General features: G+C 39.1%; 2 protein-coding genes and 1 long non-coding RNA gene across 4 annotated transcripts; 2 read left to right on the forward strand and 1 right to left on the reverse strand.

Annotated features, from left to right (window-relative positions):
- Positions 1-2,254: 2,254 nt before the first annotated feature.
- LOC112567061 lies at positions 2,255-9,884 on the forward strand. 2 transcript variants are annotated; one of them, XR_003099737.1, is made up of 8 exons: positions 2,255-2,418; positions 3,220-3,644; positions 5,271-5,578; positions 6,095-6,193; positions 7,903-8,105; positions 8,456-8,619; positions 8,930-9,070; positions 9,353-9,884. It is a non-coding gene; the product is annotated as an uncharacterized LOC112567061 (long non-coding RNA). The 2 variants fall into 2 exon arrangements; XR_003099736.1 differs by having other exon boundaries at positions 2,256-2,418; positions 5,271-5,545.
- Positions 9,885-14,322: 4,438 nt separating this feature from the next.
- On the reverse strand, positions 14,323-15,360 carry LOC112566170. Its single transcript, XM_025242163.1, has one exon. It carries the CDS (start codon positions 15,358-15,360, stop codon positions 14,323-14,325), a length of 1,038 nt encoding a protein of 345 aa, XP_025097948.1.
- Positions 15,361-37,196: 21,836 nt separating this feature from the next.
- On the forward strand, positions 37,197-45,416 carry LOC112566171. The gene is made up of 5 exons (XM_025242164.1): positions 37,197-37,541; positions 37,971-38,045; positions 43,965-44,112; positions 44,524-44,718; positions 45,412-45,416. The coding sequence occupies exons 1-5, from the start codon at positions 37,197-37,199 to the stop codon at positions 45,414-45,416; spliced, it is 768 nt and encodes a 255-aa protein (XP_025097949.1).
- The last annotated feature ends 26,673 nt before the right edge of the window (positions 45,417-72,089 follow it).

Raw genomic sequence — 72,089 nt, forward strand, 5'->3', positions numbered from 1 at the left:
TGTGATTTCCCAAACCAACAGCTGCATCAGCTTTTGTGTTTATTGTCTGCGGTCATCGCGATATCGGATGGTTCTTCGCAGCATCTTTTGTTCACTACCTTTTACAAGAGGCAATTCCTTTACAGCACCCAGTAAATATTAACAGTTTTCATCTTAACAATGAGTTACATAAACGGTACTTTAGCAATAATATCACTAATGTCAATAATCTGGGGCAAAAAGGACATGAAGCTCAACAGTGAGCAGTGAACAGTTCGTTAGGAATACGGGTGTCATCGTAACCAACATCTAACCGCTGAACTTAATGTTGGTCAAGCTACGACCGAGAGCTTTATAATAAAGTCGTGCATATTTTTCTACATTCTGCTACAATAAAAATCGGTAAAAAAACAAGAGGCATAATACGTTTGATGAAAAGATAGTAAACATAGAATAGTTGCTTTCCATAATAGTGAAGGTAAGATGAATGCTTACCAAACGCTAACCAACTCTGTCGATCTTCGTGTCCCCTGACAGTCAACCTAACATTACTAACAGTCCCTTCTTTGGAGTGTACCTCATTGTTATTTAAGATAATGTTCTGAGTTGAAGGGTTTTGTTCCATGCTTTCTTTCACATCTGACAAAAGTGGTATGTTTGAAAAAAGAGAAAATAAAGATGTAGGTTTGCTAAATGCTTCAAAAATCTGTTCGGTTATAGTCTTAATATCCTTCTTGATATCATCATTGAGTTTGAAGTAGTAGAAGTCTTCTTCATGGATTTAAAATTTCTGAGTCTGCTTTTAGTTGTAGTTGGGTCTCCTCTTGTTATGCTCTGTGGTCTTTGACATGCTAACGATCAAAGCAATGTTGGTGGATGATTGTTGCCTCCTGTTGCTTCCGACTCCACTGCTGGTTCTCTTCTTGGCGTCTGTTAGGTAAAGGCAGTGTCTGGAGTTGATGTCTTATTCCAGGGCCTGGCGTATAGAATGGCTTATCGTCTGATTTGCTAATGAGGACTAGTCTTTTGTCTACTATCCACTCTTTAATCTCTTTACCTCTTGCACTGCTATTGTGATACTAACGACCACACACACATACATGCAAACGCGCGCGCACACGCACAAACACACACAGAAGAGAGAGAGAGAGGGAAAGATAAAAGAATAGAGAAACATAAATAGCTTGTGTTTTGTAAATATGTCTATCACACAGCTAAAACTGTTAAAACTGTCAGGACGGACCAGCGAGGGAGCGGTTACCGCCTGTCACCAATACAGTGATTGATGGATGTCCTGGGTTCAGCTCTCGTCTCGCGCACGCCGTTCTTTCTCTGCACGCGTATCTGTTTACAGGGCTGGCTGTCTTCCCGTGATATACCCTAAGTTACTGGCTCGGCATGAAACACCGATTTCCCCAACCCCATGCTTTTTGAAATTCCGCGCAAACTAATATAATTATTGCTTCCTGTACCTCAAATTTTTTTTACCCAACAAGAGTTGCTAACATTAGGGTCAATGTGATCTTGTTATGTTTTTCAAATAACAAGGATAAAAATCATTTTCCTGCTATCTTAAGTTTTTTCCAGAAATCAGTGCTGTGAGGTTTTTGTGTTCATTCGGGATACAACCCCTCTCCTGAAATGTTACCCAAGTTTGAATAAATACAGTGCGGAGGTCGTGCGAGCATCGTGTCAGTGTCAAATAATGCTGACAAATAATTTGTTGACAATGTACATGAAGTGACTTTGTACGAACGTCTCTGCATCCGTATGTCAGCAGGACCCTTACTCGCAGCAGTCAAGTGACGAATAAACAAATGAATGCATGACACAGACAGCACGTGTAGTATGGAAACTTATTTTACAGTCAGTCTGGTGGTAGGTCTGACTTCAGGTGTTTATGTGTGCACTTCACTGCATTACATAATGAGTGTATTACCTTCTGCTATTTTCTTTTAATAGTTTATGCTAGCCATGGAGCCCATTTCTACTCCTGCGTTTTAACCTATTTAACCGAAGTCGTTGTGATTTAGTATTTATTACAACTGTGTATAGAAGACAAATGGATAAAGAAATGGATGAATACTATTAATAATAATATCGTCAAGTGACTGTTCATTTATCTACGCGCCTGAACACACTTACACAAAATAAACTGATAAGATGTTAACATTGAGATATCTTTCAGTAAGATAACAGTGGGTAGACCTTTGAGTCATCACGTGACAGCCAGCCTGTGACTTGTATCAGCGTGTGGAGGGGATGGAAAGGTCGCTAGTAGCACAGAAAGGGTTAACAGCTGTCTGAGGGCTTATCCTGTTCTATATTTAGACTACACCTCACGTCCGCCACTCAGTGTCTTGACGAGGTTATATCATTCACATCAGATTTATTTCGGGACAAGTCCACCGAGGCAGCAACAACTAGCAGACGTCAGAGGTAAGATTTTACTTCCTTTTACACAGCGACTTCTCCTTCTGTCCTCTATGATGAGGTCATGTTGAGGGTAGTGTGGGAGACTTGAGTGAATGTATGGAGGTGAATCCGAGATGGGAACATGTGTGTGTTTGTGTGAGTTTTGGGTGTTCATGTGTCCATGCGTTGGTGTGTGTGTAAGAAGGTATGTGCGTGTGTGTATATGTGTGTGGTGAGAGGTGGATGTGCGTGTGTGTGTGATGCAAAGATACGCATAGTTATTGTTTTACGTCGGTTTGCATGAACGTTTGTGCCCAGGTATTTGTCACAGTTACATGTACCTTTTTCTCTGTGAAAATTCTGTGCCACCTGTTGAAGGTGTTTACCACACCTGAAGAATTGTCCGTTGTTAATACACATGTTTATTCTGTCAGTGACAATGTGACAAGTTTACGGTTCTTTCAGTGACATGAATACACCAGTCTTTTTTTATCAGACACATTTTTCCAGTTTATGTCACACATTCAGTTTGTGACAAATGCAGTTCTTTTAGTTGCATTTTGCCTCGAATACAGTTCTACCAGATCCCGTGTATACTTCTACCCCACACAGTCTTGTGCACTTCTCCTTTCTGATAATCTTATAAACACTACTACAGCCTCTCACCTCCACTCACTTCTGACATTTTCCATCCAGTACATTAGTTGCTGATGGTGACAAGTATTTATTAGTTGCTGGCTGTGCGGCAAAGAATGATACTGCAAACTAGATACCATAAAATGATGATGATGAGATTTTTATTATTTACTAAATATTTCTCATCAGCAGGATTAATGAAGTCCAAATTTTACCAGGAAACAGGTTAAGGCAGAATGTCTTCACACAATTCAGCTACGGCAAAGGTCGAGATGTCACATTCAAACCTGTGTCACGTGTCATGAGCGAGAGCCCATTGTCCTCTTCCTTCCCTGTGGTCACGTGATCACGTGCTCGTCGTGCTCGGAGACCATGGTCAGCTGTGCCTCGTGTGGGGGGAAGATTCTGGGCTCGTGTGTCCTCGCTCCACCAAGTCCCTCGTGCGGGACAAGCAGGGGTCTGAATGCAGCGTGACGACATCGTCACGTGGGAGGCTTCATGTCCAGCCAGACGTCCTGCCGCCTGTACCTTGAGTAGAAGAGTATTGACAATGCAAGCAATGCAAGCAATTACCATGCAAGCCTTATAGTCTGCAGCTTTGACTACAGACAATGGTAGACGCTAGTTCCACTTTTCTGTGACATTGTTGTTGTTGTTGTGAAGTGTATTGGCATCTTGTGTAGTAAATTACCATATTATTGAAATCACTTCTAATATGAATGTCATATACAGAACTTTAAAATACCTATCTAGTCTATGAAACTGGTGACAGTTCTTTGCTTTCTTTTTAATGACTTCAAATTAAAATCAATTTACAAAACTGTCTTTTTTTTCAATAGACCTTTTCTACAAATGTGAATACGGTTTGGAAAGACTTCGTAAACATCTTACAAGATCTTAGTCGAAAGAATACACTGACTTATTATTCATTCAAATGTTAGAATTGCCATACTACTGTTTGTTTGTATCAATGCAGAAGCTTTCGAAAGAACTTTAAGTTTTATTTTAAGACATAGTAACAGGCCAGTCCTAAATTCATGTCATATTCAACAACAAACTTGACAACATGTGTAGACATACGGGCATTCTTGTTAGCGTACTCTTAAATGTGGATATACTGTGTATGTAATCAAATATTTACAGATATAGAAAACACACGACTCTTAAGAAAAAAAGCTAAGCCTGCACATAATATATACTGGTCATCACCCCTTCAGGATGTACACTGAAAAACTAACCTACATAAATAAAAACAATTCCAAGGAAACATTTAAACAACAACACGTGTGAACATGTGGTACGACAGTCAGGCTTCTTCTCTTTCTTCTGTGAGTTTATGGTTTCTTCAATATTCATTATTTTATTTGTGTTGTCTTCTGTTTTCACACTTTTTAGCCTTATGATTGCAATTGCGTGTTTAGTATTTATTTCGCCTTGTGTTGTCATTATGCCGTGTGTGTTTGTGTGTGTGAGAGAGAGTTATTTTCTTACTTTGTGTAATGGCACAACTTGAATATTCTCTATTGCTGACTATTCCTTTTACAAAGAAGACAATGATAATAAAAGGAAGACAAGGAAGAAAACTAGCAAAGTTGTACTAAGAACGACGACGATGGAAGATATCGATTTATTCGTCGGCTCCAGTAATCTCCGATACTGAGAGAGAAGCCTGTAGTTATTTAGTTCGATAGCATAATATTTTATGTTCGTGATTTCCAGAAAATTTAAGCTCAAACAGTATTAAAACAAAAATAACTTTCGGTTTACTTTTCTCAAGTATCTTTGTTAGCGACCGTCTGTTGACTGAGTAGTTGTATGTAAACAACACATTGTTATGTGCTGGCATTATTTACAAAGACTTACAGGGACCGTGAGTGATTCACCAAACTATTGGACTTATATACTCCAGCCCCTTGTCCACCTGACCTCAACTTCCAACAGTCTGTGGTCTACTGTTCTACTCATGATCCTCACAGTCCTAGCTTCGTGTCTGTGATTTTCGGGAAAGTCCACTCACTTCTCTCTACACACAGCTTTCTATGACATCATGAAACTTTTTAATGTATAGGTTTTGGGGGGAATATATTTGCATACACATGTATGTATTGCTCTGCTATACGAGTAATTAGATGTAATGTCCACTATAATAACTCATGAGCACACAGACATAACTGTTGTGTCACCGGCTTGCTTACAAGTCCAAGTAATGATGAATGTTTTTTCTCCTTGATGTGTCTTAGGGACACGAGAATTGATGACTGAACCAAAAAAGGATTTGCACCACGTCCTTCAGGTCCTTAAAAGTTGTAATGATGATCTGCTTGAAGACATCTGACGGTCCACAAAAAGTCAAAAGATCAACTTAGTATCTCAAGATTTCACGAGCCGTGTCTTTTAATTCTCAAAGGAGACCGCCTTGCTTACAATAGTTGTAAACTCTCATACCTCCAGGGATACGAACACCACTGTCCACGCTGCTAGACACACCCATCCATGCTACTGGAGCTGACAGGCCGTTAGTACACGCGTCTTTGTACTATGATACATGGTCTGTACGTCGATTCTGTCATTACTTCCTGAATAAAATGTTGCACTTCCTTTTACCAGAGTGTTTTAATGTATTGATTTGTGAGTCTGATCACTCATCTTTACTCATATTAAATAGATATAGATGTATTCGTGCACACACACACCCGTACATACACACAAGCGTTAATGTAACAGTTAGTTATTAATATTAGCAGTTATTAATAATAATGACAACAATCGAACTGTTTATTAGATAGTGTAAAATCCTCCCAGCATATAACCAAGCTTTCAGGCTCAGGTAAATATAAATGCGATGAAATAATAGTGTAAAAAGATGTCATGTTCTACTTGATTACGCACATACGCACATACGAACACACGCCCACACGCATATACAAACACACAGTCAGTGATGACACCTAAGTAAATTCTTGTGTCTTGTTAATTATTATCAAGCGTTATTTTAATCTGTTAGACATGAATTTTCTTTCCTGGGGGCAGTATGTCCAGGATATTTTCCGTTTTCTGACTGCAGCCCCCGCCTGAGTCATGTGATTAGCTGAGCAATGGATGGGCCGACACCTGATAAAGGCTTGATTGTCCCGAGGGCAGAATCTTGTGTTTGCTTTGAGAGGTAAGTACCTACAGAGAACTTGGTGATTTTACAGATATCCAAACAGTTGTATAGCTACTGCTGCAGGTGTAAAATATTTATTTTTATGTGTGAGTTGTCTGGGTTCTTAACAGCAAGTGACTTTAGAATTTTTTAATTATCCTGTTGTGGGATATATATATAAAGCTAAGTTGCTTCCGATGAAAATCTTAAAATAATCGGCGTAGTTACATTTATATTTTACTAGTATGTTGGTGTCAGTATAGCACTTTGTATTATTAGCTCTGTTCTTAAAGGGAATGTATTAGTAAATATTACGACCTCTGTTGTTGACACGTATACTCTTACTGCTTCACTTGAACAACCGACACTAGTAGATACCGCAGCAGCTAGCATCATCTACTACTTCTGTACTTCATAGATGTTTGTCTTTTTTTTGAGGTGCCACTAGTTTGGTACTTCCAGTGCTTCTGCTGTTCTTACTGCTACTTCTTTCATCATCATTACGGATGTGTGAACTGTGACTGCTGCTTGATTACTGCCACTAATATTTCACTACTCACCACTAATACACTAATATAACTACTTAGCCTTCTACTCCTACTTTGAAGGTTTTGTAAAGTTGTTGATGCTGAAAAAAATAGTGTCCCCACCGCAACTGATCCAACTGATTTATTACTACGGTGCTACTGAAGCTAATGAAAAAAGAGATTTCTATCTCGAGACATACTTATCAAAGAACATAACATAAAATCAAGTCTGAGAATTGAAACTGTCCTAGTGATTCCTCCTTCCAAAGACATTGTGAAGAATGAGGTAGGCTGTGGTCTGTTGAGGTAGCTTGTTGTCAACTGATAGACTCGCCACTTCGCTGTCGACATCTGCTGAGCACACAGACCAGTCTCGGTGAGCTTTCACCAAAACAAGTGTCGGTGAGAGTTCACAGAGATCACCAACGGTGAAGTTTTCAGAAATTACAGCTGGTCACATGTATTAGTTACATAAGTGGTGGCAACTTTCTCACGAGTGATGTTCTTGCTGGGAGCGGAAAACACAACTTTCTGTTTAATATTGTACCAGTGTTGCTATAAATAGAAAGCTGACGTCATGCGAGCCCACGTGTCACTTGCGTGTTACGCTGATAGATGTAACTATCGGGTTTACCCGCAATGTCTCACATATTATCATCTTTTCTGTAAATGCTATTAACGGGTTTTTTTTTAAACAGAAGTTGACTAGAAAGCATCACATCCAATCGTAGAGGCGAAGAGACTTACAACGCTTGATGACGGGGGATGAGAGCATGATATAAGTTGTTTCAAAAGGGAAGGGGATGGAGACTGATCAACAATTAATAGTGACAAGCAATAGTTTACAACTAGTCGCCAACGATTGATAGTCCGTAAATACATAAGAATTACGATGGCGCTAGGATCAACAGTGATGATGTGTTGATTGTTTATGTGCATTGAATACTTAGATGTTATCTATGGTTATCATGGTTATTACATCCTTACTCCTGAAGCGCAAGACAAAAATGCTACGATAAATTATTTATTTTTGTGTCGTTTGATACTGAAGTTTAAAATACACACATATATTAAATTTAAATGATTTCTGAATTATGTACAGAAAGTGATAGGGTACGTCCACTTGCGGACTCACGTATCTGTGTTCTGTAGAAGTGTTGAGTATGTTTGTTGACTGAATCAAGTATCTGTGTTCTGTAGTTGTGTGACTGCCGCTAGCAGACGACACAGCGGGATCCAAGATGGCGCAGCCCCGTAGGGCTTCAGGTGTTGGTCTCCGCGACTCTCGTTGGCGAGAGATAACAAAGGCGCTCTATGAGGAGGACGTCGATGACTTTGTGAGAGGGTTCTACCCCGACTCACCCACACGCCGACAACTGCTGGCTGAGAGCCACAGACACAAGGTATGAGACTTGTTGTTTACCAGGCTACAGCAAAACATTTCTCAACATGTTAAACCTCTTTTAGGGACTAGACTACAGGGTGGCGCTGGAGTCGCGGTGCATCATTTTGTGAACAGAATGTTGTCTTTTTTGTCTTGGTATTAGTAGATAAAAGGCAGGTTTTGTCTTTCATTTCAGCTTTTTACCGTTTTACCTTTAGTGACTTAGAAATATGACTGCAATACCATCGGTTATGTAGTGGGATATTAGGCTGTTTATTGTCAAAGGCAAAACGAACCTATATGCGGCAGTGTTCAACAAGTTCACTGCAAGTGTAATTAAAATGGCTGTAATTTTTTAAATATCAACAGGCTATTTTTGTCAGCGGAAATCTTGGCAAAACCCTAACAGATAGTTTCCGTGATCTCTCTAATCCTCTAATGACTCTGAGTGGAAGAAAACTCAGCTTTCCGCAGGACTGGAGAGCCCCATCCTCTAGAAATGGCGCTAGCAGGGTTCTTCTACACCAGCACAGGTCTGATCCAACGTTTACATATTTACAATGCGTATATAATTAAATTAATCATTTATGGTTTAAATACATGTTACTCAATTATATCTATTTCTATTATTATAGGTTTCGGAAGCAAACTGCTAGATCGTAACTTTTTCTTTTGTGACTGTTTTGTTTTTACAGCTGAAACTATATCCGGTATGAAAACAATCCGCTGATATCGTGTGGTGGTCAGCATTTTAGGAAACATAACCTAGTCGAGAAATGTGTTATTCCTCTGAACACTTACTGTCAAAGCTGAGAGGTGATTTTTCACGTTTTTATCTCAAAGGCCAGATAGAGTGCTGCAACTGTGGACTGCAGGTTAGGGATGCCAATGACCCCAGGAACTTGTCCATGGAGAGTTCACATGAAGCTTGCACCTCGCTGCGTGCACCTGGCACGGTACAATGCTCAGGGACAGTCCTACAAGGTACAACACACTATAGAATTCCATAAATCTTAAAATTAACTCATAAAACCATAGAACTCTAAAAGACATTAAAGAAAGATATGTTTAATGACAAGGATGGAAATGAGAGTTTAATTTACAGTTACACCTGAGAAAGCTGTGTTTAATACTAAGTTGAGGTCAAAGTTTCGAGGTCTTTTACTGTACAACATGAAGTTCTTTTACTTTGACTCGACACATATTTGTATTAATTGTGTAACTGTATCAAGTTTTTGTTTGTTGTTTTTCTGTTTATTCTAACAGGGAAGTAAACTAATCAGAGTGAATTCTACGTCAGCCGTACTTGAGCTTCTGAGAAAATAATTTCAGGTCTGGGATAGCTACACGTTTAATAGGAATATGATTAATTACTGTAGAAATATGTAACTGAGGCGACAGCTTCAGCTTGTTTGTCAAGCTTGCAGGCAGGTCTGAGCTTTTTTTTTAAGAATGAACAGAAGGAGGGAGTGTATACAAGTGCAGAAGGCATCACACCCATTGCCTTACATCCATGAATTTAGTTCATCACCTTCTCATCATGCAGCAGTTAGTCCACCTCACACCATCCTTCAGTAGGAGACTCGTGGTCAGAACAGCTGGCAAAATATTTTGAGATTTGGAAGACAAAGTTGAGCAGTCACTAAACTATTTATTAGAATATATAAAAGGCAGCACAGATTATATGGATGCGCTGCTCGCTCCCTTGTCTATATTTATATATCTTTGTGGCACTAGGTCCTATTGTGTTTTCTGTTGTTGATTTGGCATCACAGTTTTTATAAATGTTTTAATTATGTTATCGTGTAGTACACGCATTTTGTTATAGTCTCTAATAATTGCTCTGTGGCGACGGCATTTACTGTGACTTGGCAGATTATTAATTTGCTGAGGGATTGATGAAGATGTTTTGTATTTGTATTTATAACACATGCGCACACGCGCACCCACACACACTTACTTTCTCTCTCTCTCTTAAATCTTGCATCGGGATAAAAAAATTGCAGTGATATATGCGATATACAAAAATTATTTTTTTCTGAAAGACAGACGAGTACCTCTCCTGATAACGTATACATCAGGCTTATGTCTCGTGGTACAAACTCATTGTACGGGTGGCATAAGCCTTGTCTCGGGTAACATGACCTTTCTTAAGAACACAAACAGTGCAATACTTTACTTTAGCTGAATTATTGAATTATTAGTCTCGTTCGTGCGCTTTTGAGTTCACAGAGATAAAGTAATCTACACATAAATAGACATTAAAATTAAAGGTTTTTATCTCCCTTACCTCGCTTCTTGAATGATATACTTCACTCTTTGTGAAACCGCATATCTCCTATTCTACCAAAGTGAAATATTAGACTCTGTTCTCTCTATTCTGTGTGTGAATATTCTGAGCCACCACAGCTCTGTATCGGACAGGTGATGTGAAAAATTCTAAAGTAAAAGTAAGTGTTATTACGAGAAACACACCCAGATGTTTCAAAAAATAAACAGTCTGAAAGTTAAACCAGACTGACATACAGAAAGAGCACCCTGGATGCGGATAGAGATGTCAACGGGTACATGCCAAGCAGGGTGGATAAGACGCAATAAGTGCAGATGACTAGGCGTGGGCAAGTGTGGCACACATGGTACAGAGCCCACGGATCCTGCAGGCTGGACATGAATAACTCGATAAATGTAGGACCTTGACATAGCAACATTAAGTTTATTAAGTAAAGATAGTCAATGCAAACACTTTACATACTAAGCAAAAAGCGAAGAAATTAATTATCGCTCATCAGTCCACTCAGATATGTGGAGGTGAGCAACACCAACATCACGTTCACGTCGTCCTTCCGTTATTCATCCATTCTGCTTTTCTTTGTCTGTGCGTTTGTTCTTTCTCGGCTTTTTTTTGTACTTCTTGCTTTCTTGAACTCCTTCATACCTTTTTCACAAACTCCGGAGAGTCGAGAGCTCCGCTGCTCGTCTGGTGCTTAGATCTCCGAAACATGGCTGTAACTCCTTTTCTGTTATTTATTGGTGTAAACAATTTGCACAAAAACATCCACCCGCTACAGCCATCGTCAGCTCTATCCGCCATCCCAACAGGAAAAGAATCTTAAAACTACAGAATCTTTATTATGCGAAATTACGGGAATGTTCGTAGTAAAATGCGATTATGACTTGCGTCTGTTTCTTTGTCTGTCTTGGTTAGTTTTTTTCTGTTCGGCTGAGAAATAAAAAAACTCCGTAACATTACCATTAATTTAATTAAACATTAATTTCTCTTGATCCTCGGTGACTCTCATAGTAGCCTTTCCGCTTTTATTAAAATTTGTGGAGGTTCGGTTATTTTAGAATTTCTCGAAAGATCATCGATTATCTTGATACTAAGAATACATACTATCTCAATAGTGAAGTGACAATTCCGGAATCTTCATTAGCTCTAATATATTCTGGCAAAGCAATGTTAGCTAAATAGTTATGTACACACTTGAATAAAAAGGTGAAAACAAGTAGAATCCACAGAGCATTCTGCTTATAAGTCTATAAAAGAGTGGTTGTAGTTAAAAGAATTTTATACATTCGATTGACTCTAATAAACACTAAATTTTGCACGATTTATGTTTACACTGAGTTTAAACGGCAAAGAAATAATTTAATCACACAGGGTCTTTCAATAAAGTCCAGTAAGACACATTATGAATATTGTGGGTTTTTTTTTCAATTGATAGCTTCTAGGGTCGAGTAAGTATTCCTATTTGAATAATTCAACACAACACCAGAAAATAATGAACAAAGATTTGTTACACACACTATTATAGAGCAATGGATTTCCCTGTGTGCTTTACGAACTTTTTACCGTAAATAAGACAAGAAACGAACCATCACCAGTGTAACTTAGTTTTCCGCTTCACACTGATGGGACAATAAAGAAACATTATTGGAGATAACTCTTGTGACAAATGCGTCTTCCTTCAGCTAATCACTACATGGCCGTGGACCGTCAAGACCTAACTACTGTGTGAATTCCTTTCTTTTCTCTTGGAAAGGATTTCACAATCAAAATAGTTAGGATCAGTGACTTTTGACGAGAAAAGAAATAGTTCCTCCAACTTTCAACATTCTGTACCCGTCTATGTTTAAAATCACAGTGAAAAACGTTCACTAATATCCAAATGTGGACAAACCAGGCGGGTGACGAACACCAGGAGAAAATGTCAAAAAACAAATCAAAGGCAAGATGACACTACAGCAAATTCCTTAAAGAGAATTCAAACTTAAGAAATCACCCAGTAGAAAATTTTAAAAATATAAACGAACACACATACGAACCTGAAAAATTGTAGGACTTCAAATAATACATGCTCCAGACTGTAAACTGCTACTTATCCAGAATACTTCTCTTTAAATCATAAATCAATGTGTTTTTAGAACTTCAACATAGTACAGTGTACGTAGTGTTATGCCTCACATTCACTCTAAAACTTTCTTCCATTGATTTTGTTGTCATGAGTAGCTCCTGAGGGACCTCTGTTGTTCTTGGTTGTGAAGTCCTCACGTCCCGTACTATAGAAGTTTATATATGAAAGTAATGTCTGTACACTGTGAGCAGACGACCGTACCATTAGTCACAAGACAAAAAGACGTGTGTGTGTGTGTGCTGTCACCTTAGCTTGACACAGACAGAGTGATTACAGGTATTTATTTACACGTGTTTGACTAGCGACGATGACACGCGAACAGCCTCGTTGTCAGGTCATGAAGGTCACAAAGGTCTAAGGTCAGGGCTGCAGGAGACCACACAGGTCTGCACATCCACCGTTAGGACGATTCCCGCCATCATCTACTCCAACGCCTACCACTTGTTGGTGTAGTAGAAGATCATTCACATTCAAAATAATTCTCCCTGGTGGAGGGTCCTGTAGCTTGCACGTGACTCTCACTCCTACAGTTCCGCCATTCACTTCTGGTTAACGCGCAAAGTAAACTCCGCGCTACTAATAGAGGTATGTTTGTTGCTCCTTCACTCATTTCCTATTATATAAAGTAGCTAAATGTGAAAACATTTTCAAGCTACTCACATTTAACCGTGTATCACAATATAAACAACCGTACAATAACATTCCATAAACTGCATTGTTATCTTTTACGAGTCTGGAGCTCGGCGCGTGAATTGCCGACACACAGACGTCTGCTTGATCGTCGTTTGATTTACCGAATATCTAACGATAACCACCAAAGACTAGGATTTGTTAAAATATCTGCACCCTGACCACGGACAAACATCTCTGGACTGATGGTTGTCAGTGGAGACCAACCCTCAGCCTCTCACTAGTAGTACTTGCAGGCTGTCAGGTCTCAGCCAACCATCTCACCCATTAGTATCTGGAATCGCGATAAAGTTGATATGCAATAATATGTTACTTGGTTACTTTTGTGCATTCCGTCAATATTATAGTTCACATCACCTGCTCTTTTTCTTGATGTTAACAATTAAACTGATAGAAAATTTGTATTTTTGGCTTTCTTTTAGAAGTTAACGCCAAACATTTGTCTGAAAGCAGTCTAGAGACATAGACTGTGTCAACACATTCTAGTACCTTTCATCAGTTTTGTATTTAATAATTATCTCATTCGAATCTTTACAATACTGACTACTAAGTTCCTCTATAAACTGTGCTAGTGGTGCTGATCGTTATCTCCCTTTGTACACGTCATCGCAATATTTATCGCAATATTTATCGCAATACATTATAAACATAAAGGCACCGACACACACATGGCATGGTGTCTAGCACCTCTAATGGTGTTGATCCCTCGAAGTAAGGTGACTGTTGCAACCGTAAAGCTTTTACTTTTTTCATAAATAATATCTCCCGATTCTTTTTTGAAGGCAGCATTGTAGCCTATGATTTCATTGGTTGTAGACGATTACAATAAAGAGTAATTAAGCCTTAAAATGAAGGCATTCATAACGATATCTTTAAATATGCTTGTTCTCTTGTTCTTGCTAGCCACGGACATGGACGTGGACACCAGAGTCAAGTGCGAAAGAAAACCTTAAAATCCTAAGAATAATATTATAATTATACTATGAGCATAGACATTACAATAACCCGCACAAGCGCAGAGACTAATACTACACTACTTGTGCTTCAAGAATCGTCTAACACAAATTTATCAAGACTGTAAAAGTGTTGTTTTTTTCATATAGATGAGGTAGTAGATGAAAAGAACTGTACCTAACGTTCAACTTTAGTGACGTCACTAGGATGGCTTGTCAAACACCGTAACAGGCTGTGTGATTCTTCACGAAACCGAGAAGACCGATGATAGTAGATGAAGATGTTCAGACAGCCGTTCACTTGATACACTACACTTGTGATGGATATGACTGCCATGAACTGGTCTGTGACATAAGAGTCCGAAAACCGATCCACTACAAACCAAAAACTTAACTGACAGGCCACGTGAGGTATGTAGGTGACAATGAAGACGATGGCGACCATGGTCAACATCTTGTTCAGCGCCACCTGTCGCCTTTGAATGTTGTTAGCGACACAACTTGTGTTTTCTCGCCACATCATCGCTGTCCTCAGTGTCTTGACTGTGACAATCGTTGTTACTGTCACGACAGTCAGAATGACAACTGGAAATACAGTTTCAAGAGTGACATTTCTAAACAAATACAGAAACAATTTGTTGTTGTCGTAAAACTGAGTGTAGACAGGAAACCAGTAGGTGCAGTTTACAGTTGACATCTTTGCAGCACTGTAAGAAAATGGAAACGGTACATAACAACCCTGAGTCAGCAAGAAACACGAGACTATCAGCGATGCCATCGTCTTGGTGCGCATAATGCTGGCAGCACGGTGTGGAAAGACGACACAAACACACGTGTCCACAGCCACCGCCATGTTGATAATAGAGGATGTCAGATAGAAACCGCGAGCAACACCAGTCAAAGCTAATGTGACTTTAGAAAAGTATTCTTGAGAAAGAACAAGATCGTGGAGGCGGATTATTGAAGCGACAGGGAATGTGAAAAACACGATGACAAAGAAAGAACCGTGAGCCAACGACAGCGAGAAGAGACACACGTTCATCCGATCTCGGAGACCCTGTCGCCAGAAGAGAAGACAGTTGATGATGTTGGTGGGTACACCGACCAGGGTGACCAGAGTCCCCAGACAGGCGTACACCACAGTCTCCACTACCTGCGGCACGTTCATGTTGACAAACCCACGTATGCAGATGCTTAGGTCTGTAATGGCGGACATCCTGGGTTTAGCAAGTGTCTTCCGTAAGGAAGGAAACTATTTCAACCGTCAGAATGTTTGGTTAAAAAAGATTTTGTCCTGTTAGAGTCCAACAGTTCACATCACTGCTTACTTCTACACACCATGCCTCATATATGAATCATTATCAATGGAATAATACACGCAAAAAGTCATGTTAATAGTCAAAGAAAATATTTCTTCAATGGCTAGTGACCCCTGGGGTCAAAGTAGCATTGCTACATTGTGGTAACGATGAACACATCGAAGATCATGTTCTGAGTGCGCGAGGCCAGTATTTATATAAGCGGTGCACCGTGCGCGATCATTAAGGGACACTTGATATATGATGGTGGCAGGACAATTCAAATACGAAATAATAAAATTATTTTTATGTCATGCTTAATTGGGGAAGGAATTCAGAAGGTTTGGAAATTAAATTCACGTGGCTAACATCTCGCCGTGAATATTTACGACAAGGGAATGTCAGCAATGTCGGGACTGCAGGTGATTTAGGACAGAAATACCTCCTTATTGAGTTTGCTTCAACTAATGAGACTCATATTTTTATTTTTTATTTACAAGATATAGCAATGTATGCATCGGGCGCGCTCGTGTGTGTGTGTGTGTAAACGTGTGTGTTAGTGTGTTTTAGCTTTGGATGTATCAGTAGGTGTGCGTGTGTTTGTGCGTGCGCGTGTGCGACTGCTAATCGATCCTGACATGAGACGAACTTTAATTACGAACTCTGCTGAGACATTTCTGACATTTTTATGTAAAAAAGTGAAATAATAGGATTTACTCGAAATATTTAATTTTACTTTAATAGATAATAACGTCTCCATCTATCCTTTCATAGATCTAATTATAAGTGAACAGTTGTATGCCTTTGAGTAAAAAAAACTGATAGAAACTAGCAGCTGCTTTATTCAGGGATCAGTTATAGCAACACTACATATTTTCAAGTAAACAGACTTTTTGAGTGTAGGCATTATTGTGTACGGTTCAAATTTTCAGGACTCCACGAGTCTTACGCTGTAGGTAACCCTTTTGGGTCGCAGTTACCACAGAGGTCATGGCGGTGGGAGATGTAGATGAGGAAGGACAGTGCAGGACATTTGCAAGATGTTCACACCACCTGAATGACCTGTTCACTGTTTTCGCAGGTTTCTTTCTTCCTCAGTGTTTGTCGTGTGGTCGTCTGTGTTGCCGGGTCCTGTACGACGACCACACGACGGTGACGGACTGCGTCGATGACCGATGCAATGTTAGAGGCTATGATTCCTACCTGGAAGATGACTCGCATTGGCAGCATAGGTAGGTGACAGGCAAGGATGACATTGTCATAGACTGCCAATGACGAATAACACACATTGTAACAGCAACAGCGAACATGCAAGAAAAGCTACTGCTCCTTACGAACTTTATTGAAAAAAATTTACAAACACATTTATCAGAATAGTTTACACGATACTTAGCATGAGAAGCACAATAAAAAATAATGTAACCAATGTCCAGTCGGCGTTTGAACAACTCATCAAGTATCGTTGGACGCGCATTCTGCTTACTGACTGCACTTGAATAAAACGACCACAAACATTTCAAGTAGCAATGAGTGTACCTTCATTTCCCTCCCTCCTGCATGAAATAGTTGCTCAAACTTTCAGTGAATCTCCGGACATCGTTTGTCACCTGCAGCAACTCATCAGGGACATCATCACTTTCCTGGACTGATGATTGTTTCATGTGTTTCGGTGCATGTGGAGCAGCAATTGTAAGCTTCGTGATAGTCTTCATTGTACCATTAAAGCTCTTTTTTGATAAATAAATATTTTATCATTTTAACATGTTGAAATTCCACATTTCACTCATTATTTTCCCTTTTCATCAGCATGTCCACAACCATCTCCAAGACCAACTATTTCAAGTTAGTAGAAGCGACTTTAGCTTGTTCGCTCGATTAAATAGAATTTTGGTGCAAAGAAGCAAATATTATTAGGTTTATATACTAGGATTTCTTTCGGTTCTTTAGGATTCGGTCCAAATAAGCGAATAATAATTATGTAAACAAATATTTTCTTGAAGCAGAAGAAGCTTGAAAAGGCTAAAAAGAAGGTGGCAATACATGTGGTTCACAGACGAATCCCCGAGTGTTGCTCAGTCCAGTGGTTTACTCGCTCTTGCGTGTGGTACATTACTCTTGTTCATGAACGTCTGTGAACACCATTGAACCTGCTTTGTACTCATTAAACAGTCATGTTTATTGCTATTTGAGATACACTGTTTCGAATTTACCTAACGTAATTCATGCATTTAATTTTATGTTGTTGATTTTTTAAACCATGTATCTCAATGTTATTTTTTTTACATTTTATCGCCATGGTAAAGTTGTATCTAAATGCCAGTGGTAAGATGCTCCCTCAGGTTTGCAGCAGTATTTTATCTGACACTTGTGATACACTCAAACATACTTACAGGACACGATGTGATGCGTTTGAAAATAAATTGAACAGTTACGGAACAATCTTCAATTTGTTTTGCATTTTGAATTCACTTTTCACACAAAACTCACACACACATAGATAAACACATGCACAGTATCCGGGAAAAGTTAGAAGAGCAAAGAGAGAGCGAGAGAGGATTACATTATCTTGCAGTCAATGTGTACAAACTAAAGAATCATGACAGAAAAAAGAAATAGCACAAATAATAAAATAATTACAAGAGTCTTAGACCAAACCATGGACACAAAAGCAGACATACTGTACAGAACGGAAGACCCCTTGGCTGTTGATGCCAGTGAGCTGAAGGGATCTTACCTTCTTTCCCCATTTTCTCTCTCTCTCTTAAATATATATATTTACACACGCTCGCAGATAATGTTTAGAAGGCGACTAAAGTACTAGACAACAGGTACTTCATGGACATCTCCCGTGTCGTACTAGCTCTGTGAGTCTTTGCCTTTCAATGATCCATGGACACTCCCTGGAATATGTCTGAACATTCTGTGCATCTCCAGACGAAAGCGTGAGGAGCGATGATAGTAGATAAAAAAGTTGAGGCAACCATTTAGTTGATATATTCCTCTTACTGCCACTCTAACCTCTTTATAGTAGGTCACATTAACAGAAGAGGACCTGATGAACCATAGGCTGAGCTGAGAAGCAGCGAAGGGAATGTCAGAAACAATGAAGACGCACGCGACGATCAACAGCATCTTTGCTGGTGGTGAATGTTGCTAGAGCCATGACTACAGTTTTCTCTCCATGTTATGAGAGATCTCAGTGTCTTGACTGTCACAGCCGTTGTCAGCGACACAACTGTCAGATGAACAAGTGGCATCACTGTTTCGAGCATGATGTTGCGAAACAAATAGACAAATAATTCATTATCTGTGTGAAATGTAGTGAATACAATTACCCAGTTGGACACATTTCCTATGTTAATTATAGCAGCCTGGTAGGAAACTGGATATATCAAGTAGCTGCCCTGTATACATATGAAACACAAGACTATCAATGACGCCATTGTCTTGGTGCGCATAATGCTGGCAGCACGGTGTGGACACACAACACAAACACACGTGTCGACAGCCACCACCATAATGATACAACCGGATGTCAGCGCTAATGCACGTGCTACACCTGTCACAGCTACTGTAGCTTTTGACATGTACTCTTGATACAGAAAAATGTCTACAAACCGGATGAAAGAAGAGATAGATAAGAGCACAAACGTGGCCATAAAGTAACAACAGTCCACTACCGCCAGAGAAAACAGACACAGGTTGACACGAACTCCAAGACCCTGGCACCAAAATACCAGACCGTTGATGAGGTTGGTGCAGATGCCGATGAGAGACTCCAGACTGACGATCCCCCCGTAGAAGACAGTCTCTAGCACCTGGAGGACCTCAGAGCTCGTGCAGTCGGTCCACGTGTTGGTGTTGAACCGTTTGTAGCTACAGTCGCTGGAGTTGGTCATGACAGACATGGTGTCTACAGATATTTCACCGGGCAGCTGACGATAAACACCTCGTGTGTTTTAGACATGCTGTCAACAATTCAAAATGAAATGTTTTGTCTCCTTTTTCCTTCTTCTACGGCAACATTTTATACTTTTTTTGCAGTTGTACTGTTTACAAAAAGAAAACAGCAAAATTGCATCGACAGAAAGATAGAAAATGTAGAGATGAAATATATTTTTGTAAAAATATAAAGCACGTTTAGATAAATTTACATTGGTTGTACCAGATGGAAAGTGTAGCCTGAATAGCTAACAAGAAATTTAACAGGCAAATGCCAGCAGCATCAGGTTTGTCAGAGACATGTACACTAGGTGTGTGCTCAAAGAAAATTATTTTTAAAGTTTGCGATGTTGAGAAGACATCTTACTAATTGTTAATAGTTTCCACATCTTTGATATTTTAGACAGTTATTTGTGTGTATGTGTATGCGCGCTAGAGAGAGAATAAATATGTTCCTCTATTGAAAAGGAATAAAATGAAAGTTTTTCTAAGAAATTATTCACGATTTGATCTCATTGACCCCAATGTAAAGGTAGCGATGAAGGACATGTTTACCAACCAAACAGCATGAAGTCTAGTGTTTAGCAATGGCGGGAAGATTTCGCTGTTATTATTAAATTAAATGATGTTTGAAGGGTTGTGTGCTGAGGTTTGTGTTCTCACGAATATCGTCAGAAGACATTTATCAATGCTTGATGAACTTCGATAAACATTTTAGAGAAATTAGAAACTAGACAAGATTTAGGTTTTCACACAATAATGACATTCTAAGTCTGTTCAGTATTCCCACCTGTGAACAAGATAGTTATTTTACATGTGCTTGTGTTGACATCAGTCTTTCCAGTTGGTGTAGCGATGTCTGACACAGTATGTTACTCGTGCCCCCAGGCTGTGTGAGCTGTACTTTGAGAATACTGCCCACAAGGTACATAGAACTCTAGACCATCGGTTATAAATGTAACACTGAGTAGATACAAACATTATAATCAAAGAAAGAGACACAATGAGTGCAAAGGAAAGTGAACAGAGTGAAACTCTAGTGTACGACAGACAAAGTGTTGTGGATGTTGACTGAAGGGGAAATAAAGTTGTTGCTTGTGAACCTCTGGCATAGCGGAGTAAAAGTGGTTAAACGGGGTCACAACCTCGTCGTGCACGGGAACAACGACTGAATCATCAGTGAGGAGCAACGCCAGAGGCGAGCACAGCGACACAGTGTGGTGACATCGCCTGTCGTCTGCAGCGCACATCTACCTGTCGATACATCTCACCGACAGTGTACAGCTCCGCCAGGTGAGGCGGCGTGGCACAAACCTCACATCAGCCATGCCCTTGGCTAGGGATACCAAGCAGGATACATCACCTTATAGCAAGTCAGACTCCTCGGAGAGTGGGGAAGAATGAAGGAAAGAAGAAATCCCGTCACCTTACGGCAAACAAGACACTGCTCAAGCAAGTGATGTCATCTGTGATTTATTTACAATTCCTGTGGTCACGTGCCCCGCTCCGTAGCCTCCACAAGGTACAGGGGCGTCAGGGGATGAGGGGACAAAGCACTTTCACAACTACAGCTGCTCTAGCAGGCTCTCTGGCTACAGTTTCACAGAAATAAAGTTAAGAGTGCTACAAGCTAGATTAATTAATGTGATAGTACATACACCATCAGTATTGACAAATACCGGGATAGAAAGAAGATTAAAACACTTCTGAGTTATCGTTTTTTATTTATTTCATTATTCGAATATTTCTTATATTTACAGCTTCGTGTAAATAAATAAAATAAATAATCATACTTCAGTCGCCACTCATTTCTTGCATCGTTTTAGAGTTACATGTGATGGATTTTTGAACTATAAATTAGAAGTACTTATACATCGGCATGTAGTTTCTCTTTCTATATATATATATACACACATAAAATTTCAAGTTATATCGTAGTACTGCTGAGAGTATTACTAGAAACCTACAAACGCAAGCAAGCAGTAAATAACCAACGTGCGAGAGTGAGAGTTCCACAACAATCCTGCATTTCCTTGTCACAACACGATTGAAAGCTCAGGGAAATGAGGAAGTTGATGACAATTATCCGGTTACTGTTACAGCCCACGTGAGCACGATCCTGCAGGTAACAGTGTGTACTATGTCAGGTGCATCACGTCACGTGGTTCACTAGAACCCACCCGGGCTCTCCTTCCAACAGAAGACTCGACGACATGAGAATCAAAATACAAGAAAAAAAATTTACGATATAAAAATCATGAGAATGACTTCACAATATCGCTCATCTATAAGGTTATTAATTCTGTTCACACTTCCAATGATGCAGTGTTTGTGTAGACTGTTGTAAAAGCCAGTTAGACACAGACGTGCGCACATCACTTTAGCAGCTGTTGAGTGGAAACTGCTGTCCAGTAAATCAGGTGCCAAACACTGTCCCCGCCCACACACGTCACGTGGGATTCTTCCACCACCGCTTGTTACACGGCTACATTGTTGTACAACATACAACAGTACATGCTCCGTGCAGTCACAAGCTAACACCTCCCTGATGACACGTGATCCTCCCGACTCTAGAGTGCGGGCAACTACACAGACAACTTGTCTTCACGGCTTTGATGAACTGCTACCTTAGACAGGTAGCCCATGATCTGGCGTATAGTGCTAATCATTTTAACGACGACAGAGAAAGTGTTGACAGTTCGTTGTCACTGGTTGACCTCCTCACATAGGAATTCTTTCTCCAGAATCTTTGCCCTTCTCACTCACTTTTCGGTACTGAAGAAAAGTCTCCTGACATTAAAGAAAGCTTAAAGCGCATCGACTGTTGGGCAAGTAATCACATCATACCTACAATTATCCTGCAAACTTCTTGTTTCCTTATTTAATGCATTCACACACACACTCACCTACACACACACACCTCCAGTATCCCTCATCCAATCACAACTGACCAGCGCAAACAAGACAAAGGTTACACACTTACTTGACCTATGAGAAGCCACGAACAATCGTGCTTAACTTTTATATATACTTCTAACCCACATTAATATTTTACTTTTTTAGGGTTCACAACAAAGCAAATATCCCGTGCGGTGAGGTAATGAACAATTAATTGAATAATTTTGGTTAGGGTCACAGACCTGTCCGTCATTCGTGGTAGTGACTTTACCTTGCTGATACCTGTAATGATTTGAACGATCACACGATAGTGATAAACATCTACTGATCGGCAGTTGTAAACTAGATAAACACAATGACTGACCTGCCCTTCGTCTCATGCGACTTTCAATGGGAGCTGAAGGAAACTCTTAACAGTTTCATTGAGTATAAAATAGGGCCTTGGGTTAAATTTGCTGTCAGCCGGCAACAACCGCTGCTACCTACACTGCTGAGGTAATGATTGCAGTTAGTAAACAAATATTACAGCTTTTCGACATTATTACAGGCCTGTATATCATCTAGTGCAGTGCCACTCACCAGCGGTTAATAGAAAGAATGTGGGTATCAGTAACACATTTCGATCTGAATTATAACTATGGTAGATTATTTCATACCTTTTCATTCTCTCAGATATTTATTTATTTATCAAACCGCCACTTTGTCTAGAGGAACAGTTGTTAATTCTAAGCAGAATCACGTGCTTTAAAAATACAGTAAAGTTTTACACCTGTAAAAATGCGGGTTTTGCATCTGCCTCTCTCTTATTTTTACACTAACACGCACGCATTTATCTATGTACAGACATATACACATATCTCAGTCACACACACACACATTTACTTATAATTATTATCTATACACTTTTCCACTTTTTCGCCGGTGAGGTGCGCCGTTTCGGTACCCGTACAGCGCAGTAAACTTCCCCAACTTCACCCACCTGGAGAAAGTAAGGCCCCGTTATACAGCTAATAACGAGACATAAAACTTTCACAATTCTTTTTTGCCGTTTTTCTTCGAGGAATGACTCACCATGCTGAACAGTTTCTGTCGGAATTGTGAGGAGCGGTAGTAGTAAATAAAAAAGTTGACACAGCCGTTAAATTCAGAAAAAGCAGATATTACCGCACAAGCTGTCATAAACTGAGAAAAGATGAAAGGTTCTTCCAACAGGTGCATGATGAACCACGAGCTCACCTGCACTACAGCAAAGGGTGTCATGGTGATGACGAAGACACAGGCGAGGATCACGAGCATCTTGGTCAGCGCCACCTGGCGGTGCTGAAGGTGATTAGAGACAGAGCTTGACTTCTGTCGCCATGTTATGGCTGATCTAACTGTTCTTACCGTGACAACCGTTGCCATGGATACCACTAGTACAATAAGGAGTGGAAGAACTGTTTTAAGAGTGATGTTTAGAAACAGATATACAAATAATTTATTTTCTTCGTGAAACACAGAGGGAACAACATTCCAGTGAGTCTGTTGTCCTACGGGTACAGGCACAATCCTATAAGAAAACGGATATATTATAAACAACACCTGCATGAGCACGAAACTAAAGACTATCAGTGACATCGCTGTCCTGGTGCGCATAATGCTGGCAGCACGGTGTGGACACACAACACAGATACACGTGTCTACAGCCACCGCCATGTTGATACAACCGGAAGTCAGCGCTAAAGCACGCGCTACACCTACAACGTATGTTATCGTGTTTGCGCTGTACTCTTCATAAACATCATTACTGTAAAAACGGATTATTGTTGCCAGGGGGAACACACTGAATGTGACAGTAAAGTAGCAACAGTCAGCCACTCCCAGCGAGAAGAGACACAGGTTGACACGACTTGCCAGACCCTGGCGCCACAACACCAGGCAGTTGATGATGTTGGTCACGATTCCCACCAGGCATTTCAGAGATTCGAACCCCGAGTAAAATACAGCCTCTACTATCTGGCGAGTCATCCAGCTCGTATCTAGACCACGTGACTCAGAGGAGAGATATTCGAAGCCATTAGTACTTGTGTTCATACTTCCAGTCGATGTGTTTAGCATGTCTGTACGATGCTCGCAGACAGAAACCGTCTACTTCAGAAAGGTAAAGCTTGTTGTGGTAACAAGTTTAATTGCAAATATTATAGAATACTGTTTACCACGATGAAAACGACCATACCTTTCTCGTCGTTAACTTTCTAGTGATCATAAAAAAAACTTTTAGCAATCAGCAGTCTCATACTAATTAGACAGCTCCCTCTATTACAGACTGTGAAGGAATCAAGGATCGGTAGGTCGCCTGACAATTTTTATTTTTGAAAACAGCGTTTATGATCTCCCTTATATCATATTATTGCAGTACAATTCACGGTAAAATAGTCAATTATTAATAACAGTTACTAAACAGTTCTTTCCGGTCTCCTCAGTCCCGAATAGTTACTATGAAATATGTTCACCTTTTATACTGTTAGTCGTCACATTTTTGTCTTGATAATTTTAAAATACTTTTATATTTATAATGATGAAAATACAAAAGATAAAAACGAAAAAAAAAAAAACAATCGAATGATGCACAGATTGCAAGTGAAGTTTACTAAAACAATAATATTGAATAAAACATGTTAAACTCTATTCACGAAGCTGATAAACACAGTGAGGAACTCAAATAGAAACCTCCATGGAAATGTCAAAGTCATTAATTCTGTTGATAGTATCTTCACACAGTCTACAGAAAGGAAAATCGTTCTTATATTGTCAATATTATGTTTTTTTCTTCCGCGCGCGCGCGTGTGTGTGTTTCTGCGCTCGCGCACATGCGTGTGTGTGTGTTAGTATGTGTTGACTTGTCACAGTATGCGTTTGTGTTTCTGTAGCACGTGCTCGGTTTGAGTATTTTCCATAGAAGACTATATGTTATTCGTATAATTATACAGGTTTTTAAATAAAGGTGAGGTCTCCTTTACGTATTTTACAACTATTTCTACTTGCGTATGTGGAAGTATTACTAGAGCCAAATAGCTTTTTATTGTAAATACAAATTTTATGTAACACTGACCGTAGTAGTGCAACTCATCATTTAGTTTAAAATATTTAAATAGCTTTATACGTTGTTCTCCTAGTTGCTTGCTCGCAGGAAAGGTGTTTTCACCCAGAGATAATTTCGCAGAGTCCAGAGAAGACCCCGTGTGTCAGACCTCTAGACACGTGTCACAACGTGAGCTGAACATGTAAACACAAGGTCTGTAGCTGATGATCAGCGAGTGTTTTAACTTCTACACAACTAAACAAAACATGGCTGCCATGCTACACTCCCAGGATGCACTACTCCTGCTTGTGACGTCACACAAGGTTTGCTATATGACTGTTGACTGTCTACCACAGGTGAGGAGGTAGCAAACTGTAGTTTCAGCTCTCTACCTCTTCCCGTCTCTAGCTCACGGTCAACCACATACATCAGGACAAACTGAACACGACTTGGTCGCCTCCTGTCTTGTGGTCAGGCCTGACGAGAGGGGGGGACAGGGGGGTCTGGTGTACCCGGGCCCGCGGCTGTCAAGGGGGCCTGACCTTGGTCAGTGGAATTTTTTTTCTTCTCTTTTTCTTTTTCTTTTAAAGAAAGGTCTAAGGACAGAACACCCAAGCATTACACATGCAGAAGTTGAATTTGAGTGTAGATATTGAGATTCGAATTGTAAACATACATTATATACTGGGAAAATAATTTACGATTACAAGTACAAGGGGCCCGGAGAGGTCTGTCCCGGGGCCCGGGCTGGCTCTCGGCGGCCCTGCTTGTGGTCACGATGAAGATAAATACCAAGCACAGACTATTGAGAGTGTGACTCCCTCGTAGATAAAGTAATTCCTCGAGTTATACTCCGCTCGTAAATATTCCTGTTAGTTCTTTCAATGTCTCGGTAGGAAGTCGGGCCTTTAAAGCTGTATTCGCGTAGGGGAGATGACTGAAGTGTCTAGACAAACAGATATCATGGGTTAGCTCCCTTCCACTAGATTACAATTGCTGTTTTCTAAAACTTTTAACGTTAAAGGATTTTTTTTAAATATCAACAATTAGTGTCAATAATAGAGCAGTCGAAGCATTTTTACTTTTTGTGACAGTGAAAATAAAAGTTTATTGACATATACAGTAGATTCTAAAAGAAGTGAAATGAAGACAACATGACTTAAACTTTTATTTCTGGAGGAGGAACGTGTATAATGATCTCACTTTTACTGTCTTTGGTTGTTGCTAGGTTACTGTTTTGATAAAGGTAACGTAACTGAATGTGTTATTAACCCCTCTTGCTTAGCTAGGATTTAAAAATGTTACTGAACTTGGCAACGAAATCTCTCTACTTCCTCAGGTGCAAGAATCAGGTGTGATAAAATGTGTAAGATGTGATAATATATACGACAGGTGTTGGGTAGCTTGTCCATTGTCAGTCGTGAGGAGCAAGCAGCTTGCCAGATGTCACTGTTAGTCATTAGGCCGGAAACATATGCAGGAGTAAATTATCATGGTTTTGAAACATGAAGATTATCCCGTAAGCAAGATGGTCCTTCTCGTTCCGGATATTATAGCTTCCCTGCCAACAACTGATATCTTCAAAGTACTCTGCCCCATGACTATCTGCCACTTGTTATACTGTAGGAGGCGTGACATGTAACAGTTACCCTATGCTACTTTTACTTCTTAGATCACCGACTGTTGAAAGGAGGCCGGCCTGAACGCTCTCTACATCTCCCACCCATGACACCAACAGTCCAGTCATACAAGTCCGTGGACCCTCGCTGTCCGACACCTACCTTCACTGTACGCCCTCAGGACACCGTCAGTAATAGTCAGCATCATGGATCTCTTTGAGCTCAGCTTATTAACAACCTCCGATACACAGACCTTCTCCTCCACCTGCCGGCCTTGGCGAGCAACGTGTACATCTCACAGGTACCCGAGTTCTCGTCACCTCACTTCCATGGTCACTGACTGGCGCCAGGCTCTTATCCAAACGTTGACACAGTCTTTGTTTGCCTGGCTAAATTTTCCTTGCGTTGAAAAATGATGAAGATGAGTCGACTGTTGATCACGTGCCCCGTGTGGACTGACACAGTGCCAAGCAGTGTTCTGCCAGCAGAGTTCTTCAGCTTCGTACTCACATTACACACCCAGAACCTTTCGTAATAATAAGCCAACGCAATCACAGAGAAAGCCCACATCTTCTGAGCAGTGACTACCTGTAACCATGCCTCACAAGTGACTCGGGTGGGGGTCTTGTTGTTTAAATGTTGTTGACTACCCGTCATGTGACGTCATGCAGACCGTCTGCCACGGACCGTTGTCAACACGTCTGTCAGCAGGTGTTTGTGCTTGATTCTCTCTAAGACTGACTGCTTCATACTCTGTGTCTAAGCACCAGTACACTAAGTCTTTGCAAGTACATTTTTTTCTCGAGTTTTAGTTGTAAACAAGTATATAAAAAAGCAGTGAGCCCATTACTCGAAACCTTTTGGACGCCTGAAGTTTTCTTTTGAACTCACTTCTAATGTTCGCATTAAATTTTCTAGTTACGCTGTCATATTTTTTCACCGTATGTGTCTCAAGTATTTCTAATTATACATACAGTCTCATTTTCAGGCGTGAAATGAATGAGCACACTTTTCATGGCTGAGTTATTAAAACTGCGTCGAACAAGTAATATTTCCTATAAGTGTAGACGATTTTTTGTCTCTTGGAATGGACTCTATACAGTTATAATGGTTGTGGAGTTGTTTTGTGAAAAAACGAGCTTATAAATAAAAGTTGTAGACCCGACATTACCTCTGGGTACTGACGATGTTAGCGGCATCTACCATGTACCCGACCTGTCTCAAAGGTAGCAAAACTTTTTTCTACCACAATGTTATAATGGAAGTATATTAAGAATAATACATTTCCTTAAAATTCCGTTAGACAATAAGATGCAAAAATTACAAAATTCGTAAAATTTAATCTGTGTAAGTCACATGCAGGCAATTAAGAAAATATCAATTTTCGAACGTTCAGTTTGCACTTACTTCAACAGTGGCATTTAATACAGCAACTATGTTGGTTTTGTTAAATACCAAAACCTTCTAGCACTAAGCAAACAACATGGTAAAGATCTTTCTACAACCTTTTGAAGATTTCCTAAAACATCATTGTGGATTGTGACTCTAGCATTTAAATTACCGTGAGTGTTTCTCACAAAAGTATCATCTTCCCTCATGTTCAAGGACTGGAAATTACTGGTTTTCGCCAAAGTTTAAGACTCTAAACTGCAATGAGATGAAAACAAAAGCTCGATGTAGTCGAGAGGAACAGCACTAATGAACAATGGTAATCAAGCATTATTTACGAGGTCTTTGGTTCTCTTCATGTCCAAGACATGGCGATATATTTCAACATTTCTCGGATAAACACTTGTGAAGATCTCGACGGAAGCGTGACGAGCGACGATAGTAGATGAAAAAGTTGAGGCAGCTGTTGATGTGAGAAAACATTAAAATCACTGCAGAAGCTGCCAAAGCATAATTTTGAACGCTTCGATTTGCAGAGGTACGGATGGTAAACCACAAGCTGATCTGGAATATTATACACGGCAACATGATGGCGACATAGACGCAGGCCACCGTCGTCAACATGTTAATCAGCGCCACCTGCTGGCCAATGAGGTTGTTAGTGACATTACTTGTGGTTTGTCGCCACTTGATACCTGACTTCAGTCTCTTTACTGTGAGAATTGTTGATACTGATATTATTGCTACATTAATAACTGGGACTGCCATTTCCAGGGCGATATTTTGGAATAAATAAAAAACTAATTTGTTTGCTTCGTGAAGCGGAGTAGGGCGAATAACCCATTGCGTTCGGTTTGCTACGGTAATTTTAAGATAAGTATAAGAAAGCGGAAAAATAACATAGCACACCTGTATGAACAAGAAACTAAAGATTAAGAGTGATGTCATTGTTTTGGTGCGCATAATGCTCGCAGCACGGTGTGGAAATACCACACAGACCCACGTGTCAAAAGCTATTGCCATAGTAATACATCCAGAGGTCAGTGAAAATCCATTTGCCACACCTACTAAAGCTACTGTCATTTTAGCATAGTACTCTTCATACAGAAGAGTGTCACAAAAACGGATAAAAGTTGCGAGAGGAAATAGTAGAAATATGATAACAAAATACAAGCAGTCAACCAGTGCCAGTGAGAACAGACACACGTTCATGCGATCCTGAAGACCCTGACGACAGAACACCAGACAGTTAACCCCGTTGGTCGACACACCAAGCAAACATTTTAAAGTTCCGACACCTGCGTAAAATACGGTTTCCACCATTTCGCGGGTGTCCCTGCTGGACTGAACACTCAAGTCGGTAGAGGGAGGTTCGTATCCACGCGCACTGAAGTTTAGTGTGAAAGACATTATGCTTGGTGATATTCATTCAAAAAAAAAAAGACTCTGGAAACATTAATGTCTGCTAGCAGCTTGAACTCTTACGAAAAGTAAAGATGAAACTAAATGTTTATCAGAAAGTTGTAGATTATAAAGTGATTGAGATAAAGGTTAGCATTATCTGTCGTCCTTTATTCTCGGCTAATTTTAATCACCAGCAGAAAAAATACGATAACCAATAAAAAAGACTGTTGAACACAAGTCTTTACGGGAGAAAAACTTTTTAACAGATTAGGAAGTGGTTAAATTTTTTACCACAAGTAAACAAAAAATAATTTCATTAAGAAGACAAAGAAAATAACGGTATTGACATATTCAGGACCTGCCATAATAATTACTTCTGGCCAGGTTTGCAGCTTCGTGATGTAGTCTGTATGCAAACATTCAGCAGTAAATGTGCACACACACACACACAGAGCGTGGTTTTGGTTTGTTTTTGTTATAGATCAGCGATTGTAGCAAGTAAAAGATGTAAAAAGTGACCTCCAACAGTTTTTTTTTAATAAACGCCTTTTTAAAAATGATTTTTCTTTTACTGAAAATTCTACAGACACATTTTCAAGTAGTATTATAATGTCTTAAAATACCCTTTGAGCTAGATGCAAAATAACTCAAAGAAGATAATCATACGTTAAAAATACCCACATTGTATTTTTTCTATTTCACATATTTTTTACCTTTCAAAACTAGCTTACAGTCACGTATGGTAAAAATAATATTCCTAATGAGAGCACCATTTTCCTGTTAATTTTGATAAAAACATTTTATGTCAATTTTTCTTCTTTCTTTTTTTTTTTACAAAAATTACAACATTGGAAGCAAAGAACAGGAAAATAAAATACAGTTGCAGGAAAATGTAAAGTTTGTTCAGCCCGTTGTTTGCAGTGCGTTTGATTGCGTGTAAAATGGAGACAATTATCATTGTTTGCTTTCAGCCTAAAAATTTAAGTAATGGACGGATGCTTCCTACACTGACAGCAGCTTCGTCTATATAGATGAATGTTTGTAAGTGTATGGGTGTCTGTGCAGACGTGCGTTGGTGTGTTTATGCGTGTGCCCATGTGTTCGCCTGTGTCTCACACTAGTCAGACCCCAGTAGTGTTTGTGTTTATTTAATGCATTACTTGAAAGAGTTTGTCGTGACAAGTAGACAGTTTAGCTGAGTTGGGGCGACTCACGGCTTAGGTTACCTGAGAGAGATAAGTGCGCCAAGTGCAGGCTGAGATACAGAGAAATAATTCTCCATAAGCCTGGTGAGAACATTTGTTTTGTTTATTGGAATTTAGTTTTACTAACCGGTGCAGCATTGTCGCTCATTATTCAATTTTTTAGACAAATCATCTGCGTGATCATCGATTCATCGTTGGAGTCATCTAAAGTGAAGTCAACCAACGCAGCAACAATCCCATGGGAGAGGCACATTAGCTGCGTGTACAGTGTTTACACAGTGTTTACACAGTTCTCACCGCTTGCTCCCAGTCCTCTCTTGGGTATTTGTCAAGTTAATGCTGATGCTGCACTCAACATTGTTCTACAAATAAACTAAAATAAATTCCATCGTCTCTCCATTTGCTGGTCTTAACATTTGGAATTTATTCTCTGACTTTTTTGTCTTTAAACTTTGACCATGTTCCACGCTTTTAAGATACATCTTTTCGTAGTTTATTATTGTTTGTGTTCCCTTTATACAGTTTTGTTGTATTACCTGGTAGAGTATGTATCTTACAACCCGTTGAAATAGATAATCAGTCTCTTTTGTTGAGTTTTGTTTCTTAGGTAATGTAATGTTAAATACCTGATGCTTTTATACTGTTCAGAAGATTTTAGGTGTTTACTCTGTTGATATTTTAGAAAACAAGTAAAATGCTAGATAAAAGGAAAACTAACCTTTGTGAAGGTGTTAAAAACTTTCATGCAAAATGCGAGAAACGTCCATTGCTGAATGGAGTCCAATTGTCAGGACCATTAATCACAATGACAGTATTTGCTCACATTGTTTAACAAGGAGAAAACGTGTGAACAGCTTACTTCACATCATCAGTTCCACAGCTTCCTAAGCTTTCTCTTAACAGTCGTGTGCGCTTGTGGATGAGTGTGTATGTGTCTCGAATTTATGGGACCTACAAGACGCAGGTTAAATGTTGCTCCCTGTAAATTATCTCATAAAACGAGTTGTTTATCTGTTGTTGGTGATATTCCTTCTCCTCGCACACAAGAATTTGTTTTAAAAAAACTCTGTTATGCTGGTTAAGAGAAAGAAAAAAGCAAACAGCAAGACCTTACTTACCTTTAGTTTGATACTTCAATGACTGACAATAATTTGTTGATACAGGACATGGTGTTCACTCTGACTACTACATAGGGATTTCAAATCAGTTTCGGAGGTACAAACACATTACTGTGGGGAAGATATGAGTACACAGTCAGCCACGCATGCACACACATAATTTCACAAAGCTATTAACTTGGTAACATCGGACACAACCAACCTTCCGACTCCGAGCACACAGCAAACAAGGTTTGCATTTAATTAGCTGTCAGGTAACTTTAGCAACCAGGTAGTTGTGTTGACTAAATTGATGTATCAGGGTACCTGGGCTTGTCTGACATCGCCACCGGCTTGTAAAATACTATTTTATATCAAGTTAGCTTTTAGTTAATCAAACTATTTTAATGGATGGGCATGACAAGTTAATGACTTTCAAGCCTGGAGACTTCAAACAACAGTTAATTTAATATGCTAATGGAAACTAGTATAAAATCAAAAGAACTTTGCAGTGAGGCAGTGTAAGGCTGCCTGGGATGAGAAAAACAAGTTTACTAATGTTGATGTGACTGATATTTCAATATCATATCCTATTTGTGAACGTACGGATAAAAAACACAAGTGAATTTGTGGGTCAAAACAACCCCACAACACTTTGTAAAGATATGGACTTGAGCTTCATGTTTTGAGGATGTGGTTTATACATTTCTTAAGAACGTGTCCCTGCAGTGTACTGATACAAAATGTCGATGGCAAGTACATTAAACTAGAGCCATCATCTACTTCTCTACTGTGGAAAGCCCGTCTACAATACCACCGGAACTTTCATAACACGTATGTTCCTTTCAGTCAATAAAAAGCGAGATGTTTACTGTTAATTTTGCCTGAGAAATTGATAATGGAAAAAAAGCGACTAAATTGTTTAATAAACTTAATGGCGATATTACCGGCAGTCAAACTAAAATTTTCTTACGCCGTGCTATTAGTGAAAAGGAAAACTAGAATTCTTTCCCTTGTGATACACAACTTCTGAGAGTACAAAAAAAGTTTTTCTTCTGCTTAGTGAAAAACTAAAAAGACCTCCGTCATGGAAACTTCAATTTTATGTACCGACGATTTTCTTGCCAACAACTCTACGAGAAATTGTTCTCGTCAAAACATCCAAGTTTTAGCACAAAACGTGTTTCTAGCAGTAGCAGGAGGTCTTCAATGCCTGGTTGCCATACCAACCAACATCCTCAACTGTCTTGTGTTCTGGCGACAAGGTCTACGAGATCGCATGACGATGTGTCTGTTCTCACTGGCACTGGTGGACTGCTCTTACTTTACCATTGTGTTGGTCGAGTATGTTGTACCTGCTTTCATCCATTTATACGACCCCCATCTTTCTGAAGAGTATTCAGTAAAAGCCATAACATCTTTGCTGAGTGTTTTTCGTGGATTTGCTCTGACATCCGGTTGTATCAACATGGTGATTGCTGTGGACACCTGTGTGTGTGTCGTGCGTCCACACCGTGCTGCCAGCATTATGCGCACCAAGACAATGGCGGCGCTGATAGTCTCGTGTTTTCTTCTCATTCAGGTCGCCTGTCTTATTGGTGTATTTTCGTTTACTTCTTCTTACATATCCACAGGTGAGAAAGGACAGTGGATAACTGTGCACACTGAATTTTACGAGCAGAATAAATTATTTGTGTATTTGTTACAAAACATCATACTTGAATCATTAATTCCAATTCTCAATCTGACAGTTGTATTGGTGGCAACGATTATGACAGTCAGAAGACTGAAATCAGCCATAGCTTGGCGAGAAAATACAAGTCATGCCACTGACATCCTTCAGACCCGACAGGTGGCGCTGATGAAGATGCTGATGATCGTTGCTTGCGTCTTTATTGTCGTGAAGGTGCCGTGTGTTGCCTTTCAAGTAACCTGGGTGTTTTTCAAGCCCTTAGTCGCCGATCCTACAGCCTTAGTTCAGTTTACAACAATTGTTTATGTAATATATGCCTTTTCTCAAATCAACGGCTGTTTCAATTTTTTTATCTACTACTATCGCTCCTCCCGATTTCGTCAAGAACTGTCCATCATGTTTAGCCACGCCCCGCCTAGGAACAGTGGAACATAATCGGAACCTGATGGTTTTTTGTCTACTGCTCAAACTTTGCTGTAATACACTAATAAACTGGTATGGCTAGAGAAAACAGGCTTTTCTTAGACACCTATAAATAATAGGAAATTAGTTTAATTTGTTTCATTGACAGTCCCTAGGAGCTTTGCATTTGATAAGCAACGGTTTGAGATTATTTTGAAAGCTTTGTAAAAACGGTCTTATATACTTCCTGGGGGTATTAATTATATTAAACAATAACTTTGAATTCTCAAAATAAAAAAAAAATACAGCGATCATGGAGGGAATTATGTGATGGCAGTGATAAAAACATTAGATCAGAAGTTTTTAATTGATAGTGTATACGGACCGAATGAGGATGACCGAAAATTTTACTTACAGTTAGAAGAATGTGTTAAACAGATTAAAGGATATTAGCCTTCGATATTTTTGTTCTTGTACTAGCTGTAGTTGCTTGCCCTATACGAAATATCTGTATATTCTCAAAATCTACTAAAAGCACCTGTTAACCTTTGTATAGTCGAAGCCTGAACAACTGTCACGAGCAGCTAACGCCTGTCCTTTGCTATAAACAGTTACTAACGTGTAGCTTGGCGAGTAGGTAAGTAAGAGTGGAAACAAATCAGCTATTTATTATTATAGACCACTAGTTGACTTTTGTCGGATCACAATGAATGTGTTGTTGAAATGTACGATAGAATCATGTGACAAGTACACATACTTATTAAAACACATATGGGAGAACACAGAGAGTAAGTATTAGTTGATAACATTATAATAGTAAATTGTGCTTGGAAAAAAAATGTATAACACTTTCACATCAAGCACTCAGTACACATACAGATACGCAGTAGCAAACACACAAACACACACAAACAAGTGATATATAAGAGAATCCGGACGATCGTTCCTGTGTAACCGCTCTCTACCAATACAACAACACCTAAAGGGTAGAGGGGCAAAAGAGAGGCTTGTAACAAATACTGGCAAGTTGTTATAACAATAAAGTAGCAATCAACTCATCTGATCATCCAGGCAGACGATGAGGTTCAGGGAGAACTGACTCTTTTGTCATGATGAAAACAATGGAGGAGTGTTATCAATCCTGCCTAGCTTAGCAATGTCAGGGACGTGTTTAATTCTCAGTTTCACACTACTCGCACTCACTGCTACACACGTCCCCACATGTGTTCTTTCGATCATAAATCACATAGATTTGTCGTGGGCAACGAAAAATTTTATAACTCAACATTAAGCACACATACAAGTTACTGCGAACTATATATACAGTCTGGATGTCTTTCACCCCGCGGCCTGTAAATCAAATTTGACGATTGTTTTTGAATAGTTCGCTAAAGTCCTAGTTACTCACACCGCACTGCCTGAAGTCATCGTCTGAGAAACCAAAAATAAAAAGTCCTGGTAAAATCCTCCCTTTCCCTGGTCCAGAAATTGAAAGTGCAGTCTTGGCAACACTTGACGATGTCCACGAACAAAACTCTTAGAGGAACCACTCACACGTTCCGGTTCTTAATAGGGGCAAGTACTGACTTGGCAGACACCTAGTCGACGACCACGAATATATTCTCTGTGATCAACATACATGATCCAAAGCGAACACTCCACACACTCCGTCCGCCTCTCGCCACTTCTCCCAGTCGTCTGCTGTCTTCCAAAAAAATTTTACTCTCCATACAATCGAATATTGCGTCATAATATGACGTCGGGTTCTGACGCGAAACTACGACGCAGCAAACACTGATAAGGGCAATAATCCTTGACTAACACCAGACAGGGGCAACAACCCCCTGTTCCTAACAAGCAAACACAGGTAAAAAGATGGGGAAAAATAAAATAAACACGCACGTCCTATTAATGTGTAGTAAATACTAGTAAATACTGTCTTTAATTCCTATTTGCACATTTTATTTTCAGCGGGGCCTGAGGCGCTAGTAAGCACTCTCCAGTTATAAAGCAAAGACACGATCATACGTAGTTGTTTCGTAAAACAAATCATCTAAAATGTCATAGACACATTGGTAAATTATATTTGTATTCCTAGCATACAGTCACACAAAATACGTGTCTGCACACAGGCATGCTACACACACACACGCAGGCTAACAAAATAGAGTAAACAAACTACAAAAATAATAAGAAAGTTTGGATTCATGCAAACACCATTTGAAATATTTTCCATGTATGTTGCATTCCAAGAACAAACACTGCAGAAGTAATCAAATTCTTTTTGTTGCGGGCCTGGTTTTAGACAAATATAAGAGGAAAAAATAGTTTACACTACTCAGTACTCAGTACTATTTATTCTTGACTGACAAATGAGAAAATGTAGTGTGTTATTGGAAAGATTGCAGAATTGCTGTCATTGTCTCTAGCTGTCATGTTGGTAACTGTTGCTTAGATTAACCTAAATGATACAGAGATATTACGATACAAAATAGTTTATACTTTATTTTAAAATATTGTAAACAAAAATCGTTTGGAGATTTGGCTTTTTCAGAGACTTGGACAAAGAAATCCGTTTTGTCGAAAAACAACTGTTTGCTGTGAGTTAATTCATATTTAAAGGTAAGATGTACGATAAAAGAGAGTAAAAACTAGGCTCGGCTTGTTTTGGATGTTTTTGTTTGCAATGGGTATCGTCTGTTCAGTTCCTTTTATAACATTGCTAAATGATTTCAACTGTTCTCGAGTTAAAAGTTTCTAAGTCAATGTATTTAAATAGAGTTCGCTTTTTCGTGTTTAAAATTATTTGTAAAAACACTTCTAAGTCAAGAGAAAGGGATCAGGCTGTGTGTCCTGTGGTTATTCCACATTTAGGCTACTTAAACCAGAAATTATTAGTATCCTCGAATGCGGAGATTAGATTCTTCCATTTGTTTTTATTTCGAATGAACCTGATAACTCGTATGTACTATATTCCTTCTCTTTTGAAGTAGATGCTCACCTTGCTATGCCAAATGTGTCGTAGACAACTGTTGCCCAACACGATGTCTTGCATTAACCACTCCACCACAAGTGACTACCAATGTGTCTCCACAAACTCCTCCAATGACGATACAATGATGATCACACGCCTGGTGGTAGAGGTGGTGTTTGATGGAGGTGTAGGAACTTTCAAATGTCTGATGGGCATGACCACAAACGCCATCAACTGTCTGGTGTTCTGGCGACAGGGACTTGGAGATCGAATGAACCTGAGTCTCTTCTCGCTGGCGCTGGCCGACTTTTGTTATTTTGCTGTGACGTTGCCAGCCTTCAGCCTGCCGTCCTTCATCCGTTTTTACGACAATGCTCTTTATGAAGAATACAAGGCTCACACTTTGGCAAGTGTGGTAGGTGTAGCTCGTGCATTTGCTCGGACATCAGGTTGTATCAACATGGCGGTGGCTGTACACACGTGTGTTTGTGTTGTGTTTCCACACCGCGCTGCTAGCATTATGCGCACCAAGACAATGGCGTCACTGATCGTGTTTAGCTTTTTTCTCATGCAGGTCTTGTACATCATCTATCCATTGTCTTTTACTGCTTTGCAGGTAGGCAGTGGACAAAAGACTCATTGGACTCTTGTTACTAGTAAATTTCACGAAACAAACAAATTATTTGTATATTTATTTTACTTCATTACACTTGAAACAGTCGTGCCGTTCGTTAATGTTACAGTTGTATCAGTGGTAACGGCTGTCACAGTAAAAACACTTACATCGGCCATAACATGGCGACAGAATATGAGTTCTGTGTCTAATAACCTGCAAACCCGACAGGTGGCGCTGACCAAGATGTTGTCTATCGTCGCCTGTGTCTATGTTGTTGTCTCGACGCCGTCGTTGGTGTTGCAGGTGAGCATGTGGTATGTCATGCCCCTCCTACAAGATCCTCAAACACAGAATGTGTTTATGACAGTGTGTTCGGCAATATCTGTGTTTTCTCAGTTTAATAGCTGTTTAAACTTGTTTATTTATTACCACCGCTCCTTGCGATTCCGTCAGCAGCTGAAAAGAATGTTTAGCTGTGACTTACGAAAATGACCACGAGAGAACCAAAAAGTGCAATTAATACAATTTGTCTCACATCTGCACGTGATTCAGTGATTTCCATGTTAACGCTCTATTAGCAACAATGTTTTAAGCCTTGCACTTTTTATATACTTCTCTGATATACAACTAAAATTCAGTTCTTTATTTTTGACTTTACTCACCCCTACGGACTACAGATAAATGCGGAACCCTAAACATCCAATCACCCAACCAGTTCGTGATGAGACAATCGGTCGATCAGCAGAGAAAAGCGCACTGGCACCGCCATGTTGTCTGTGGTAGTTGTTTCCTTCAAAGGAGATCATTCTTGGGGTACTGTGTGTATATATATATATCTATATGGGTGTGTGTGTGTTGCCGTGGAGCAGACGGAGCTGAAAGTAAGTGTAAATGTTCTTTGTCTACTACCTGCCTGTTGGAGACACTCGTCGGGGACTCAGTCTAGGGCGTATTTGAAATGTCTAAGAAAAACTCTTGGATGGCGAGGTGGCTGTAATGTTCCATGCTTTTTGAACTCCTGTGCTAGCATATGTGAGTTTAGTATGAAGTATTTTATGCCTCTGTTTATAAGAGTACGAGAAGACAAAGAAGCAGAAAAAGTCTGACACACGGCATCCTGGACCTCTAAGAAAGAGTTGTTTCCATAAAAAAGACATTTATTGACAAGCCGAGAGAACAGTCTGCCATATCGTCTTCAAGAAAAAAATCATTTTTAAGAGATAATGATATAAACATGTTTGAATATACTGTTGTGACTTTCTTCTGTATGTGTGTGTGCGTGTGAGACTGTACTTAACTTTAAGTAGTTTTTTTTATCATCCTGTAGTATACTGATGTGGATGACCACATACCGTGGGGCAGTGATCTCAGGTTTGTTTCTGTCGGCGGTGGGTTTGCACTGAGCTCACCTTATCTGAACTAGTTGGACCAGAGTTTGCGGAGAAAATCACTGATTACACTCGCTGTAAGCATTTTGACATGACAACACAAACACAAGACAAATACATACTGAGGGTTGAGGGCTGAGGTAAATGGCTCATCTTCAACAGCTGAGGCATTTGTTTAACTTACTTAGACAAGGATGGGAAATAGGAATTTGAACAGTGTAAATCTTTAGAAAGCTCAGTACATTGGTGTAGCCACCATAAACCACCTTCATCATTAATACAAGGTGGATGGTTGTTGTACTGTCGCCGCTGTGTGTATCTGAATCTTGTTTGTCCGGGTAGTCACTCGGGTACCTAGCACTCTGCCTACTTCACACCCCGTGTCCTCATTCAGTTTACGGTCGAGTTGTCCAAGATGATTTGTCACGGATTCACTTACACTCTGGGATGAACTAACTAATGACAAATTTGTTATGACTACTATCGTCATGGATGTTTAAACGTTTCCTAAGTCGGTAAAGAACAACAGCAACACTGCGAGACCAGCATCCTTCTTCCCTTCTGTTGCCTCAGGCGAGGCTTCAAGAATAAAATCAGACCGTTTGCACGTTTCCGTTAAATAAAAGCATTGCGTGGGAGCTCTAATAATTCACTATTCTCCACATTAAATGTTTAAGAACAGAGCATGCAATTAAAGTTCCTCTCGTGACTGCATTGATTAGCGTAATGCACAAACACGCACCGCTACAGACACACGCGCTCGAACACACACACACTCTCTCTCTTATCTCTCTGGTCACCCTGGTCGGTGTACCAACCAACGTCATCAACTGTCTTCTCTTCTGGCGCGAGGGTCTTCGGGATCGGATGAACGTGTGTCTCTTCTCACTGGCGTTGGCTCACGGTTTATTTTTTATTATAATGTTTGCAACATTTCCTCTAACCTCCTTAATCCGGTTTCATGATGCCTATCTTTCTGCAGAATACTTTTGTAAAGTTACATTAGCGCTGACTGGTGTTGCGCGCGGCTTCTCACTGACATCCGGTTGTATCAACATAGTGGTGGCTGTAGACACGTGTATTTGTGTCGTGCTTCCACACCGTGCTGCCAGCATTATGCGCACCAAGACAATGGCGTCGCTGATAGTCTCGTGTTTCTTGCTAACACAGGTTAATAGTGATATATATTTTTTACAAACTTTCGGTCGCGGACATTTTGTCGAATGTCACCTCCAGCGGAAGACATTTATTGACGAGCTCAGTGAAGAGTTTTACACAATTTATAAAATGTGCGTGTCATCAGACAACATCTCGATGTTTATGCTAAGAAAAGTTTGCTAGTCTTTCAGTATAAATTTACTGAAACATGTTTTACTGCACCTATTTGAGTTTTTCTCTTTTCAAGCGTGTATGTGTGCGTAAGTGTGCGCGGAAATGCGTATTAATGTTATTTTTTAAGGATAACTATTATACATTAAAAAAGATGCTGTCAAAGCCAGAAACATTTAGCTGGTTTCTTCATAATTAAAAATGGATTTTAAGATTGCACCCAGTCTTTGATTTGGTTTTACTACAAGAGAACAAAACCTACATTTTTTCAATTCACTTTATGTACAATTTTTTGAAAAGCTCTTTAAAACGAAGTACCACAGATAGTACTATTTATTGTAAAGTTATAATTATATATACCGGTCAAAATTTCATTCGTGGGCATTGGTCTCTACGTCGGGAGTGGCTAACAATCGCTGGAACTCGAGGTAACGCAGAGAAAGGATTAAAAACAGCTTTTTGTCGGCGATGTGTCTGTCTCCACCTGCAGTACTTCTGTAATCAGTCCCACTACTCAAATTATATGAAAGTATTCACCTTGTGCTCGTGAGCTTTCTGATCCAAAGATTGCATCGCTACACGCACCTTCAGCGTTTCTTTGTACACAGGCAGAGTGTTCAGACTGTTTCCATTGATTACACTTTCCAGGAGCTTTGTAATGAGGGCGGCCTCATGTGAACCTTTATGTGAACAGCTAATGGAACCGATTATAACCTCGAGTCTCTATACAGTCTCTACATCAGGGGTCTCAAACACGCGGCCCGCGGGCCGAATGCGGCCCGCGAAACATTTTTGTGCGGCCCTCGGCCACGTCCGCGGTGTATATGTATGTTGTGCTTGGTGATTAACTCCCGCAGTGAAAATTACCCGTTATTAGTGACAGAGACAACGTCAACTTATTTTAATAAACTAAACTGCCTGTGCATGTAATAAACTACACTAAATGTAATTAATAATTATAAAAACTTTATTTTAGCATTTAACTGCAGTGACAGTAGTGTTCCTTAAAATTTAATGAAAAAACATTTTCTTTTCGTGGTGCGGCCCGCTGACTGGCTGTTACTTTGCACTGCGGCCCACATGCTAATATGAGTTTGAGACCCCTGATCTACATAGTGTATCTCACTGCTTCGCCCGGACACGCAATGATTAAGCCACAAAGGCTGATAGGAAAGAGAATAAAGCATAATTAGGTACGTACATCAACATAATCTGATCATAAGGAATAAATGTTACACTCGGGTTAGCATTTAATGGGTATGTGTGTTTCACGTGGTAGGTAGAGGTGAGTGGTTGTGTACTACTGTCCATGTATTTTACTAAAACCTCTACACTACCTCAAAATCCTTTTTCCAGGGCAAACACTGATGGTCTCTAAGGTGAGAAGCAGCTAGACAAAATTTCTAGTTTTAACAGCCAGACTAAAATAAAGAGAACAGATTATGATTGCAAAGCATATATTCACACTCCAAATATATTACTCATACCTGCATTCTTTCCATAAACCTCTGCAAATTCAGGAAACACTTCATTCCTGTTATCTGATCGTTTTTTTTCTTTTTTTAAATTTTGTTTATTAGTTATCAGTAGTGTTATTGCCGTCTTCTGTTCATGGACGGTCAGGTGGCGCAGCTGCTCCCGCCTGTCACCAATACAGTGAAGGTTGATTGTCCTGGGGTCAACTGAGGCATTTGTTTAACGTACGTGCACGAAAGATGGGAAATAGGGATTTGACCAGTGTAAACTTTTACAAAGCTCAGTACATTCGAGTAACTACAATAAACCACCTTCATCACTAATACAAGGTGGATGGTTGCTGTACTGTCGCCGCTGTGTGTATCTGAGTCTTGTTTGTCCGGGTAGTCACTCGGGTACCTAGCACTGTCTACTTCACGCCCCGTGTCCTCATTCAGTTTACGGTCGAGTTGTCGAAGATGATGTGTCACGGATTCACTTACACTCTGGGATGAACTAACTCATGACAAATTTGTTATGACTACTATTGTCATGTATGTTTGCACGTTTCCTCAGTCGGTAAAGAACAACAGCAACACCACCAGACCAGCATCCATCTTCCCTTCTGTTGCCTCAGGCGAGGCTACAAGAATAAAATCAGACCGTTTTGCACGTTTCCGTTAAATAAAAGCATTGCGTGGGAGCTCTAATAATTTACTATTCTCCACATTAAATGTTTAAGAACAGAGCATGCAATTAAAGTTCCTCTCGTGATTGCATTGATTAGCGTAATGCACAAACACGCACCGCTACAGACACACGCGCTCGAACACACACACACTCTTTCTCTTAGAAACTCATTGTCACACATTCTTACACAGTCACTTTCAGATATACATGAACGCACACGCAGACACACACACACACACACTTTCTATTATAAACTCATTCCCACAAAAAAACACTTACACACACACACACTCTTTTAGAAAATCATTCGCAGACACACACTCTCACTCTTAGACACTCATTCTCAGACGCACACTCTAAAAGACACACACGCACATGTTATCTTATATATCTATATTCATGCCAGATACAGAAGCACAAGTACACAGGCACAAACACAGTCCGTAACACGACGCACACACAAATACACAAATCTGAAAGAAATTTTCAGGAGAAAATAACATTTTTAGTCTTATTAATTCATGAAACGTGAGAAAGGAATTTTCTTTCTTAACTTAATCTGCATTCCCGACATTACTGACATTCCTTTTGACATTTTCATTCACGAGTATTCAGTTACTTACATCGTCTTGTAAAACGCTTTTAATTTACACGATTTTTCTAATTAAACACAATTTAGAAAATAATAATTTTATCTTCCCAGGAGAGTACTAAAATGTCTCTTTGTTTTTATATTTCTAGCAGTAAGGAAACACTATAAATACTGGCTTTGGGTGTGTACGAATGTTCCGTGGCATGAAACTTCTAGTCACAAACAAGGAACAGACAATCGTTCTGTAGACTTCATTCTGACTGTCTGTTCCTTTGAGAAACAGTTTCCATGTTTTATTCTCAGGACTTTCGCGTGAGTTATGAATTCATGATACTCTGACAATACACTGCGTGTTAGCTACATGTAAAGAGTGTGGTTGACTATTTGATTATAAGTCAAGAGTTTCCAAGAAAGTGCAGTTTACTAATTATCTATCATCTTACTTTCAAAAGTCGGATACCTGTCACCTAAGAAATTGTTTTCTTATAAATCTTTCGTAAAGGTTTTTGTTAAAGTGGATGTTAGATTCAACAGCTCATTCTCTTGGCTGCATCTAAAACATTGGAAAAAAAATTAGAACAAATGCTGCGTAAATTACTTCAAAGCAAATATTGTAAAAAGAAAACATGCTGATTATCGTTTCACACTACGTCCTCACTGTTGGAACCTCATAAATTTGCACGGAAGAAACTCAATAAAGAAACGATGGCTGCAATCACAAACGTTAGTATGTGTATACCAGACTTTACCGACATGAATGTCCCTCAGAAGGTGGAGACTGTGGTGTACGCCTGTCTGGGTACTCTGGCCACCCTGGTCGGTGTACCAACCAACGTCCTCAACTGTCTTCTGTTCTGGCGCGAGGGTCTTCGAGATCGGATGAACGTGTGTCTCTTCTCATTGGCGTTGGCTCACGGTTTATCTTTTATTGTAATGTTTGCAACATTTCCTCTAACCTCATTAATCCGGTTCCACGATGTCTATCTTTCTGCAGAATACTTTTGTAAAGTTACATTAGCACTGACTGGTGTTGCGCGCGGCTTCTCACTGACATCCGGTTGTATCAACATGGTGGTGGCTATAGACACTTGTGTTTGTGTCGTGCTTCCACACCGTGCTTCCAGCATTATGCGCACCAAGACAATGACTTTACTTATAGTCTCCTGTTTCTTGCTAACACAGGCCTGCTACTTGCCATTTCCATTTTCTTACACGGGTTTAAAAATACATGCTGAGAACTGTTCATTTTGGTATCCTTTCTTCACTAAATTTTACGACGACAACAAATTGTTTCTGTATTTCTTTAAAAATGTCACTCTTGAAACAGTATTTCCAGTTGTCATTCTGACTGTCGTGACAGTAGCAACGATTGTCACAGTCAAGACACTGAGGACAGCGATGATGTGGCGAGAAAACACAAGTTGTGTCGCTGACAACGTGCAAAAGCGACAGGTGGCGCTGAACAAGATGTTGACCATGGTCGCCATCGTCTTTATTGTCACCTACATTCCACTCGTGGCGTGTGAGTTAAGCTATTGGTTTGTTCTCGACCGTCTTCCGGACCATCATGTCACAGACCAGTTGATGGCAGTCATATCCACCGCAACTGTAGTGTATCACGTAAACGGCTGTCTGACCTTCTTCATTTACTTTAATCGTTCTTCACGGTTTCAGCAAGAATTATATAAGATGTTACCATGCTTGAGACTTGCTCCAAAGCGAAGTGATGTTCGTTTCGTTCACTTTTCGTCAGAGACAAGTGTTACCTGGGGCTCAGTGTCTTGCTAGTTTCCTTCGCTTGTGAAAGTTATTTATTTACTTTCTTTAAAATAGCTTCTGTTTCTTGTTGTATGGTTTTGTTTTTGGCATGGTGTAGGACACATCTTTAGAGTGAGGCTCTACACAATAGCTTCGACATCCTGCGCTACGGCTTCTCTGTCGATTAAAGCTGCCATTTGCAAAAATCGATTATCATCGGTATTATTATCTTTCGTGACTCCAGTGCACTTATTGATGCGGTGTGGACTAACGGGGAACAGCATCCAAGAACATCCGTATCATGGGAGACCCCAACACTTCAACACTCAACCTATTGTCTCTCTAACTATTGATAGCATAGTTTACAGCTTAGTAGTAAACAAAAATATCATGAGATCTGTGCTGAGAAAAAAAGGTAAAAGCTTTACTCTGTTCATTATTTGCCTTTATTTTGCAGTATAAAAATCAACAAAAATGCTTAACGGTTTTATGAGGTTCAGCGCATAATGACTGCTTCATCAGTTTAATGCCCCAACAATTTTTAATCAAGGTGGTCATTTTTTTTTAATTTTTATTTTATATGGCTCATTACACCAATGTAGAGTTAATGTTTCCCTAAACTATGTACGACTAATATAATTTATTATCTTCTATCATTGTGTTAATTTATTTTATCAGACCCGAATACTTATCATACGCTAGCATTTTCTTAAAGGACCACGTTGTACTAAAACTAATCTTAGACTACTTTACAGCGTTCAAAGACAACGGTTTTTTCCAAAAGTGTGTTTAGAACTGGAAATAACTACAAATAATTTGAACGAATTTTAACGTGTATTGCCATGATTGATAAACAAATGAAAATTACCATTTAAAACATTTGGTGCCGTGATACAATTGAGCTAACTAGCCTTTCCAGCATTGCCACTTTAATATGGAGATACTATATATATATATATTGACGTATGTATTAATCCTTTAAGTTTATGTATTCAGTAAAAATCAACCATTAAAGAAACAAAACCGCGAGAGACACCGTTGACAAAGATGAAATACAGTAAGACCTCTACATACGAGTGAAACAATATACGAGTAAATCGAGATACGAGCCAACAATTCGTGGAAACTGTGTTGTTAGCAAATTCGTTATACGAGCTCGTGTCATTTGTATGTCGTAGTGTAGAGGACTTGGCCTCTCTTGCTCTGATATTGCAGAAGGTGAGAGTGAGCCATAACAGGCACAAACAAGTGAACATAGTCGTACCATTTAATATTTGGTTTGTGAAACAGTGAAAACGAATAAACAAGTTTTAAAAGTAAAAAAAGGTACTCCTAGTAAAAAGTGTTTCAAGTTAAAAGCAGTGTAAATAGAGTTGTCTCATTGGCTTATTTATTCAGCACCAGTCTGCTCTTGCTCCCTTCATCCTCTCCCATCATCTGCCTACCTCCGTTGTCGACAGTCTTTGTCTCCAGCAAGGTAAGATTGTCAAACATAGCATATTCCTTTTTATTTGATAATGTATATTGTTTGTATTATTGTGCCTTTAACATTTATTATAAGATACACTACTGTATATTATACCGTATTTACATTTATATTTATATCTAAATTGTATTAAAGTGGGAGGGTCGGAACGCGTTAGTCCTATTTCTTTTATTTTGTGAAGGAAAATTAATTTTAATATACCAGTTGATTGACATGTGAGCTCGGATTAAACTCGTATGTAGAGGTACTACTGTAATTTTCCGTAGTTTTCAATCCGTTTTGTGGTCGGTGGCTGTTTACCTTTGAAATAAATTTGATAGATGATGCTAACTGAATGAAGCATAAACAGACATATGCCATTAATACACGCACCGTTTCAGGAACCTTCAGGAAAGAACTTCTATAGTTCGTCTACAAAAGGTAGTGACTATAGCATGTAGCGTGTTTTATACACGTTCAGGGAGCTATGACCCTCACGCCTCTTACTGTGATAATGATGGGTTTGCGATGGTAAGTCGGTAGTTCAGGGCAAAGGTCAATGACTATAGCCCCATTTGCCTTCTGCCTCTTATTATTGCGTCCGTGAGATCGTTGAAAACTAACGTGGTTGAAATAGAGATACAGGTATTAAAGGTTGTCTAAACTTAAGACTAAACAACGAAGAAAGCAACATAATGCACTGGACACTTTTCATCAACCATTGTTTCCCCTCAGACGTTTGTCTGTTTAGTTAAAAGCAACCTCTTGAACACCTCCGGTGAAGTGCCTGAGCTCTTTCTTCTTGTCAGTCCATCGTCAAGTTAAGATGTATTTTGTGAAAAGTTCTTGGTGTGTTGCCATAACCACATTTGACTCGTCTAACACATAGTTTTGACATCACTTACTATATCACATTTCGTGCACTGATATATGTTTGTGGTTGATGATAGTGTAGACATTAACACAAACACGACAAGAAAGGGAGGTCAGACTTATTATCGAATCCACTTCGAATTTTAGGAGATTGAGACTCTGACAGAACTTACTACCATTCCCAAGTATTAATCATCGAATGTAGAATTAGTTACAGTCTATAGGGTCTCTAATCCAATATCAGGAATTAATTACGAGAACAATGTTAATTTATACCTAGGAGACACTTTAATTTCAGAATTACCATCTAATTGTTATAAAGTTGAGAAAAAAAGTAAAGAATACCGTATGAGGGATAAGAGGAACAGGAACCTTTAATTGTATGTGACATGTAATAGAATATCGCCCATTGCATTTAGAACTGGACATAATGCAAGAAAAAAAAACAGCTTAAGAATTGTACATTTCTTAAATTCGAGTTTTCTATCCTTTGGGTGAAGCTTTGATAACTAGAGTAGCGTGCATTGATGAATGAATACATAAGGGAGGGAACTACTGGTACATTCGGGATTTGTTCTACTTTGATTACTTCCCTTCAAGCGCTTACTATGTAAACCAATCAGGTACTTTATCTTTGAAAGTAGGCAAAGTTTTAGTTGATCATGCGCGTTGTTTGTGGCAGTTGCCGGTTACTCAAATCGACATCGATTTGGGCTCAACAAACCGAAAACTAGAAGAAAATAGTTAGTAATATTTACATTTTAATGTATATTCTAAACCAAATTATGTTTGTTTGGGGCTATATGTTTGTATTAAATGTGTACACATGTGTACATATTTTTGTTGATACATTTTTTTAAACTTTTGACTTACCTTCCAGGTCTTCTTTCTGTCAAACACAGTTACAATCTTTCATTTCAATTTAGTACAAGAAAAACAAAACCTACAATTCTTAAAAATGACACCACGTAAATGTTTAAAAATCATCTTAAAAGCAGTGTATCGCAGATGGCTGTCTTTACTGTAGATTAATAGTGATAAATATTAAAAAAACGGGCTTTCAATCCAATGTCACCTTTATTGAAAGACATTTATTGACGAGCTTAGAGAAGAGGTTTACACAATTTATAAAATAGCTGCACGGGCGTGTTATCAGACAACATCTCGATGTTTATGCTAAGAAAAGTGTACTCGTCTTTCAGACAAAAATAAATTGACTAAACATGTTTTACTACACCTATGGGAGTTTTTCTCTTTCCATGCGTGTATGCGTGCGTAAGTGTGCGTGGAAATGCGTAGTAATGTTATTCTTTAAGGAGAACTATTATACATAAAAAGTTGCTGTCATTGCCAGAAACATTCAGCTGGTTTCTTCATAATTAAAAATGGATTTTAAGATTGCACCCAGTCTTTGATTTGGTTTTACTACAAGAGAACAAAACCTATATTTTTTCAAATTCACTTTATGTACAATTTTCTTCAAAAGCTCTTTAAAACGAAGTACCACAGATAGTACTATTTATTGTAAAGTTATAATTATATATAGATATATTAAAATACCGGTCAAATTTTCATTAGTGGGCATTGGTCTCTACGTCGGGAGTGGCTAACAATCGCTGGAACTCGAGGTAACGCAGAGAAAGGAATAAAAACAGCTTTTTGTCTGCGATGTGTCTGTCTCCACCTGCAGTACTTCTGTAATCAGTCCCACTACTCAAATTATATGAAAGTATTCACCTTGTGCTCGTGAGCTTTCTGATCCAAAGATTGCATCGCTACACGCACCTTCAGCGTTTCTTTGTATACAGTGTTCAGACTGTTTCCATTGATTACACTTTCCAGGAGCTTTGTAATGAGGGCGGCCTCATGTGAACCTTTATGTGAACAGCTAATGGAACCGATTATAACCTCGAGTCTCTATACAGTGTCTACATAGTGTATCTCACTGCTTCGCGCGGACACGCAATGATTAAGCCACAAAGGCTGATAGCAAGGAGAATAAAGTCTAATTATGTACTTACATCAACATAATCTGATCATAAGAAATAAATGTTACACTCGGGTTAGCATTTAAGGGGTATGTGTGTGTTTCACGTGGTAGGTAGAGGTGAGTGGTTGTGTACTACTGTCCATGTATTTTACTAAAACCTCTACACTACCTCAAAATCCTTTTCCAGGGCCAACACTGTTTGTCTCTAAGGTGAGAAGCAGCTAGACAAAATTTCTAGTTTTAACAGCCAGACTAAAATAAAGAGAACAGATTATGATTGCAGAGCATATATTTACACTCCAAATATATTGTTCATGCCTGAATTCTTTCCATAAACCTATGCAAATTCAAAAAACCCTTCATTCCTGTCATCTGATCATTTTTTTCTTTTTTTAAATTTTGTTTATTAGTTATCAGTAGTGTTGTTGCCGTATTCTGTTCATGGACGGTCAGGTGGCGCAGCTGCTCCCGCCTGTCACCAATACAGTGAAGGTTGATTGTCCTGGGTTCAACTGAGGCATTTGTTTAACGTACGTGCACGAAAGATGGGAAACAGGGATTTGAACAGTATAAACTTTTACAAAGCTGAGTACATTCGAGTTAGTACAATAAACCACCGTCATCACTAATACAAGGGGGATGGTTTCTGTACTGTCGCCGCTGTGTGGATCTGAGTCTTTTTTGTCCGGGTAGTCACTCGGGTACCTAGCACTCTGTCTACTTCACACCCCGTGTCCTCATTCAGTTTGCGGTCGAGTTGTCCAAGATGATTTGTCACGGATTCACTTACACTCTGGGATGAACTAACTCATGACAAATTTGTTATGACTACTACTGTCATGGATGTTTGCACGTTTCCTAAGCTTGTAAAGAACAACAGCAACACCACGAGACCAGCATCCTTCTTCCCTTCTGTTGCCTAAGGCGAGGCTCAAGAATAAAATCAGACAGTTTGCACGTTTCCGTTAAATAAAAGCATCGCGTGTGAGCTCTTATAATTTACTATTCTCCACATTAAATGTTAAAGTACAGAGCATGCAATTAAAGTTCCGCTGATGATTGCATTGATTAGCGTAATGCACAAACACGCACCGACACTGGCACACGCGCACACACACTTTCTTTAAACTCTTTCTCTCACCCACAATCTCTTTCTCTCTCTTTTTTAGAAACTCATTCTCTCTCTGTCACAGACACACACTCTTATAAACTCACTCTCAGATACACACGCACACACACATTTTCTCTTATATATTTATATATACGTGCCAGATACGGAGCCACAAGTACACACGCACAAACACAGTCCGGAACGCGACGCACACACAAATAAACAAATTTGAAATAAATTTTCGGCAGAAAATAAAATTTTTAGTCTGATTAATTCATGAAACTTGAGAAAGGAATTTTATTTCTTAACTCAATCTGCATTCCAGACATTACTGACATTCCTTTTGACATTTTCATTCACGAGTTTTCAGTTACTTACATCGTCTTGTAAAACGCTTTTAATTTACACGATTTTTCTAATTGAACACAATTTAGAAAAATAATAATTTTATCCTGCCAAGAGAGTACTAAAATGTCTCTTTGTTAGAATGTCTCTACCAGTGCGAAAACAGTATAAATACTGGCATTGAGCGTGCATTGAAACTTCTAGTCACAAACAATGAACAGAATCGTTCTGTAGACTTCATTCTGACTCTCTGTTCCTTTGAGAAACAGTTTACATGTTTATTATCAGGACTTTCGCGTAAGTTAATAATTTACGATACTCTGACAACACACTGCGTGATAACTACATGTAAAGAGTGTGGTTGACTATAGAATTATAAGTCAAGAGTCTCCATGAGAGTGCAGTTTACTTAATGTATCATGTATCATCTTTCTTCCAAATGTTGAGTCGGATACTTGTCACCTGCGAAATTGTTTTTTTATAGGTCTTTCGTAAAGGTTACTTGTTGAGGTGGGTGATTGATTCAACATTTCATTGTCTTCACTGTATCAAAAATGACCTATAAGTAAATATTGTAAAAGGAAAATCAGATCATCTTTTCACAGAGCATCCTAACTGCTGGAGCATCCTAACATTTCACAGAAGAAACTCGATAAAGAAACGATGTCTGCGGTTACACACGCTAGTATGTGTCCACCGGACTTTACCGACATGAATGTCCTACAGAAGTTGGAGACTGTGGTGTACGCCTGTCTGGGGACTCTGGCCACCCTGGTCGGTGTACCCGCAAACATCATCAACTGTCTTCTCTTCTGGCGCGAGGGTCTTCGGGATCGGATGAACGTGTGTCTCTTCTCACTGTCGCTGGCTCACGGTTTATTTTTTATTATAATGTTTGCAACATTTCCTCTAACCTCATTAATCCGGTTTCACGATGCCTATCTTTCTGCAGAATATTTTTGTAAAGTTACATTAGCACTGACTGGTGTTGCGCGCGGCTTCTCACTGACATCCGGTTGTATCCACATGGTGGTGGCTGTAGACACGTGTATTTGTGTCGTGCTTCCACACCGTGCTGCCAGCATTATGCGCACCAAGACGATGACTTTACTTATAGTCTCATGTTTCATGCTAACACAGGCCTGTTACTTGCCCTTTCCACTTTCTCACAGTGGTGTAAAAATACATACCGAGAACTGTTCATTTTGGTATCCTATCAACACTCAATTTTACTGGGACAACAAATTGTTTCTGTATTTGTTTAGAAATGTCACTCTCGAAACAGTATTTCCAGTTGTCATTCTGACTGTCGTTACAGTAGCAACGATTGTCACAGTCAAGACACTGAGGTCAGCGATGACGTGGCGAGAAAACACAAGTTGTGTCGCTAACAACGTGCAACAGCGACAGGTGGCGCTGAACAAGATGTTGACCATCGTCGCCGTCGTCTTTATTATCACCTACATTCCACTCGTGGCTTGTCTCTTAAGCCATTGGTTTCTCATAGACCGCTTTATAGACTATCACGAAACAGATAAATATATGGCTATCTTTTCGGTCACTAGTGTAGTATATCAAATCAACGGCTGCCTGAACTTCTTTATCTACTTTAATCGTTCTTCACGGTTTCAGCAAGAATTATATAGGATGTTTCCGTGTTTGAGACTTACTCCAAAGCAGTGATGTTCGGTGTGTCCACTTTTCGTAAGAGACAAGTGTTTCCTTGGGGTCAATGTCTTACTAGTTACTTCAGTTGTGCAGGTATTTTCAGGTTTTTTTAAAATATTTTTCTTCTGTTTCTTGTTTAAAGGTTTTTTTCTTTCGATGGTGTAGAATACATCATTGAAATGAGTATCTACAAAATAGCTACAACATCATGCCCTAAGGCTTGTCTGTGGATTACAGCTGCCATTTGCAGAAATCTATTATCATCGGCATTATGTCTCTAAATATTTCGTGACTCCAGTTCACGCATTCATGCGTTGTGTGACTAACGGGGAACAGCTTCCAAGAACATTGGTATCGTGGGAAACCTCTACTCTTCAACGCTCAACAAATTGTCTCTGTAACTATTGATATCATAGTATACAGCGTAGTAGTAAACAAAAATACCATGTGACCTGTGCTGAGAAAAAAAGGTAAAAGCTTTAGACTTTTAATTATTTGTCTTCATTTTGCAGTATAGAAATCAACAAAAATGCTTAACGGTTATATGAGCTTCAGCGCATGCTGACTGCTTCATCAGTTTAATGCCCCCAACAATGTTTTCAATCAAGCTGGTCATTTTTTGTCCTTTCTTGATTTTAAAAAGTTCATAACGCAGGGATGTTGAGCTTATGTTTCCCTAAACTAAGTACGTATGTACGACTAATCTAATTTATTATCTTCTATCTTTGTGTTAATTTATTTTATCACTCAGACACTAATACTTACCTTACCTTAGCGATTTTTATTTGACTACGGTGAACCTAAACTAAACTTAGCCTACTTCAGAGCGTTTAAAGAAAAGAGTTTGATAAAATGCGAGTTAAGAACTGGATATAAATACAAATAATTAAAACGTATTTTAGTGTGTATCGCCATGATTGATAAACAAATGCAAATTATCATTAACAAACATTTATTGTCGTAATACAACTGAGCTGAATAACCTTTCCAGCATTGCCACTTTAATATGGAGATACTTTATATATCAACGCATGTATTAATCCTTAATGAAAGTTTATGTACCCATTAAAAAATAACCATTTAAAAAAAAGTATTACAACCGCGAGCGACACCGTTGACAAAGATGAAACACGGTAAGACCTCTACATACGAGTGAACCAATGTACGAGTAAATCGAGATACGAGCCAACAATACGTGGAAACTGTGTTCGTATTTAGGAGTGGAAATTCGTTATACGAGCTCGTGTCATTTGTATGTCGCAGTGTAGAGGACTTGGTCTTTCTTGCTCTGATATTGTAGAAGGGCAGAGTGAGCCATGACTTCCACAAACAAGTGATGAACAAAGTAGTAGCAGTTAAGTTTAGGATAACAAGCTGTGAGAAGTGAAAACGAATTTAAAATTTTTTTAATTTAAAATGGTACTCCTAGTACAAATCAAAGTGTTTCAAGTTAAAAGCAGTGTAAATAGAGTTGTCTTATTAGCTGATTTATTCAGCTTCAGTCTGCTCTTGCTCACTCCATCATATCCCACCATCTGTCTACCTCCGTTGTCGACAGTCTTCGTCTCCTGCAAGGTAAGATTATCAAACAAAACATATTCTTTATTATTTTATTATTAATATTATCATGCCTTTTACTTTTGTTATACAGTACCGCATATTATACCATATTTACGTTTATATTTATATATAAATTGTGTTGTTGTGAGAGTGTCAGAACGCGTTAATCTTATTTCCTTTATTTCGTATAGGAAAATTCATTTTAATATATCAGTTTGTTGACATGCGAACTCGTATGTCGAGGTACTACTGTAATTTTCTGTAGTTTTGAAAGCGTTTAGTAGTCGGAGGGTGTTTACAATTGAAATAATTTTGATAGATGAAGCAAACTGCACGAAGCATAAGCAGATTTCACCAATACACATATTGTTTCAGAAATCTTTAAAAAGACCCTCTATAGTTTGTCTACAAAAGGTAGTGACTATAGCATTTAGCCTGCTTTATACACGTTTAAGGAGCTATGCCCCTCGTACCTCTTGCTGTGATAATGATGGATTTCCGATGGTAAGCAGGTAGTTCTGAGCCAATGACTATATCCTCATCTTTGCCTGCTGCCTCTTGTCATTGCTTCCATGAGATCGTTGAAAACTAACGTGGTTGAAATAGGGATACAGGTGTTAAAGGTTGTCTATACTAAATACTAAACAACGAAGAATGCAACATAATGCACGAGACACTTTTCATCAACCAATGTTTCCTCTCAGACGTTTGTCTGTTAAGTTAAAAGCAACCTCTTGAAAACCTCCGGTGAAGTGCCTGACTTTCAGTCTGACTTCTTTCTTCTTGTCGGTCTATTGTAAAGTTAATTAAGATGTATTTTGTGAAAAGTTCTTGGTGTGCTGCCATAACTACATTTGACTCTTCTAACACATAGTTTTGACAGCACTTACTAATGATGGTGTTAGACAATAACACAAAGACGACAAGAAAGGGAAGTCAGACTTAGTAATTATCGAATCCACTTCGAATTTTAAGAGACTGAGACTCTGACAGAACTTACTACCATTCGCAAATATTAATCATCGAAGCAATGTAGAATCAGCAACAGTCCTGTAGAATCTCTAATCCAATATCAGGAATTAATTACGAGAACAAGGTTAATTTATACCGAGTAGAGACTTTAATTTTAGAATCACCATCTCATTGTTATAAAGTCGAGGAAAAATAAAGAATACCGTAAATGAGGGCTAAGAGGAACAAGAACCTTTTATCTTATGTGATTTGTAATAGAATATAGATCATTGCATTTAGAACTGGACAAAATATCAGCTTAAGAATTGTACATTTCTGAAGTTTGAGTTTTCTATCCTTTGGGTGAAACTTTGCTAACTAGGGTAGCGTGCTACAACTATCGCGCTGTGCATTGATGAATGAATACATAAGGGAGACAACTACTGGTACATTCGGCATTTGTTCTACTGTGGATTACTTCCTTTAAACCGCTTCATAAGTAAACTAATCAGGTACTTTATCTTTGAACGTAGGTAAAGTTTTAGCTGATCAAGCGCGATGTTTGTGGCAGTTGCCGGTTACTCAAATCGACATGGATTTGTGCTCCACCAACCGAAAACTACAAGAAAATAGTAAATAATATTTACGTTTTAATGTATATTCTAAACCAAAATAATGTTTGTATTAAATGTGTACTTATGTGTACCTATTTTTCTTGATACATTTTTAACATTTGACCTGCCTTCCAGGTCATCTTTCTGTCACACACAGCTACAGTCTATCCTTTCAATTTAGTATAAGAAAAAACAAAACCTACATTTCTTAAAAATGACAACACGTAAATGTTGAAAAATGCTCTTTACAGTGGTGTTTCGCAGATGGTTGTCTTTACTGTAGATTAATAGTGATAAATATTTTTTTAAAAACTTCTGGTTGCGGGCTTTCAGTCCAATGAAAGTCTAAAGATGACCTTTAGCGAAAGACATTTATTGACGAGCTCAGAGAAGAGGTTTACACAATTTATAAAATAGCTGCACGGGCGTGTTATCAGACATCATCTCGATGTTTATTCTAAGAAAAGTGTACTCGTCTTTCATAAAAAAAATAAATTGACTAAAACATGTTTTACTACACCTATGCGTGTTTCTCTTTTCATGCGTGTATGCGTGCGTAAGTGTGCGTGGAAATGCGTATTAATGTTATTCTTTAAGGATAACTATTATACATAAAAAAATGCTGTCAATTCCAGAAACATTTAGTTCGTTTCTTCATAACTAAAAATGGATTCTAAGTTCAACGTGATGGTAACGCCGTGTTGTTACCTGAGACAGTAGTGGACGGGATACATGACCGCCACCTTGAGGCAGTCGCGTCAACTCACTGCCAAGAGTTTGTTGTCTGCAAAGAACCTAGGACTCATTTGACCCAAAGCAGTAAAGCGTGACTCTATGAGTTTTAGATAACGAGGGCTGTCCTAAGAGAGAGGTTTGTGGGACCTAAGAAACGAACCCTTGACCACCGATACTTACTTTCATGGTGACAAACGTCACAGCTAACGCTACTAACTGTGACGCCATACACTCGTTTCACACAAGATAAAATATTACACAACATTACTTGTAATTTGATATTTCTATTTATTACAATAAAATACTATCTTTACAGTAAGATTTTTTTTTATTGTAGGAAATTGAAAAAAATATTTTTTGCTGAAAGTAAAAAGTTCCAATTACGTGTTAAAGGTCAAAAGTCCATGACCTTTATAACCCTTGATGAAATGAACTGTAGTCCATTGCTTGTTTCTAACTGATTAGCAATGAAAGATTTTGTGTAATTCCCGAAGGAATCGAGAGGAGCGGTGGCAATAAATAAAGAAGTTGAGACACCCATGAGCCTGACTAATCACAAAGATCGCCGCACCTGCTGCCACAAACTGATCACGAACTCCTGACTGGTCCTGTAGGTGTATGACAAACCAGTAGCTTATTTGGAATGCCACAGAGGGAGCCATGACGATAACAAAGACGCAGGCAACAATCATCAGGTTCTTCGTCAGCGCCACCTGCCGGCTGAAAAGGTTATGAACGATCTGACTGTTATGTTCCCGCCAGGACAAGGCTGATTTCAGTGTCTTCACTGTCACAATTGTCGCCACCAGTACGACTGTCACAGTAACAAATGGCACTAGAGTCTCAAGGATAATGTTTCGAAACAAATAAATAAATAATTGGTTGTCTTGATAAAATATTGTGCAGACGATGGCCCACTGTTCGTGTTCTCCTGTGGTGAGTTTAACAACATTGTAAGAAAGCGGAAATATAATGTTACAGATTTGTATAAGTAAGAAACACGAGACAATAAACAACATCATTGTCTTGGTGCGCATAATGCTGGCAGCACGATGTGGGAAGACGACACAAACACACGTGTCTACAGCCACCGCCATGTTGATGCACCCGGATGTTAGAGTCAACCCGCGCAACACACCCAGCAAAGCCATCCCAGCCTTGTAGAAGTATTCTTCATAAAGAACAATATTATTGAAACGGATAAACGAAGCTAACGGAAACACTGCAAACATGATAACAAAGTACAAACAGTCAGTTACAGCCAGTGAGAACAGACACAGGTTCATCCGATCCCCAAGACCCTGGCGCCTGAACACCAGACAGTTGATGACGTTGGTCACCATGCCAACCAGACACTCTACAGTTGCTAGTCCTGTGTACAACACATTTTCCACTTCCTGCCGAATTCTCTGGTTCATACCGTCCTTGTAAGTGTTCATAATAAAACTGTTGTCGCTGCATGTGCTTGTGTTCACCATAAAAGACATCGTACTAAGAAATTCGTTTCCGTAAATGATTTCAAAACACAAATAGTCTCACACCAGAGTCGTGGACAACAGTGCCTTTACACAGTCATGTTATAATACTTCGTAACTATAACTGATTCCTATTTTTAAAACAATGTTATAAGATTGTAGCTAAGGAGTCTGATTTACTTCGTTTTGCTTCTCAGGTATTGTTATTGTAAAATATTTCAAGCTTTTATACCTTTCCGAATATTCTTGATGATGTCAGTCATATGGACTTAATCTGTGGAAATATTAGCGAACGAAGTTAAATGCTAGATAAAAAACTAACCTTTGTAAAGGTGTAAAAAGCTGACTAGGTAATAATGCCATCAAGGATTTTCATGCAAAATGCTGAGAACACACTGGTATAGGGAACGGAAAATGTCAAGAGCAGTAATCACACTGGCAGTATTTGCGCTTGTTGTTTGAAAAGGAGAAAACGTGGACACAGTTAACTCTGAATCCTGAAATTACATGGTTTTCAGAGTTTTGTATTTACGATCGTGTGTGCTTGTCCTCGTGCGTGTATGCGTGGTGTGTGTGTGTAAGTGTGCACTGATGTAGATCGATCACAACACCAGAAATATTAGTAGTCGATGTGAACTACCATCGGATCAAAGGAATGTTGGAAACTGTGGCACAACGACCCTCGTTGGAGGATGCCAGGTGTCCAGACTTTGAAGGCAACACTAGGAAGGCTACATTTAGCTGAAGGCAGTCTGTCATGGCAGACGATGAGGCTGAAGGTGGAGAACTGACGCTTTTCTCTCAAGGAAAATAATGAGCTCAAAGCTATTAATCCCAGCTTGGTAAACAATCAGCGAAAATGGCAATAAACCAACCTTGCGCTTACCTTTCATTCATTGTAAAATACTACTCGGAGCATTATTTACACTCTTTAATTTTTTTTTGGTGGAACATGAAAAGCTCACAATCACGTTCACACACACACACACATACAAACTAGCGACATCACGCAAAGAAAGTAACATTAAAGAATGTTTCCACTACTGGAAATACTTTTGAAAGTGTTTGACATTTCGACTGTGTGATGTACTCGAATTACAAACACCAAGTAAAACGCAAACATTCTATCTGCCATCCGTTTGCTTGTAGACAGACACAACAATGTGAAAATATTTCACTCCTTTTCACTATTTGTCTTGATTAAATAAAGTCAGAAAATTGTCCCTGATACTTTTAGGCAGACTTCAGGTCTCTCCCTCTAGATGTCATTGAAGTATTTACTTTTAGTTTAATCTGCATACTACTGGCTTGTTACGACATAAAATAGTTCAGACTTTCAGTTAAATTTCAGTTAAAACATTGAAAATGATATTATGATCTTTCATTATTAGCAAACTCTAACAAAGTCATCCATTTGGTCGAAAAAATAATGTGTGCTGATGTTTGATCGTGGTATTTAAGGTAAGGTCTACCATGAAGATAGAAAAAGACTGGTTTTGGATGTTCACTTGCAAGGTGCATATCTCTACTGTGCCTTTTATTGCAACAGTTATATCAGTTCACACTGTCAACCGTTTTCAAATTGACGAGCCAGAATTTCAATATGTCGTTGTACAGTAACTCGTGCTCTCATTGATTACTACACAAACAACTAAAATCAGGTTTGGAGGTATTCACGAATTACTCTTGGAAATATGTGAGCACCGTGCACCGCAAGTCTGACAGCGCACAGGATAATTGCGATATTGTGCTTCCAATTTTGAGGATGTGGTAAGAAACTTGTCCTTACAGTGTACTGTTATAACGTACAGTCGATGGCAATTATAGAAAGCCAGGGTCATGAAGAAAATCTTCTGGAAATCTGTGACGCAGGACACAATACCAGAGAAATTTTCATAAGAAGCATTTTACTTTTTTTCAATTAAAACCAATTCTTAAAAACACTCTAACGTCAAGATAGCCATAAAAATTGATTATAAAGAAAAACAAACGAATGCTTAGTGAAAATCATTCATCATGGAGAGCTCAAAAGTATATTGCGATCAATTTTTCCCCAACAACACTACGAGTAACTGTACCAGCCCAAACATTCAAACATTGGTACAAACCGTGTTTGTAGCAGTAGCAGGAGGTCTTCAATGCCTGGTCGCCATACCAACCAACATCCTCAACTGCCTGGTGTTCTGGCGACAGGGTCTACGAGATCGCATGACGATGTGTCTGTTCTCACTGGCACTGGTGGACTGCTCTTACTTTACCATCGTGTTGGCGACTTTTGTTACACCTGCTTTCATCAGTTTCTTCGACCCTCATCTTTCTGAAGAGTATTCAGCAAAAGGCATAGCATCATTGCAGAGTGTTTTTCGTGGATTTGCTCTAACATCCGGTTGTATCAACATGGTGATTGCTGTGGACACCTGTGTGTGTGTCGTGTGTCCACACCGTGCTGCCAGCATCATGCGCACCAAGACAATGGCGGCGCTGATAGTCTCGTGTTTTCTTCTCATTCAGGTCGCCTGTCTTATTGATGTATTTTCATTTACTAGTTCTTACATGTCGACAGGTGAGAAAGGTCAGTGGATAATTGTGCACACTGAATTTTATTACGAGAACCAATTGTTCGTGTATTTGTTACAAAACATCATACTTGAATCTTTAACTCCCACTCTCAATCTGACAGTTATATTGGTGACCACGATTATGACAGTCAGGAGACTGAAATCAGCCATAGCTTGGCGAGAAAATACCAGTCACGCCACTGACATCCTTCAGACCCGACAGGTGGCGCTGATGAAGATGCTGACGATCGTTGCTTGCGTCTTTATTGTTGTCAAAGTGCCATGTGTTGTATTTCAAGTAACCTGGGTGTATTTGAACCCTGTCTTTGCCAATCCTACAGATTTAGGTCAGCTTACAACAACTGCTTATGTAATATATACATTGTCTGAAATCAACGATTGTTTTAATTTTTTTATCTACTACTATCGCTCCTCCCGATTCCGCCAAGAACTGTCCATCGTGTTCAGCTGCGCTCCGTTTAGGAACAGTGGAACATGTACTACAGAAATAAAGCCACAGACGGATCTCTTTACAACTGATTAGGCCTAGTCACGTGATCTAGTCTTGCTTTTGTAATCATACACATTATTATTTAATCCACAATGTATTCACTCGTTGCAATTGCAGTTTGCTATTTTTGTTCGAGTTTTTCGGATATAATAAGAAATAGAAACTTTATAAATTTCTCATTATTTATGATTTTAACATAGAATAATTACAAGCAATTAGTTTAAAAAGTAGCAATCATTCTACAAGGAAAGGATGAGACGCAAATTCAAAAAATGGTTAAGGCGAGTTGTTTACAAATAAGTATTTGTGTTGTAGTCTGTAAAGTCCTGAGCCACTCGACAACGAAATGAATATGATGTGAGCAGCCCCCTGCTATTGTTTTGTTGTGTGTTGTAACAACGGTCATTTGTCTGTGCGAGTGTGTTCAAACTACCTGTGTCGTGTCACCAATACAGCGAGGGTTGGCTGTCCTGGGTTCAGCTCTCGTCTCAGGAAGGCTGTTCTTTCTCAGAATGTGGCATCTCTTTGCAGGGCTGGCTGCTTTCCTGTGATAGTTTTATATATTACTAAGTTATAATTAGAGTCCAGGGCTTCTGCTTACGCAAAAAATTGCTTACAGTACGCATTAAAAGTTCGGAGGACTCCTTCAATTTTCGTCAATTGGGTCCCCTCCAAAGTTGGGCGAAGAACAGGGACCCCTTAAAAATCTGAAGAAGGGGTGCCTGGGACCCCAAAGAATTTAGCCATAGCAGAAGCCCTGAGAGTAAAACACTAATTTCCCATCCCTTACAGTTTTAATCACTTATACATGCCGTCTCTAAAAGTTCTCTAAAAGGATTGTATAATGATGTTATCTGTCGAAATAATTCGACGATCACTACAACTCTATAGAGATGACTTACATTTTTAAAATGATGTCAGTACACGAGTTTACACATCCTTGCGCTGCTGTTCAATGGCAAAGACAAAATGTCAAAGGTCGCCGAGATATGGCGTCAATGTAGTTCTGTCAGAGACAAAGATTGCCCAATTGGCTACTGTTCTCTTCAGTCAACGTTTTCATGATATTCATCTAACATAGTATAGACTACCATGCAGTATTACATTATTTATAACAGCTCAAACTATTGGGTGCAGTTTTGAGCCCAGGGATGTAAGCCCGCTGCAACTTCTTCAAAAAAAACAACAACAACAAAACAAAACAAAAATTAAAAAACAAAAACAAAAAAACAAACAAAAAACAAAAAACAAAAACAAAGCAGTTTTTAATCACTTTTTATTAATGTGTTTTATACTGTTCGCATGTAGGCTATAGACACTATTTTTGGAAGATCAGTCCGTGGAACAAGCTTCGATTCGTGGTATCTAGTAAATTATATTTTTAATTTAATTACCTTTTTTTTTACATGCATTCATTAGTTGCTGCGATGACAGGTGAACACGCACACACGAACTCACGCACGTGTAATTATTGTATAATACGTTTTTCTTGAACGTCCCTGCTTATGTAAAAATGGTAGATATTTTGTAAACTCTCATTTTTTAATCTGACAAATATTTTATTTGCTGCTACTTAATTCGTTCTAGTCAATTACTAATTAGGTTTCTTTTTTGTTTCTTGAAAAATAGTTTCCGCAATAGGTCGATACGGACTGTATAATAAGAGTCAAGATCTTGATGAAGAATGTCTCTCCACAACAGTTATAAAATTCAGTTAATGTCACCACAGTAAACAAATAAAGAATCTTTGTGTTTCTTACGGAAGGACATCCTTGAATCGCTAGGTTTAAGATAATTCTAATGAATAGTTCCATGAATTTCAGCAAGTTTCAGCAGAGAAACAAAACGGAAGATGAAGATGTATGGTGGACCTTTGCTGTCAGCCGTCACACCCGGGAGGTTGTGGAAGCTGTGCTGTTCATTGGTGTCTCCTCACTGATGTGTCTTATTGGCATCCCTGCCAACATTCTCAATTGTGTGATATTCTGGACCCAAGGACTGAAGGACCGTATCAACGTCTGCTTATTTTGTCTGTCTTTATCAGACCTGTGTTACCTGTCGTGTGGACTGGTCATGTACCCTGGAGGTTCCCTTCTAACCCTTTGTAACAAAGCTCTAGGTGACGAATACCAAACCAAATTTATCGGGAGCTTGTTCGGTGTTGGTGTCGGTTTTCAAACAACATCTCATCTCATCGGTGTGATCATCGCTGTCGACAGATGTCTTTGTGTCGTCGCTCCTTTCAAGTCTTTGACGATGATGAAGACAAGGGTGATGACGATCATAATCGTTGTTGCAGTCGTCGTGTTTCAGGCTGTTTGTGTCTTGATTCCCCTCTCTCATCAACCTCGGCTCGTGTTAGTGGGAGGGGCAGACTATTGGATGCATATTGAGACAGAGTTCGGCAACTCAAACAGGATTTTATTTCGTATTGTAGCATACGCTTTCCTTGGCTTTGTATTCCCTGTATTTTGTCTGTTGCTGATGACAATATCATCCATCATTACAGTCAGCAGACTGAGAGTCGCCATCACGTGGCGGAAGACAACAAGTTGTAGTCGTAACAGCCAACAGGAGGCGCTGACAGTCATGCTTGTGACCATCTCCATCTTTCACATCGTTGCCATGACTCCGTCAGTCGGTGTAAAACTGAGCCTGTGGTTTATCGCAGATATTTTCTATTCTGATACCTATTTTGATCTTTTAAAAACTTTCGGAGCAGTGGGGAACGCACTTTCTTTTATGAACACTTGTCCGAACTTTTTTATTTACTATTGTAGGTCTTCTCGATTTCGAGTCATGTCGAACAGTGTCCTGAATGCCTGTCGACCTTAGTAGTTGAATTTTTTACTCAGACAAGAGGATAATTATATTCAAATCTAATCGTCTCTTGTGCAATTATTTATACTAAAATTAAGAGTAACCTTTATTAACACAGAACATACTATTAACACAAATATAAAGGTTTTATACAAGACAAAGTGCATTTAGGGTAGACGACTTCGGTTTAAGAACGATTGTAGTTCTTAGTGATCATATTATCAGCTCCTACCACAAAACTTGTTATGGGATGTGTTACAGTTGTGTCACATTGATAAATGTGTCAGCAGTAATAAAAGAGAATAATTATTTTAGTTTCAAAGTGAAGGTATTAAATGTCTTGTTGGTATCCAGAAAGTACATATTTCAGTGAGTCCCATAAGTGTTTGTCTCTGTTGTGACATGAAAGATCTTGTCCTGACTTCCCTGTTAGTCCTGTCTGAATAAAGATGTGTACATGTCATCCCCAAATGTTTTAACTAGCTGACAGCAGACAACAAAGGTGATTAAAGACAAGTCTGTGCAGTTTTAGTGTTTTTGTGAACACATTTATGAAGCTAACGTGGAAAAAATATTCTGCTAAAAGAGAGAAAATAGAGAAAAATGTTGATAAAGTTATCCCTGTGTTATCAGTCTCGATTTCCTCAGGAAAATTACGAAATTCGAAAATGTGTCGGTAGCGGATCCTAGTCAGAGCCCTATTATATTATATTTACAGATTGTTTACCAAACATTCGAATGTCAGTCTTCTTCATCACATTGAAGGATATGAGAGTGTTTTTTTTCTATTGAAGTAACAAACACCTTTTTAACATGACTCTAAAAATGCTTCCCTAAAAAACGTTGTTCACCGAAGAAACTTTTCAGGCAGCGACAAGAATCCATATTAAAAATCCATTTTATGATTATACAGGCCAGCTTGCAGTGAAAATGGAGTTCATTAGTGGATGGAAAATGCTTAAATAGTCTTCAAAAAAAAAAACCCAAAAAAACTCTTAAGCATTGATCCTGTTCTATGCCAAACAATGCAACATACCAACGAAGGACAAGTAAGTACTATGTAAGCTATAAACTAGGTTTGTACTTGTCTTAATTACCACTCAATAAATTATTGATACACGGTGACGTGCTTCAATGTACCAGCTAACAAAATGGAGGTAAGGAGTATGGTGTAGCTAAAATATCATCTCTTGTTTCTCCCTTTCAACATAATTCTCTTCCTTTTTTTATCCTTGTTTTTCCCTTTTCTTTTCTGTACTTTTCTAAGCATCATGTATCATGCATGTCGCTTGTCAAGTGTATTGTGCATAACATGTGCGTCACGTGCATGTGGTGTATTATGCGTGTCTTGTGTATCGTGTGTATATGTAGTGCGTGTATATGTCTGCATCGTGTACATTAAGTTTATTGTGAATACATTATGTATCACGTGCACCATGTGTATCCTGTCAAGGATATCATGGATGCTGACCCTTGACTTGTACTCTTTATTTCCAAAGAAAACATATCTACTTTGAAGTCGAAGATTTTTCAGAACCCTCCAGAACAGTGAGTATTGACGTGACAGTTGTTCACTGGTTTTCCAAGTGAGACATGGCCAGTGAGTAGCACCTGTACACAGACCAAACACTCAGTCAATATTGTGAAGAGTGAAAGTGATAAATTGAGCGGTTGATGATAACTAAAAGTCTATGGTGAATATTGCTTTCATACCCGAAACCCTATGGCATTCCTCATGGTAATGATCAAAAGCCTATAATATTTACCGAATTTGTTGCCGTGATAATTTATAATATAATTTTTTTAATAATATAAAATTGTTTGTATGAATACCTGGAATCAGGGTTTGTTTTTTTTTTTTGGTTTGATTTTTTTTTTTTTTTTTTTTGCAGTGATAACGTGAATTTCTATTTATTGTTTTATTAGCATTACATGTTAATCTCATCATTAGATGTTGATCCAGGCTTTCAATTAATCAGTGATAGCGAATGAATGTACCCTATGACGTATGTCACGTGACTAGCCAGTGACTAACCCAGGTGACGGAGGAGAGAAGGTCTGCCCCTCACCGTCAGACTAAGTGTAAGAAGCCTTAGATTTTTTTTTTTTTTGTTTGTTGTCCAGACGACTCGCACCTGTCCGCTGACAACAGGTGTCCGATTTTCGCGCTTGGCTACCACTAGTCACTTAAGGTCGTGTCCCTTCCATAAATGTTCATCCAGAAGTTATTTTAACTACAGTCGTAAAAAAGCTGGGAAAAAAACTGATTTTCAGAAATAATTATGTTCTAACAGAGGTCAACCTATCAGGAGAATCAGTCGGTGGATGACGCTGTCTCTTTTACCTCTTCACCTTTTCCTCCCAAATCTTGTATCTTGTGGCTTCTGCATGAATACGAATGTGCAGGGTTATGGACAGCTTTCCCACGTGAGTTGGCAAAAAGATGTTTAAAACATTGACTGACTAGCGTCTATACAATGGTCATTAGAATAATGTTTCAGTTAACAATTGAACTCTTCTAGTCTTATGTAGTCAACCTTGCGAGGCATTTTAAGAGGTTATTTGCAATTGAATAAACAAGTGCAACCTCCATATCTGTTTACTCTTTTCTTCATATTTTTGTGTAGTGTCTTGGTCTTTTTTTATTTTTACTTTACAAACAAAGGGCCACTTTACTCCTGGGTAGGTATCTTTTTTGATGTTGAACAAGGCAAAGGAATCTTGCGTGCCGAGACCGTGAACGGACAAGAGTGCCAAACATTGTATTAGAATAATAATTCATCTAAATACACACACTCATTCTGACGTTCAATGGCCGGGGAAATACACATTGATTATCATATTCAGACCCAGTGGCAAGCCACATTTCTATTCCTAACCACCACTAGATTGATGGGACCTGTAGGAAGCAAGACAAAGAGCGTCCTTATATTGGCAGCCATGGACTCACTCGGGATGATCACGATTAGGTGAAAAATAAAAGCACTATAGTAATGATAAATAAACTATAGTGAATAAATAAACCCTAGTAAATGGAGAAGCAGTGATTAATCGAAAAATGATGGCAACCAAAGAAATCAGGTATGTCAGTGAAAGGAATACTTCTTGGACGGAGACAAGATAAAAGTTATAATAAGCTCTCAACTTATAGACTAACCTGAGCAAACATCAGGTAGGAAAGAAACAAAGTCTCAAGCGACAAGAGCTACAATGCCGGAGACCGACGGTGTCTTGGAGAAAAGTACTAGTGGCACAGCAAAAGCACAGATAACTAGTGTGAACAATATACTGCTTATACACCGCAAGCTTGGCTACCAGGCTGTTGAGAACCAACATCCAACATCCCCATTCCCACTTACTCTTCAAGAAGTTCTCATCTATTACAAACAGGCAAGAAAATACTGTGTTGTAAGGGAAACTCTTTAGAAATATATGTTAAAGGAACCAACGACTATTTAAAAAAATGCATTCACCTTTGTGATGTTTCAGAGGAAATCATCTTGGCCCAAACGAGTGTTAGCCCTATTGATTTTTTGTCATGTGACCCAACATAACGCTATAATCTCTGCAAAACTCCATTAAATATGTCAACACTGATGCAGTCGAAACACAGATGTAAAAGGAAAGGCAGACCTACCCATGGCAGACCTTGAGGAATCGCAAATTATTGCGTCCGCCTAGTCCTGTACATGCAGGGACTGCGGGTAGTCAAAGCACTTTTACACCCCGAATCACATTGGTTCGATACCCATCTATGGCCCCGACCTTTTCCTCAGTTCACTTAGCAGTTTTGAAATGCTAGTGGTCTCCGTAGTGGGCTAGAGATGACCATTCATCGAAGACGGCGGGAGACGTGCACCACCTTCACAAAAATATTCACCGAGAAGAGGACTTGTCTCTGAAACTTTTTACTTTTTAATTATGCTTACTGTGAATAATGGTTTTCTTGGGTAAAATGCATTTCTACTATTAAAATGTTTGCCTCACGGCTTGACGTGTTGTCTCAAGATGTAGACTCAACTCCATCATTGTCACTGAACACATCTCTACATCCCGGCAAGAGGATAGATGCTTGAGAGACGAGGGACACTAGCAGTGCACGACTAAACATCGTATTTTAATCATTCGTGTAACAAAACCCTGTATTTGTTCTCAAGAAAGACTATTTTATCAAGGTAATTAAGGGAATCGAACCTATCATAAACTTGCCTGCACTTACACAAAGTCGCAGCTACACGCCCACAAAGCAATTAATACAAAACCGCGAAATGTATTTACACACGAAGACACATTAAAGAAAATTTATGTAATTAAATGCTAGATTAAAAATACTACCTTTTTATTACTCTGTAAAATTAGACTCTAGAAATATTAATTACTTTTTTTTAGAAATCAAAGGATTCATTTTACAGTTGCTAATTTTTTTATTCTTCTAATGTATGCCGGCAATTTAACATTTCCTCACGAATTAGTTTCTTAGTTAAAATAAGTTAACCTTTAGTTTGTTTATACAGATTATCGAAACAGAATAGTGATTAGAAAAAGGATATAAATGAGATCTCGATAACTGACCTGAAGTAGACACTGTCCACTAAGAGCACGAAACATCCAAAGAAAACTGGAGCCTGGATTGTTGCTACAAGCGGTTATCAGTCGATCTTAAATGAAGTTTACTATCAGAACTTCGCGTTTTTGGTGGAAATCTTCTTTCGCTATTAGTTTTCTCAAGGTTTACCTTCAAAGGAAAGAAAGTGGCCTTTCGGAGGTGTGTGACTATTCACTGTAATGGAAGCTGGTCGTTAACAGTCTCATCCACCATCAGCGGCGCTGGAAGAAAACGGTTATTTGTGACGCTCATCTATATCATCTTATTGTTATCACCTGCACTCAAGACTGGTTTACTAAAAAATATCTTTTGTTAAACAATTCTTGCTAACATTTAACATTTTGCTTAAACAGTTTTAAAAGTCAATCTTTTAACTTTTTTTTTTCATTTCTTCAATCCTTTTAAATGTTGCTGTAGGTCCGACTGTATTACTTCACAGAAATCTGTCAACAATTTGAGTGAGGAAGAGAGAGTGTAAACATAAGGTTTGCTGCTGTAGCATCACATTGAATGTTCTCACTGATGTTTTCTTTAGTAATGAATCTCCCTCTACATGATGTCTTTTACGATAAATTCAAGTATATCTTGCAACGAATTCATCTCCGCGAATTCTTCGAGTGATTACACCTGTAAAAATATCCAAACATTTATAGAGATAGTATTCGCTGGAGTTTTCTTAACTCTAGAATGTCTGGTCGGCATAGCAACCAATGTCATTAGCTGCCTGGTGTTCTGGCGCCAGGGTCTTAAAGATCGAATGAACATGAATCTTTTCATGCTCACCATAGTTGACTGTTGTTACTTCGCCATCAAGTATGTCTCGTTCCCAGTATGTATGATGATACGTTTTTATGACAATTTACTTTATGAAGAGTGTGACACCAGGCTGACAGTGGCTGTGACAGGAGTCAGGCGGGGGTTTGCTCTCACATCCTCCTGTATCAACATGGTTATAGCTGTAGACACGTGTGTCTGTGTCGTGTTTCCACATCGTGCTGCCAGCATTATGCGCACCATGACGGCGACCTCATTAATAATCTTATCTTTTATAGTCATACAGGTGTGTTATTCCATAGCTATCTTCTCCCACACTACAACTAAACTAGACACAGGGAATAATTTTCAATGGCAAGTAGTCGACACAGAGTTTCATAACGAAAACAAATTATTTGTATATTTGTTTCGAAACATAATGCTGGAAACAGTGATACCTATTACCTTTTTGACTGTTTCATCGGTAACAACGATTATCTCGGTAAAAACACTAAGAACAGCCATGGTGTGGAGGAGAACTATAGGTCACGGCGGTAATAAGTTCCAAGACCAGCAGGTGGCGCTGACCACGATGCTGACGATAGTCACGTGTTTCTTTATTTTGGGGACCACGCCACTTGTCGTGTGGCAGATGAGCTCGTGGTTCGTGAAACCTGTCTTCCATGATACTTGTGGTATGAATTATTATCATGCAGTCAATACTGTCATCATTGCGCTGTATCAAATCAACAGCTGCTTCAACTTCTTCATCTATTATCGTCGCTCTTCGCGGTTTCGTGTGGAGCTTCACACTATGTTTAGCTGCATCGTGACGAGGATGGACAGTGCATCATCGACAAATAAAGAACAACAGATGTAGATGTCGTTAACAAAAGAAATCAATCACTGCTCAGTGGATTCTGTGTTCATGAACTCAGGTGCTATGAATTTGCATGTACTTATTCTATGGAACAGTAAGAGGTTCTTTTGGAAGAACCAAGCCAAAGATATTCAATTTCTGTCTTCCTTTACTCTTTACATTGCACTCGTCGTCTCTAGTATTATTATCTACATATTTAATGTCCCTTTAAATCCACAGAACGCAAGAGTATTTATTCTTCAGTTCGTTTGCTTATGGTTTGTGTACTGTCGTGTGTCGTCATGACAACTTTGGGGGCTTGACGGCTTCTTGCTCTGTCACTGAGTAAACTTGGTTTTACAAATAATCAACTTAGAACGAGCTTCAGTGCAGTAAGGTTAAAAGTTGCAATGTCACTTTTGAAGATGCAGGACGTTGAACTAGAAGTTTCTGAGGAAAGCAGTCCTGTTGTTTCTCAGATGTGTTCCCGTGGTGATGGAGGAAATGTGATGCGAGGTGCGAATGACAACTTGTGGTGTGAACATACTGCACTTGCAAATTGATGTACAATATGCTTATTTATGTTGTCAGAGTAACTTTTTGACAGACATGTTAATCAGTGCTGCTCACCTTTCCTCATTGATGGAAATAGTCATCAGCAACTGTCATGAAAGAATTTCGGGAAAGGCAAGGCCAGGGGTCAATTGGTGACAACTAAACGTTGAGACTGCAGATGTCATTGCGAAGACACTTTGAGGGACCACGTGAGCGACCTCGTCTACAGGTGAGAGATGCTGGCAGGTGTACTTGTTAGTTTTAAAAGGAATGGATACCATGAACTTATTTACCGCTGCCCAACAGAGACAGGAGGATTGAGGCCTTGTCACGTGGTAGACTGATTCAACATTTGCCATCTGTGTCTCCTGAGTTGTAGTCATCACCATCAATCCCTAATGGACTCTTGTAGCATTAACTATTAAAATTCGATTTATGAACTTTACCGAGTCAGGCTATATCACTGCCATGGACAGAAACGTATAAAAAGTGACTAAAAGAAATAGCTGGTTTTGTCTTCCATATGTATATAAGTCAGACAACTATGTGATTAATCTTGCACCAGGTATAATGCTTGTTATCTCCTTTTATAATCGTATGAAGACTATGACCACTGACTTTATGCAAGCTTCACTTTCCAGAGTTTTCCTCAACACTTCAAGAGACCTGTACGAGCATTTCTTAACTATGTAAGCATAATGCAACACGCTACGCTGTGAGTTAGTAACTGAATACATAAGGGAAGCAACTGCTGAAACATTTAAAATTTGTTCTACAGTGGATTACTTCCCCTTCAAAGCTTTAAACGCGCCAAATATTTTGTTGTTTATAAGTAAGCAATGATTCACTAGATCAAGCGCCATATTTGAGTCGTTTGCCGTTTTTTCAAGTCGACATGGATTAACGTTTGTAAGAACGCGAGTGACTGGGAAACACCAGGTAAATGTCAACAAATACTCTTTACAGTGGTGTGTCACTTATGGTTGTCGGTATTGTAAATTATTAGGTAGAATCATTGAAACACTGTCTTTTGAAAAGTTTACAGGAGAGGGCATCTCTCTTACCTGAAGCTGGTCCCGAGAAAAGTAAAGTCTCGAACACCTGACCTCCCAACGACCTGAACAGGTTAAGGGATGACCTTTACCTTTATTACAGTTAAGTGAGCTAGAGAAGGTTTACTCACAAAGTTGGATAAGAGTTGGGAGAGGGTTTATCAAAATATGTGGTATATAAACAGTCCTGATTAAAAGAAAAAGTGGATCTTCGGAGTGTCCTGAATGTGATTGACGACAGGCTGGACTATGACACATGCGCACGACACTACAGCCACTGTCCTGTTCGTGAATACGTAGGTAATGTTAGTAAATAAAAGGGGGCCAAGACTAGCAGAATGCCAGACACTGGTAGTTTTCTTTCTACCTCCTGCTGACCTTAGAACTACAATGTTTAAGACCACAGAGGTGCACCTTGTGTGCGCCTCAGCAAGCTTAAACTCGTTACATTACGTTTATTATGTGTTGACGCTAATAAATATCGTGTTATTATGTTTTGCTTGTTTATTTGCTTTTTGCTAGAAAAACATTTGTTTACTATGAAGTTGTCTGTACCTGCACATGCCTTACGCTATTATCAGATAGTCTAAGAGGTAATACTATGCCCATAAGTGCATCATTCGTTTACAAAATG

This window comes from Pomacea canaliculata, linkage group LG6 (assembly GCF_003073045.1).
Source record: "Pomacea canaliculata isolate SZHN2017 linkage group LG6, ASM307304v1, whole genome shotgun sequence".
NCBI lineage: Eukaryota > Metazoa > Mollusca > Gastropoda > Architaenioglossa > Ampullariidae > Pomacea > Pomacea canaliculata.

Coding starts and splice junctions, on each gene's coding strand:
- LOC112566170 (XM_025242163.1), bottom strand. CDS start 15,360: ATGTCCGCCATTACAGACCTAAGCATCTGCATACGTGGGTTTGTCAAC.
- LOC112566171 (XM_025242164.1), top strand. CDS start 37,197: ATGTCTTGCATTAACCACTCCACCACAAGTGACTACCAATGTGTCTCC. Junction 37,542..37,970: donor CTCACACTTTGGCAAGTGTG/GTAGGTGTAGCT, acceptor CAAACCCGACAG/GTGGCGCTGACCAAGATGTT. Junction 44,113..44,523: donor CTCATTGGCGTTGGCTCACG/GTTTATCTTTTA, acceptor CTCTTGAAACAG/TATTTCCAGTTGTCATTCTG.